A 51,842-nucleotide genomic window follows, 5' to 3' on the forward strand; every position below is an offset into this window, starting at 1 on the left:
TCTGGGTTATTTGAAAACTCATAGAAGTTCTGTCCAAATGGAAGAGTGGATTCTCACCCTCACTTCCATCTAACTATTTAACAGATCATTCACAACTGACTACAAGAGGAACTGATTAAAAAGAACTAGTCATCAGGGTAACCTTAAGCTCTTACATGTTACATCTCACGAACGCTAGGTATAAACTATTATTGCCAGAGGGTGGGCAGGGTTGTGGGATAGTACCATTAAAGGCTTAGCCTCCATTAAGGTGTTATTGTTGACCAAACACTGTGTTGAGAGTGTTCCAAATCCTCCAATCACCCAACACTGTTACAGAAGTATTTATATCGTGTTCATCTATTCAAGGATAGCACTCAAGGAACCAGTCCCAAATGACAGAGAGGGCAAGCAAGGCTTAATAATTACACGTAGACTTGTTCTGCAGTGTGATAACCATGGGACATCCTGGAGAAAGTGCCCATGAGCCTCAGTGCAGAGGCCAGGACCACTCAGATTATTCCTGTATTCGTAAGCTTCTTGTTTCCATGGATCAAGGAGGAGATGGTGACGTGAGTCGTTGCCCTGCACACATAACCCTCTTACAATCCTCTCGTAACCGAGACCCTCTGCGGTGGCTACGACATCTGTGCCAGCACAGCATGTGCAGAGCTCATGACCGTATCATGATCATAAAGCACAAAGATATTCATGACCTAGTGTAAGATAACACCTTTACCATCACAATAAGTTCAAGCTATCATTTTCAATATGGCTTGCTCTGGTTTTTTTTATGACGGCATCAAATTCCATAAATATCACCTATTTACACTTTGTCTTCAGTTTATGGTTTCCATTATAAACTTTATCTAGGAATCACAGTGCACCTTGTCTCCATTACACTCAACACGGAAGCACTGCCCTGCATACCAGCCTGAGGGGCCTTAATGAAGCCCTGCTGTGCTGGTGTCAGCTGAAGTCCCCTGTTTTTTGTGGTTTTTGTTTTTTTTTTGCTTTTTTCACAATGAGTTGAATAAAGGTCATTGTAGTAGGGCAAAATAAATACTGTATTTCTAAGACTAAGGACGCAGCTCATTGGTAGAGTGCTAAAATAGTGTGCCCAGGGCCCTGGTTCAATCCTCACTGCTAAAAACAAAACACACACACACACACACACACACACTCACACACACACAGACACACACACTCACACAGACACACACACACAGACACACACACACACACACACACACACACACACACACACACACATGGGAGAAGGAGTAATTAGGTATTTTGAAGGAGACCCTAAAGCTACAGTTTTCAGATTTTCAAGCAAACTCTAAAGTCTCTTCAATATCTTCAGGTTATTTTTTTAAAAAAATAATTTCAGTTAATTAAGCTATATTAAGCCATGAAATGTTCTTCAATGTACATGTGATAAAAATCTCATTCTTAAGCTAGCTCACGGTTCCCACCACTTAAAAAGGCTTTATTGAGGGGTTATTTCTAGCAAAAAGTGGGATAGACATGACTAAAATCAACGACTAAAGTTTCTAGAAGCCCGGAAGAGGCAATTTGGAAGAATATGACTTTGCTTAAATGTAGCACCATTTACATGTGTTTACAGTTTGGAAGTGGTTCATTCTATATGGTGCAACAGCTTATGCCTGGAAAGACTTTACAACCAGGAGGACTTACTCTCAACATTTGATGCTTAAAACGGGGAGGTTTCAAAGGCTGAGAAAGGCCTGAACTTGGTTAAATGATTGAAGTAAATATAGGAGAAAGTCACTAGGATGTTTTTACAAAGGCCCAGCACTGGCGTGATTGTCCCCAGGGTAGTGATTAAGCTGAGTCTAAGGATAATAAAGGGGAAATCCTGCAGCAGGACCCCTAGGAAGCTGAGAAGAGGGTTCTTAGGTGTGAAGACCATTCGTAGGAGAGAGATAAAACTGAATATGTAGACCGGGTACACCCAGCCTGACTGGTACACACGTGGGAGCCCAGCCACACGCATCATTTCTATAGTGTCCGACCATGTGAGGAAACTTCTAAGAAACAGCTCGGCCCGGACATCTCTGTGAGACATCGTCCTCTGGATTCCAGAGTCAAAGGAGGGATCGATGGGCCCCACCAGCGCACCCATGTTGGTGGGAGGTACGGACATCATGGTGGGCTTGGCTGCCTGGGCAGGTGCAGGATTCTCATCACCACGTCCCACCTGTTCCGTCACAGTTTTTATCTGCTGCAAAGTCGTTATATAGATGTTTTTGTCTTCATAGCCTGAAAAACATTGATTAATTTGCATTTTAAGTAACTCTTTACTCTAAAAATGTTTAATTTACTTGTTACTAAACAGAGTGTGATAGCAACCCTATAACCCCAGTATGGGAAGGAGGACATGGAGGTTGGAGGATGGCAGAATGTAGGCTGATCTAGGGTGCACAGCAAGACCCTGTCTGAAAAACAGACAATGTGGCAGATAGATAGATGATAAATGATTGATAGAAGACAGACAGACAGACAGACAGACAGACAGACAGCTAAGGCAATATTAATCAGTAAAATCCCTTGTCAAGCAACATTGATGACCTAAGTTCAATGCCCAGAATTGACTACCAAAAGTTATCTGTCCTCCGAATGCCCATCTTGGCAAAAGCATGCCTGCACAGCAGAGATGATTTGTCCCATTCCTCCAGAGGGTCCAAGGAACCTGAGTTTGGTTCCCAGCACCCATGTCTGGTGGTTCACCATAGCAGCACCTGCATCTCAAGGGAGCCTCCAGTCCTTCGTCCTCAGTGTGTACCTGCATCCACACATGCACATCCATCTACACAGATACGGACACATAATGAAAACAAATCTCTTAAATTTTAATCCTTAAAAGTCTAAATTTTTGACATGGGAAAAACAATAACTGAGTGACATACTAAAAAATCAGAGATTCTTGGCACTGTGGCATTTTTTTCTGGATATAGAACCTAAGTTATTTTCACATTTTGACATAAAAGGGCATAACTGATTAGTAATTGGCTCCTTGAAACAAATGAAGATCTAGCATCTGAAGCCCATGAGGCTAAATGATGCTCAAATTCAAATTCAAACTCAGTGGCAGAGGTGGAGCCCTCTGCCTGAATTGCTCAGCTCCAAATGACAGAATTTTAACACCATGGCTCCTATTGTCAATGTAAAAGCAAGACAGTGTGTGCTAATTATAAAAGATATCAGTAGAAAAACAAAGTGAATTGACAAGCTTACCAGTTCAAGACTGTCACTCTGTAAGATGAAACAGGCTCTCAAGACTGACTGAACCTTAATTCCCTAGCATGGAAGTTTGGTGCTAAGAAGGAATCTGTTTGACCCACAGAAAATCATGAAAATAATTCAACTGTTCTTCCCCAGGAGTTTAAGAAGCAGCCAACAGGACTGGTCAGCTGAACCATCATGTTTGGGTCATGAGACTGTATGCTAATCCATACACCTGTCCGATGAATGGGAAGATACCCGATCACTGTCGCGCTCTGTGTGTGTGTGTGTGTGTGTGTGTGTGTGTGTGTGTGTGTGTGTGTGTGTGTGCAAAGATGTATGCATGTGGATGGGAGCAGTTAACTCTGAATGTTGTTTTTCCAGTGATGCCCTCCTTGGTTTATGGTACTAGATCTCTCGCTGAGAACAGGGTTGGACTGTCTAGGCCGAAATACCAAGAAAATCTACCTGTCTCCACCTCCCCAGTGTTAGGCTTACAAGTACTTACAATAGCCAATATTTTTACATTTCTCTGAGAGTTGTTTTTTATTTTATTTGCATGGGTATGTTGCATATATGTGTGTCTCTACCACACATGTATCTGGTGCCCACAGAGGCCAGAAGAGGACATTAGTCCTCTTGCAACTAGAGTTACAGGTGGTTGTGAGCCACCATGTGGGTGCTAAGAGTCAAAGCCCTGTTCTCTGGAAGAGCAGCCAGTGCTCTCGCCTGCTGAACCATCTCTCTAGCCCCATGTCCAGATTATATGTGGGTTCTGGGGACTGAGCCAGGTACTCACGCATGCTTGCAAGCCCATCACTGGCTGAGCTACCTCCTGAGCCCTATAGCACACCATTTGCCAAACACCCATCCACTTAAACACCATTTTGTTGTTGTTGTTGCTAAGATTTTATCAGCCTGGCACAGTTTACTGGGAAAACATCCTGAGAGGTCCTGCTGCCTCAGAAGACAGAAGGTAAAGGGAGTGTTAGGGAGGAAGAACTGAAAGTCAAAGAGACGGTTGTCAAGATAAACTTGTTGGACTCAACGTGAAGACATCGTGAGAGAAGTAAATCTTGATTCATGACTAAGACACTTAGTTACTAAGCTAAGAGTATTTATTAGCTATTCAATAAACCTCTGTGGTTTTTCGAACTAAGTATTTTTATAAACTACAAAGATTAAGGTTTTTTTTCTTTTGTTTATATGTGTATATGACTGGATGTAGTACGTGCATGTGTGTGTGTGTGTGTGTGTGTGTGTATGTGTGTGTGTGTGTACATTTAGAAGTCAGAGGTCAACTTTAGGGGTCTTCCACAATTGTTCAACAAAATATAGTATAATAAAATAAAAGAATATACATTGGAATTGGACAAGACAAACAGAAGGAAAAGAGTTCGGGAGAAGACAAAAGAACTAGAGACACACTCAGGGATCCCATAAAAACACTAAACTGGAAACCATAATATACACAGAGGGCCTGGTGCACACTCATGCAGGCCCTGTGCGTGTTGCTTTGGTCTCTGTGAGTTCACATGAGTTCTGTCTTGTTATTCTGGTGTCCTCCTTCACCTCTGACTCTTATACTTTTTCAGCTTTGTCTTCTGGGGGGGAGGTTCCCTGAACCCTGAGGGTAGGGATTAGATGAAGACTTCCCATTCAGGGCTGAGTGTTCCAAGGTCTCTCGCTCTCTGCATAATATCTGGATGTAAATCTTTGTATTCTCTGAGCGTGGCTGAGCCGCAGCTTTGATGACCAAGAACCAGAGAGTAGATAGTCCAGGAACTTAGGAGAAAACCAAATACTACTGTTCTGGAGAAAAGAAGTAGCAATAAAATAACTCCTAAAGACATTCGGTTATGCTCATAGATCAGTGTCTTCCACATTCTTTTTAAAATTTTTATTTAAAGATTTTCAGACAATTTATCTTGACTACATTCTTTCATCTCTCCAAACTCCTCCCAGATTTTCCCCCACCTTGCTACCCACCTAACTTAATGTTTGTTCCCTCTCTTTGATTTTTTTTTTGTTCACAAAAGGTTGACAACTAATTCCCATGTCTCACTGTCTTTCCCATGTCTCACTATTTTTTCTGTGCATGTTGTATACTCAGGTTATCCCAATTTTATGATCAGTTTTCATGTTACTGAAGTTCAGCTTTAGTAACTTATATTTCTAACAATTTTACTTATTATTGCTACCAGTTGTTATTTTTTTTAAGAAAAGATCTCTTACTAAACCTGGAGCTCACTGGTTTGCTAAGGTTGGTTGGTCATAAGCTTCAGATCTTTCTTTCTCCATACCCCTCTCTGTACCTACCTCAGCACCTCAATGCATGGTTTTCTGGTTGGGTGCTAGGGATCCATAAGAACATGGATCTAGTACTTGTCTGTAACCTCTAGGTAACTCTTTGCCCAAATTAGAAACCACGATGGCCTGAATAAGTAGCATTTCACAAACAATACTAAGAAAATGTGACATTCCATAACTTATTATTGCTTTAAAATCTGTAAAATTCTCTTTTTAAACTCAGATGTTCTCTTCTATATGTCACCAACTTTTAAAGAATTCAGTAGACTGTTGAAGAGACAGCTCAGCTGGCAGAGTACTTGCTGTGAAAACATGCCAACCTGGGATTGGTCCAGAAGTAGGCAGCAAGGATTTAATGGGCAGCCAGCCTATCAAAATTAGCAAGGACCAAACCTGTGGGGAATCTTGTTTCAAAAACACAGGGAGCTCAGGTTGACCTTGGAGCTCTCTATGTATATGCTGCTGAGTAACAGTTTCCTCCATGACTGAAACAGACCCTCCTATAGGGAAGCTCTTTATGCAGGGAGGCAAAGAACTCAAAACAGCTTTCAGAAGTCCCTGAAGCTGACCAGATTCACTAAGCCCCTCCCTGCAGGAGGAAACAAAGTTGAGAGTCCCTCTCAGACTAAGGAAGCTGAGCCACAAAGAAGACTCTGTAGTCAGACCAAGCTACCTGCAAGAGCTTTAGACCAATTGAGGCACTCAGGAAAGACATTCTTCCAAACTGTTAAGCTGCCTGGAGGCTGCGCAGTATGCTCCAGGTTCCCAACTTTTGTGAGCTGTTACCCATACTGGGTTGGGCTTTGGTGATACAGCTGTCTTTGAGTCATTTACCCACACTGGGATGGGCTTTGGTGACACAGCTGTCTTTGAGTCATTTCTGCTTCTGTAAGTAACCACTCAACCATATTCCTGTAAGTAACCCTAGTTAAATTCATTGGTTTACCAAGTTGGACTTCGGTGGTATCTGTACTTTGTTCTGTTGTGGGCTTCCTATCTGAGGTGAATAGATGTGTGTGCTACATCTCTCCCTAAAAAGGTTTTTATTTTTCACATAACACATGCATACACACACACACACACACACACACACACACACACACACACACACGAAAGAAGTCAAGAGAAATTTTATTTCTTAGAGTATGCAATGGCATAGAGAATTTTCCTTTGCTCCACTTAGAAGACAAAGTTGTTTGTATGAATAACTAAATCTTGAAAGTTGTAAAAAGAAAGGGAGGTGCAAAACAAAAGTACTGGGATATATATTGCAAGAAAGCAGAAGGGGGTCCCTATTTGAGAGGATAGAGGGGACCAGCAAGAGAGGGGAAGGGAGGACAGAGAAAGCCAAGGGGGATATCTATGTGCTGAATATGACTGCAGCACATCAATAAAAAGGAAAAATGAAAATTCTTTTGCCAACATTAAGAAGACCGTGCACATTGCCAGCTTGACAAACGATTGCAAACTCAGCTTGTTTCAAGGCCAGGAAGTGGCACTGTAAAAAGGGATACATTAACCTGTCATAAATGGTCGCTGAGAGTTGTGCTATCTCAGAAGAACTGTTGGTCAGAACACCGAGTTCTAAGCTAGCGTTTGGTTTTGAAGAGATACTAGGAGTCTGTATATTTGGTGAAGTTGGGTCTGGAAACACTACATGCCATGCCAGCTCAGTGGAGACTAGGTTAGATTTGGGGGTGTCATCCTGATTTCCAGGGTGACTGGCTCAAGCTGTGAAGTAGAGCTCTCTGTCTCCCAATGGGGTAAAAGAGGGGTGAAAAGGCCAAGAAACATCTGGGCCATTGGAGCAGAGGAGCAGTGGACTACCAAGAACAGAAACACTGTGAGTTCAAGATCTGGCCCCAGGACTAACATCCTTCCCATGTTAACACTGCTTGAATGTCTTTTTACCGCTGACATTCCTTTTCTTGCTGTAGTTATTGGTTCTGTTTGGACAAAGCTGTATGCGTATGAGCAAAACAAAGCTTAGAGAATACAATATACTCATTCCCTGGGAGGTTCAAAGTGCCCTGAACAAATTGAAAACCATAGTGAATTTGTGTTAGTGGCTGAAATAGCTTTCTGTCTTCACTGTACTAAATGAACAATTAAACAGCATTATTTTGATAACAGGGAAACATTTCAGGTGTAATTTTTGCCTGCTTTACTTTACCATTTACTTGTATTGATTTATTTCTGTTTCTCACTTACTCCCCTGATGTCTGTGAAGGCTTTTGTGGAGAAAATAAGATACACCAGAGAAAACTGGTAGTGAAGCACTTTTAGGTGATATGTATTCCTCTTTCAAAGAAGAGAAGGCAATACATTATGTACATAGAATGAAGAAAGATAATAGGGAGGAACATGGGGAAGGGAACTTAAAAAGTCAGGAATGAAGTGGATACTAAAAGTCACAAAGTAGACACCCAACTGCCTCTTCTGATCAAACAAATGTTATAGAACCACATAACAGCTGGACGTGGTGTGGACACTCAGAATCCTAACACTTAGGAGTTTGGGGCAGGAGCATCACCATGAATTCAAGGGCAGTCTGCAAAGCAATGTAGCAATGTAAAAGCAATGCAAATCTATGCTGCAAGGTTTTGTCTCAAAAAGTAAAAGGGCAACCAGATAAACAAAATTGCTACACCAGGCCTAAGTTAGATTTTAGGAAATAATAAAGCAAATGGCATGGAAACGGACCCCACAGTAAAGACGCTGAGTCTCCTGTAGCCAATGCAACTAGGATAAAATAATACACGGTGGTGAAACTTGAAAAGGAACGTACAGTCATCCCATGGGATTGGTTCCTAGAGTGCTCACGGAATGCCATATCCAAGGACGTTCTAGCTTGTGCTAAAAATGATGCAACATTTACAAATAAGTTATTTATATCCTCCTGTAGAGTTTAAATCTTCTCTCTATTCCTAGTAAATATGATACAGCAAGAATGTCCTATGGTTGTTATGATATATATGTATATATATGTATATGTATATATACATATATATATATTAAGAAATGATAAAAATAATTCAGTGTGTGGTCAATGTACCTGTAGTATAGACATTTGCTTTTTGATATGTGCTCCTAGGCAGAGGCAGGCGGATCTCTGAGTTCGAGGCCAGCCTGGTCTACAAGAGCTAGTTCCAGGACAGGCTCTAGAAACTACAGGGAAACCCTGTCTCGAAAAACCAAAAAAAAAAAAAAAAAATATTTCTTTAAGAAAAAAAAACAGGTGGTCACAAAGCTTGTTTCATCATAACACTTTTAGAAGACAGGGGGAAAAGAAGGCAACACAGTTGAGTGTGTGCCAAAGGAAATAACGGGCATTGTGATTTTAACACTACGGACTCCTTGAGGCAGGAAAGATAAACAATAATGCCAACTAACCAATGATGAGGTGTGCCTTTTACCTCACAAGGCCCCTTCAAAGTAGGACTGGGTCGATGTCCAAGATTATTGACTAGTGTGTGACCCCTATGACAGCTATAGATGTATTTAAAAACAAAAGGCAAAAATAGCTTAACAAAACTTTAAGCTATTTGGAGATGAACAGAACATCTAGAAGGTGAAGCAGTGAGTAGAAGCTTGTTACATTGTGGTTGTGGGTAGCTTCGTGCCTATGGAGAAAGTCCGAACGTTTGAGAAATAGGGTAACACGGCTGTCTTAACAAAATCATGAGATGATTACTTGTATTTTCCCATCCTCACCACAAAGAAGAATGCAGCCCAGGTCCCCAGATAGAATATCTGGAGTAGAGGCAGGTTCTACCCTCCAAGAGCTCACAGTCTGCACCAGATCCCAAGTCTGTGATCAGTAGTCAGGAATTCATCTTGGTTTGTGCATTGGTGATCTTTGTAGGTATGTTTACAACACAGAAACTAGTAAGTACTATGAATCGGGGGCTAGGAGGTGGCTCTTAGCTAAAGTGTTTGCTATACTGGCAGGGGGACCTGAGTTTTGATCCCAAGCATCCACATAAAAGATGTTGGGGAGGCAGAGACTGAAAAATCATGAGGGGTCACTGGCAGTCTAGCCAATCTGGCAAGCTTTAGATTTAGTAAGAGACCCTGTCTTAACAAAAAAAAAAAAAAAAAAAAAAAAACTAGGTGGATGACAGAGGTAGACATCCTGGGATTGATTTCTGCTCTCCACATGTACACACACATGTGCCTATGCACCATCACACACATGCACACATACATATGAACATGTATACAAACACAAAACTAGAAGTCAGCTTCCCCACTTAGAGTTCTACCCTGGCGAGCAGCTGGTTAAACAGTGACCAACATAATATTGACTGTTTCCAAAACCATATGAAATTTCCCCTGAAATGATGAAGAGGAGGAAGGAGAAAAGCAAGAGGTGGAAGAGAAGGAGAGGAAGAAGAAGGCATGAGAGATGACAGCAATGAAGAAAAGGAGCAACAACTCAGGGCAAGCAGCCCACCATGGTTTCAGGAAGGGCTCATGAGCACACATTCCTAGCTGTGAAATAGCTGCACTAATTCCATGCACTGTTATTCGGAAAATTCAGAAAGCCCAGTGTCCACTTTCAGTTCCCTGTTGAGCACTGCACGAGTCTGCTCATAAAAGCATGTGCCATCTCTGGGTTTTAGGCAGTGGGAGCTGTTAAAGGAACTCTTATCTGAGGGTACAACTGAAAGCTTGGAAGTTTAGATGGGTCTAACACCAACCAAGAACTGCTGAAACCTGGGGCAACAGTGTTTGGAAAAAGTGATTCCATTTTTTGGATGTTGAAAAAGCTTCCAGATCAGAACTTCCTAGCTCCCAGCTTCTCATGCAGGCTGTTCTGGCCTTCCTCCACAGTTAAAATAAGGTTGGAAAATAGAGGTGCCTTACTATGTGTATAAACAGAAAAATCACAATGTATGCATTTATAGCATATGTATTCCTAAATATGATATATATATATAATGTAAAATAGCGTGCCAAGTATTTTTAAGTATTTTTAACCTTTGAAGGTGAAACACTTAGTATTCCTGTATTGTTGCAAATAATTGGGGGATTCGAGTGTCTAGACAGAGACTAGAGTAAGAAATGCTGATAGGAGCCCCAGCTGAGTGACAGATGGTGACACACAGGAAAATGAACCCATTCCCTGTCTTCAGAGTATGCATTTCAGCTTACTCAGTGGAGTCTGTTAGCACTGGGGAACGACAAGCCTCCTGGGAAAGAAACAACTCACAGTGAGGTAGCAAGCCAAAGCATGAAAGCATGGTCCAAAAACAACGCCACCGACTCAACAGACAAAAGCACTCAGGGTCCTGCATAGTCTCTATCACTCAGATCGGCCCCGGGCCCCTTCTTACACAGGCTTTAAGACTGAGTCCCTTCTCAAGCCCTTGAGAACATCAGGAAAAGCTGGCACGGTGGTCTGAGAATCTATGCACTCGACAGTGAGAGATGTGGCATGGACTTGGACCCAGAAAAGAATGACAGCATAGTGCACAGCCCCACAGAACCCAGGAGGACAGAGAGGTTCCACCAGTAGCAGCTGTCCTCCACCCGATTGCAGAGGCCTCTCAGATTCCAGTAGCGCTGAGGGTCCTGGAGCTAGGGAATGAAAGTGCTGATGTGTTTATTATTCCGAGAAGACTGGAAGCTCATAGAAAGCAGCTTTTCCTCATTTCCCCCAGACCAACCAAGCACACCCAGTGAAATGGGGGCCGTGGTGGAAGCAGAGCAGAAGAAAAACGAGGTCCCCACCTTCCACACGCACACAACATAAACAGAGAGCAAATGTGCTCATTGTGCAAACAGTACCCACTTGTCTTAGGTAAGAACATGGACACATGGAAACTCAATAGCCCAAGCCTGGCATCTTAAACCTGTCTCGGCTAATATAGCTGTGGAAAACAGGCCTTGCTTTTTATTGTAAAGGAATACACACTGCATTCTTTATATCCCTTTACTTTTATCTCTCTGAAAATCTTAATATTTATTTCCAAAGTATATTGCAAAGTATATTGTAGTCTTGCTTTGTATAATTATTCATGGCTCCTTGCCCACTGCAGGCAAAAGTAAGTATTTTGTAACACACTGTTAAAAGCATCTAAGACTGAAGCTATGGGGATGGCTCAGGGGGTACAGCACGTGTTTGTTGGCATTGGGAGCTGAATTTGAGCAATGCCAACACACAAATCTGGGGAAGGGTTGGTGCATGATAATCTTTATACTGGGAAGGCGGAGGCAGGCAGATCCCTGGGACTTCCTGACAAGTCAGCCTAGCCCAGTTAGTGAGCCCCAAGCCAGTAAGAGGCTAGGTCTCAAAATTCAAGGTGAACAGTTCCTGAGGACCAACAGAGAAAATTGAACTCTGGCCTCCAGACACAAGCCTGTGTGCATGAATGCATGGCACACACACACACACACACACACACAGAGCCAAACTAATCAAATGGAGCCTAAACTCAAGGCAATTTAACACTGATGCCCTATGTCTGCTGGCATGAGGCTGATGCTTGGAGCTCTAATACTGACAGCCAGTGCGTCATTAGGAGACAAAATCAGAAATGTCACTCTACTCTCCCCCATGGTCCTGGAAATGGTCACTTCTTTCTCCAGAAAAGGAAAAAAGTCCTAGAACGACAGTGTTCTGAAACTTCCTTCTCTATAGCAAAGGGACAGCAAGGAAGGAAACAGACTCATTCTTGGCATAGCCCTGAACACAGTGTTCCTCAGACTCAGTCCCAAGCAATTGCAAAACCACACATCATAGAAACCCAGCTCACACTGTATGTGTGCATATTGTTTAATAAGCTGTTCCTTAAGAAGAAGCAAAGAGGAACTCAAAATGACATTTTTATTCAGAAAAAAAATATATCCTGTGCCCCTTCCTGTTTGTGGGGGTTTAATACATATACACAATCTATTGTGGTTATGCTCATCCCATTGCCCTCTGGAATCCCTACTCCTTCGCTCTGACACCATTCTTCTTTCCTGAATTCCCACTGGCTGGACTAGTACAGAAAATGACACTTCTTTTCACTTTGCTTCTTTTAACCTTTTTAAATAAAACCACATGTTTTATATTCAATTTACTTAAGATGTGATGAGCTGCATTCTAAAGAAATTTGGGAGGTAATTAAGTCCTTTGGATTTGGATCTAGTCCCTCGGAGTTGAAGTGGTATTCCCCAATACTTCCTGTCTCCAGACAGTCTCATCTGAGTAGACACTTAGTGGTCTGAGGAGCTTTAAAAAGCTTGCAGGTGGCAGAGTGTGTCTGCCTGTGTTTGGATCAGTGAGTACGTATGGACTCTCAATTTTTAAATTTATTTTTTCATACACACTACATTTTTGATTATATTCTTTCTCCTCCCCCAGCTCCTCCCAGTTCCTCTCCACTCAGCTTCATGTTCTTTCTTCCTCTCAACCCCCCAAAAAACAAAAATCAAAGACAAAGTAATATAAAACAAAAAGTGCACAAAAATGTATTATCCAATGACTCCTTGGCACAGGACCGGCCCTCAAGAGTAGCTGAGATACCCAATGGTACTCGGTTAGAGAAAACACTTGGCTTTTGCAGAGGGTATCAATCCCAGAGAGCTTCCTCTGTGGGAGTGGGACTTTGTGTCCACTTCCCCTTCTCAGTTCTGGGATTTTGTCTGGTTTGAACCTGTGTAGGTCTTGGGCATGCTGTCACAATTCCTGTGTGTTCCCTTGTGCATCAGCCCTGTTGTGTCTGGGCAACACTGCCACTATCTCTAGCACTTAGGATCTTTCTCCCTCCTCTTTGGCATAGATCCCTGAGCCCTGAAGGAAGAGGTCTAGCAAACACCACTTAGGGTGCTTTTTGATTTTGATGTCTTACTATATAGTCCATGCTTGCTGTCTTCCTGCCTCACTATCCAAGTGGAGAGAGTATAGCATGCAACATGCATACTAAGTTTGCAGAGACTCTCTTGGGGGTTTGACTTTTAAGGCCCCTCATATATGTTAACAGGTGGCTTTGGGTTCAGCACAAATAACTTAAAAGTCCCACTGTATTACCACTGTAGTCATTCAGTTAAGACTTTATGTTTGGGGGCTGGGGATTTAGTTTGATGGTAGAACATGTGGTTAGTATATACAAGGACACAGGTCAATTCTATAGCACAGAAACAGGAAGAGGAGTTTAAAGAGGAAGAGAGTGAAAAGGAGAGAGAGATGGGAATTACATTTTGATAAACACTATCAGGAAGACAACCAAAGGAAGGGTTCCTCTTCTTCCTTCCCTCCCTACCCTACGAGCTGCTGGAGCTGGATCAGTTTGGCCATTCCTCCTTTTCTACAGCTGATGTGCGGATTTCTCAGCGTTGCCGAACAAAGTCACATACTGCCCATTGGAAGCAGAAGAAATTCTTTCCACATTGTTCCCAACAAGTTGCTCATGACCCTGTTAACCTCTCCCTTGCCTGCATCACCCCTGTTCCCCCTAACATGAGCCCAGGGCTTCCCTAATTGCACACTCCCCCTCCAGCCATCGCTATTGCTCTCCACACTAGGTGGGCATCCTATTGCATGAGGAAGGTGTGACACCACCGCTGCCGGTTACCCCTGCTTTATCTCTCCCTTTTCTTATTTTCACAGTTGAAAGCCACCTAGGAAGCTGTAAAAGTCACTAGTCCTGTGTATGAACATTAAATATATAGAATAATATATAGCCCCTAAAACAACTGCTGGAGCCACAGCCTTGCTGCTCAAAATACACATTAGCTATCGCTGGATTCAGCCTGGGTTTCAAAACCACAAGGCCCCTTTAATTGATTCTAATAGATAGCTGGGGATGAGTACAGCTGTTCTTAATTCAAGACACAAAGTCTCATCTGGTGAGGTTTTCTGTTTAACAGTCTACACGTGTTCAGTCTGGCCCCAGAAGCTCTAGATCAGCCACTGGAATACTTTGCTCTAATAGCTTTAATGTATGTTATTAAGGAATTTATTTTAATTTTATGTGGTGTGTGCGTGCGTGTGTGTGTGTGTATGTGTGTGTGTGTGTGTGTGTGTGTGTGTGTGTGTGTGTGTAGTATACGCATGCATGCAGAGCACAGAGGAGGATACTGAGCATCTATCACACTCACCTAAGTCCCCTAAATCAGAGCTTTGCACTGAATCTGAAGTTGGCCAACTGGCAGCCATTAACCTCCAAGTTCCTCCTGTCTCGTAGGCCACAGTACTGTAGTTACGGACATGTGAAAAGCCTCCCTGACACAAGAACACAGGAACAGCCATAACCAGCTTTTTTATGTGGGTGCTGAGGGTTTGAACTCATATGTCCTTGCTTAGGAAGCAAGTGTTCTTACCTACTGGGCTATCTCCCCAACTTCTGTAGGTGATTTTATATGCTACATCCAACAGAAAAGTAGAAATAGAAGAGGCATAAGTTGAAAACCTCAACTGAGTCAAGTAAAGTAATGTATTATTTTACTTAATTTATTAACTATTTATGAATTAGCAAATTTATATCCTATATATAATTCAATAGACAGGGTCTCCCTATGTAGCAAAGACTGACATGCAACCTAGGGTTCTCTTGCCTGAGACAGTAGAGTACTAGGATTGCAAGGGTGAACGTCAGGCCCCGGTCCAACTTTTCCTCATTAGACTTCATCAGACTTGGTTTTCTTTTTTTTCTTTTCTTTTTTTTTTTTTTTTTTTTTTTTTTTTTGGTTTTTCAAGACAGGGTTTCTCTGCAGCTTTTTTAGAGCCTGTCCTGGACCTAGCTCTTGTAGACCAGGCTGGCCTCGAACTCACAGAGATCCGCCTGCCTCTGCCTCCCGAGTGCTTAGTTTTCATGTAGAGAAAAAAGCAGACTTTTAACCATAATGACAAAGACCAAACCAATAAGGAGAAATTGGTAGCCTAAACTAAGGAAAAAGTAAAAATTCTTTCTATCAAAACGACCATGACAAAATTGAAAGGCACTAATGCTGTAGCTATGGCAGGCAGAGCTTAGCTTCCCTAACATTCATGCCATAACCACCCAGTGCGGAAAAAAATCATATTTCATTACTAAGAACTAAAAGTTACCAATGAAACAAAACTATGCTGACTAACTATAATTTTAACTAATGTAAACTCTGAAAGTCGTATGACACATTTTGCCTCTGGAATTGGCAAAAACAGGACAAAAGACAAAGTCGAGAAGGCAAGTGTGTGTGCTGGCCCTACTACTTAGGGACTGCATTAGAGCATTCGGAGAGAGCCATTTGGCTACATATATTAAAAGTCTTACAATCTTATGTGGACCTTGCGTCAGAAATCCTACACAGGAGCATGTAACCTAAAGAAGTATTCACCTTAGCTACTGAGGTCCCTGCAGTGCTTAGCCCGGGGCTGTAAGTCAAAAAGAAGGCACGAAGGAGCTGGACTAGGGCCCTTGTGAGCAGATTTATTGGAAAACCTTACCCTGCCAACATCATACCTGGCACCACCTTTGCTCTGCAGAGTGCTGAGGTTTTCCACTCAAATAGCCTGCTGACCTCATCTCCAGCAAGCCTCTGCGTATGCAGAAAGCTCGAATGCAGTCCAGCCACTATTGCCACACACCGCCCTGGCTTCCCGTCCCCTTCTATATTTCCCTGTGTGAGCCGCCAGCCTGTAGTAGTCCCTGTCTTCTGGCAACGTGGTTGCCAAGGAGTCTGGGTATGAACAGATGCTCCGGGTCTTCTGAGGACACTCTGCAGTCATCATCCTGATATCTTTAGGCTACAGTCCAGAGGTGCTTAACTCTTTCCATTCCCAGCTTCTGTTTGACCCGTTCACCTACCTGAGAGCCTTCTAATTCTCCCACACAGTGCAGGGTCACTTTAAATCAGGTCACTTGCACTGCACTACACATGTGTTCTGCCCTTAATGTGTCTACTCCTCCCCAGTCAAACAAACATTGCTTGACTTGCTCTAACCACGTCCCTGTCCTCTGTAACAACAATGCCTTTAATAGAAAGATTTTTAAAAAGAATAAATCACAAATCTAGGTGCCCAACAAGATTTGCAACATAAATTATTAATATAATGGAGTATTTTTCACCAATAAGAATGATGATACCATTGATAAAAAAATAACAAGAATAACATGTTAGTCCACTATACACTGTAGGAGAAAATCTCAAAATTAGATGCTTTAACTGAATATGTAACAAGAGCCCATCAATCATAAATCTCTAATTTGTATCATATAGTTATAATTGGTTAATTTGTTTTTCTTTTTAGGGCCATTATATTATGACCTCTTTAAATGAATATATATTGTTTTTGAAAAATAAAGTCTCAATGAAAGATTCAAAATATTGTAATGAAAAAGTTGCGTGGTTTCCAAGAGCACTGTGCCTCTACCCTGTGTATTCCATCGGGATAGGCTTGTTGGGCCTACAGGCTGAGTAGGCATAGGTTCTGAGCATCCGGAGACACAGGGAGGCTTTGTGTGGGACTCCTTCTGCCTTTAGATGGTACAGAGCCATGCTTTCCTGGGAGCCGGGTCTACAGAGCAACCAGGCTGCTTCAGTCACGGCACTGCCCTACAGGAGGCTCAGTCTACAGCTCAGAACAAGCTCCTGGATTAGTGGTCTTCAAACCTTTGGCAGAAAAACCTCTTGTTATCTCCAGACAGAATTTTATGTAAAATACCTCCTAAACAAAAGCCCTGTTGTCTGGCTGAACCAGGGACCATGACTGAGACCTTTGATCTTATTAAACGTCCTACACTTCCTTCTCCAAGTCCTCTCCCCCAAAGTTTACATGGCACCTCTTGAAGCTGTTTGCAGGTTTTGCAAAGTGACAAATTGACAGACTAGTCATAGATGGTTTTAAGAAAGCAACTTCTATTCCAGTAAAAGGTTTGTTGACTGATGATATGACATCAAACCGAGTTACTTTTACTTCTGGAGCATGCCATGGGTTATATGCACTCTTGACTTCCTTGAGGTCTGAGCTTGGTCAATGGAGAAAGATTCCTCTCTGCACACCTACAAACCTGCAAAACTCAGACCTCTCCCTTTGTCTCTGTTGGCCTCTAGCCCCTTATATGACCTGAGTGTTTCTTCACCTGTAGTTCAACATAGTATTTACACACAGACCCTCTAGTACTTTAATAATATACTCAACATTTTGTAACATGGATTCCAAACTAGACTACAAACTCTACTTAGCTGAGCTTTACTGATAGGACTAAACTCTTCCACTTAGCCATTGATATTATTGTATTTATGTCTGCACCTTCCTGTTTCTATGGGGTTGAGAGATCTTGACAGAGACAGTAGAGGAATCAAATGATATATATCAATTAGGATTCAGGCAATGGAATATCTATTATAAATCCTGAAGTAAGGAGACTTATGGACTCCTCTAGAAAAGTTACTTCAAATGGAATCTGACTCTATCAGATCCAGTTTCAGGTCTATTGGTAGGAGAGAATAGTGTGTTGTTCAGTGGAAGTAATGGGTATTGTTGAAATCCCTGAAGCCCAGGCAACATGTTAGCACCTGTACATTCTACAGCCAAAGGGCTGTATTTCCAAACAAAATTTCCCATCTTGTTTGCAGCTTCTCCAGAAAAGTAAATTTTGGTGGAAGAAGTCAGTATTCCGGCTGGCAGGAAAAGAGACAATCTACCCAAATACAGAAAGCACACCAAGGCTCATTGCAGATGCTAAGCACAGGGCTAACCGTGTTTGGATCTGAGCAGGGTAAGCAACCACACGCCAAAGACAACTATGCTACAAGCGGGACTTCTGGGACAGTCATTAGTGTGAACAGAATGACAAGAACACAGGAGACTCAGAAGGAGCTAGGGTCTGAAATGAGAACAAGAACAAGATGGCCACTGAAAGCAAAGGAGAAGTGGTTGATACTCAGCTATCTGGACCCACAAGTAAGAGCACAAAAGAATCAGCATGAGTCTTCTCTTAAAGTAGGAGCAAGAACAAGATGGCAGAGGATGAGGAAGAAGAAGTTCCATCATTAATAGGAGAACCAACTAGAAATGAGAGCTTTGGGCTATTTTTTGCATTCTTGTCATTTGTTGTCATATTTGGACATACAGAGATCCATGTGCCAGCAGACTACTCCCATGAGGAGTTGTTTTAGGTGAAACACTGCACTTAGAAACCATGCTGTCATATCATTGGACACCTCGGCATTCTCGCTGGTACACACCTGTAATTAAAGCCTCGGGTGATGGAGACAAGAAGATTAGGAGTTAAAGGTCAGCCTGGACTACACAGCTAGCCTGTCTTTGCAAAAATGATTTTTAAAACCAATGTGTTTAAGCAGTAAGTTTCAGAGGATAAAGGAGAGTATACTATTGACTCAAAAATCATGAGATTTATTGTACTAATATGGATACTAAATGAAGGTAGAGTATCTGAGTTCAAAATCTACATAAATATTAAATATATGTGACACTAATATTTGTAAAGGCATTTTGAACAAGTTCTAGCTTTTAAAGTGTGATTTTATTATTGAATTGCAGAGTTATTACAGTATATTTTAGTCAACCCTCCTTAAGTTTGGGCAGAAAGGGGCTGGAGGAGGGTCTCTCTCAACTAAGAAGCGCCGGGCTTTGTTCTGTTCTAGTCCCCTTCCCAAGACTGCTTTGAAAGCCTGTATTTAGTTTTATCACTGTTGGATACAGAATGTAGATTCCAGTCATCACTATAAACAATAAAGTGCCATTAACTTATACTAAAAAAATATGTAGGTGCATTTAAAAAAAAAAGAAGAACTTTCATTTTGGGCAGAAAGTTCACACCAATATGCAAAATACAGAGTCCTCGGGAATAGAAAAATCTGAAAACAGGTCTGCAGCTTTAAGGAACTAGAGATGTCCCAAATCCTTAACTAAAGACACTTGGGTTTAGAGGGAAGCTGGAGCTTGGGAGAACTTTTCCTCAGCAGGCGGCCCCTGGACTACTAATGAATTGTCAGCAGCGTAATTTTGAACATAATGGCACACAATCTCCTACCCAAGGACAAAGTGGAAGATTGAAAGATGCTTCTGGTGGCATATAGGACAATCTACCTTTCAATATCCAGAACAGGAGTGACTGCACAGTGGTTCTGTGTGGTCTGTAAATGGCTGGCTGTCTCTGCTGCTATCCTTGTCACTCTGAAGCCTTACTCCATCTGTGTTACAAGATGCTCTCCCAGTATCTGCTCATTTCCAGCATACTCTCACAACAAAAGCTGATTCTTATAATACAGCATGTCAGTCACTGTAGGCAGAGTTTCTCTGTGTCCCAGCAGCCCCTTAATATTATTATAAATGCTCAGTCAATAGCTCAGGCTTGTTACTAATTGGCTCTTACTACTTAACCCATTTCTATTAATTTATGTGCTGCCCCGTACCTCGTGACTTTTACCTCTATCCCATTTTGTGTGTCTGGCTGTTCTCTGTCTAACTGGTGACACCTCTGACTCTGTCCTTCCTCATCCCATCATTCTCCAGTTGGACTTTCCAACCTAATTTTATCCTGTTCAGCTATTGGACAGTCAGCTTTGTTTATAAACCAATCATAATGACATATATTCACGCAGTGCAGAAGGATTGTTCTACAGCAAAATCATATTTTAGCACATGAAATAAATGAAACTGAAAAGAATTATGTCTGAACAAAGAGTAATCTACTAATGAGATACATTGTTAAAGGCCAATCTATATTTAATTTCAACTTTTCTCTTAGTAGGAAAGTGGTTTGTCTCTGTTTTACTAATGTGAATATTTGCCTTTTTAAAAATCCATAGTAGGCAATTCTCTAAGACATAAGTAGGATTTACATTATTTATACTCATTCTTGTAGCAAAGGCATTTAAACAAAGAGACTTTTGTGTTACTTTCATTGTTGTTTTTTGAGGAAAGGATCTGTCTATGTAACTCAGGCTAGTTTTCAACTCTTCGTCCTCCTACCTCAGCTGAGAAATAGGTGTGTGTGCTATCAAACCAGAGTTCAATTTTATTTTATTCTTTAAAATTTAAGGACTTAAGAACATTTCTAAAATAATATGTCAATGTTTTTTTCCTAGAGCAAGTATTAAGCTTTAATGGTATTAAATATTTGATTATTTTACAGATCTATAGGCACTACCAATATACAAATAAGTAATAATGACTGATAGCAAGTATGTTTAAAATATTTATGTCTAGGTATCTTCATTTTCAATCTTCTCTCAGTGGGGTTACCCCTACCACTGTCATTACTTGTTCATTAAGCAACAGGTCAGATAAGTAAAAGGCTACTTACTCTCTTGACGCCCCCTTAGAGGGTATATCCTGAGTCTCTCAACAATGTCAACAACGATCAGGGATAATAGAATCAGAGACACTGGCAGGTCACAGGTGGGGTCAGTCGGTAAAACTGGAACTGACACGCTGCCATTCTTTTGAACCTGTTTTCAGAGAGTCATTTAAGCACATTTAATTATTTGTTCTAAATTCTGTCAATAGTTTGAAGACAGTACTAAATTTATCATAAATATATTTACTGAAAAAGTTAAAAGCTCTGTTTTTAGCTTCTCGGGTTTTAATCACAAAGCTTTGAACAATTTCTAAATATGCAAAGGGGTTTTACACAAGTGGAATCATCTTTTATTAAAAGTAGAGCCCCGCAGATGAATGAAAAATATGATAATAAAAGACTGCATATATAACTCAGTTGGTAAGCACTTACATGGCATACATGAGGCCCTGAATTTGATCCTCATTCCGTGTGTGTGTGTGTGTGTGTGTGTGTGTGTGTGTGTGTATCTTGGTGTATCTGTGCCTCTGTCTGGGTGTCTGTGTTTCTGCATGTGGATGTGGTAGCTTGAAAGAAAACAGCCCCCAAGGGAGTGATACTAACAGGAGGTGTGGCTTTGTTGGAGGTGTGGCCTTGTTAGAGGAAGTGTGTCACTGTGGAGGTGGGCTTTGGGGTCTCTTTTGCTTAAGCTTCGCTCAGTGTGACACTTAAACCATTTCCTGTTGCTTGCAAGATGTAGGACTCTCTACTTCTCCAGCACCATGTCTGCCTGCATGCGGCTATGCTCCCCACCACGATGATAGTGGACTGAACCTCTGAAACTGTAAGCTAGCCTCCCCTCCCCAATTAAATGTTTTTCTTATAAGGGTTGCCATGGTCATGGTCTTCACAGCAGTAGAAATCCTAAGACACTGTATGTCTGTGTGAATGTGTGTGTGTGTGTGTGTGTGTGTGTGTGTGTGTGTGTGTGAATGTGTGTGTGTGTGTGTGTGTGTGTGTGTGCGCGTCTGTGGGTGGGTGTGTTTTCTCAGTAAAGGTGAAATAGACCACTCCTTCCAACTCTACTTCTAAACAGAGCCCTGAAAGTATCAGGTAAGCTCAGCTAAGCTTTCTTCTTCATCTGCTTATGGTATCTATAAACAATACAACAAAACAAGTTTGGGTGCATCATACTCTTTGTGAAACATTCGAAGTTTTCTCTGAGAAACAAGACAAAGATACCTTTGTAACCAATGCTAGTCAACTTGTCTTGGCTATCTCAGAGAGTCTAATAAATCCAGGAAAAAATTATAAGCTTTACTAAAAACAAAGAAAAATTAAACATCACTTTTCATAAACTGTATAAACATATATTAAGAAAATACTCCCAAATGAATCTATTCTTTTAACTCCTCATGACGAAAAAACTGAGATTTTTTAAATATAAAACCATTAACTGCAACTTCAATCAGCATGTCAATTGTAAAGCATATTCTGAAATGCATGTGGAAATAAAAAGGGCAGAAGTTATAGGTGGAAAGGAAGGTAGAACGGTTTGCTCCTCTGCCTCTGTAGAATGCTTATAAAGCTATAGAATAAGTAGTGGGGTGTGAGTTAGCACAGGACAAACAGCTAGGCAAAGTGGCGACACTAGATGCTTGGGGACAGGTCAAACACATGGACACCAGGCTTATAACAAAGAGGACTCTGTTGAAGCAGACAAAGGAGTTTTTAAAGCATGGTTCTCTGCTCCATAGAAAAAAAAACTGACCCACCCCTATACAATGTAACAAACAACCATTAAAGTTGGACTGTGGATCTCAAAGAAGGTGAAGAAATACATTTTCCACAAGATGGGATAAGTTCATAATAAGATAAGATCTTTAGGACTTCGCAATTTAGATACAGAAATCTTAATTCTCTCATCAGAAGCATTTTACACAAATGAACGAAGTTGATGAAGCAGACTGTTACAAAGCAAAAAGCTTCTTATCAAAAGACATCAGTGAAAGTGTGAAGGCAACTCCCAGGGTGAACATATTTATGGTACCTACATTTTAAAAGAGTTGCAATTTGAATGTGTAAACAGCACTTTCAAATAGATTTTTTTCAAATAGTTTATTTTTTGAGATTATAATATAATTATATCATTTCCCTTTCCCTTTCCTCCCTCCAAACTCTTCCACATTACGCTCCACTTTGTTCTCTTTCAAATTTATGGCCTCTTCCCCGTTAATGTTTTTTTTTCCTCTGTGTGTATTCCTACATACATAAATAGAACTTGTATGATAATATTTTATTTGTCTTATGAATAAAGCTTATCTGAGGACCAGAAGCCACTGGAGGCCAGGCAGTGGTGTCACACACCTTTAATCCCAGGATTTGGGAGACAGAGGCAAATGGATTTCTGTGAGTTCAAGGCCACCCTGGGCTACACGAGATCACTTCAGAAACAGGTCCAGTTGGTGGTAGCTCACACTTTTAATCCCAGTACTAGGGAGTCACACACCTTTAATCCCAGTACTAGAGAGGAATATGTATAAGGTGGGATGAGACAGGAACTCCCCCTCTTTCAGTCTGAGGATTTCTTAGAGGGAAGAGCTCTCTAGTGGCTTGGCTGCTTTGTTTTTCTGATCTTCAGGTTGAACCCCAATATCTGCCTCTGGGTTTTTTATTATTCATGCTACAAACCTGTTCACTCTGTAAATCAAATCAAATTTAAAGGAGAAGCAAAGATTAAATAAACAAAGATGAAAACACCATCTTTGGGGAGAAGAAATGTTTTAAAGTACAATGAGTTTCAAAAACATATCCCTCAGATTATCTAAAAACAAAGAGCAAGTTCTTGTAAAGAACATGAAGCTGAGCACACATCCACTCTCTGCTACTGAAGTCTATGGAGACATCATCACAGTCTCTCTTGAAACATGCTTGAAAAAGCATGTTTCATTATATTGGATCGTTGAAGATAGTATAACCCATCTATTCTACTCCTATGCATTAAATCAACTGATATAATCACATCTATAAAAATTTTTAGGCAAGTTTCTGGCAACATTAGCTCAAAATATCAAAACAACTAATATTATCGTCAAGAAAAGAACTGTCATACAGGTCTTTCTCTTGCTTGGGTTATAAGTTAAGGGTGTTGTTTCCCCAATTTCTTTCACGGCCCATTTATTGTTTGACTATAGAAGGGCCACTGATTTTTTTAAGTTAATCTTATATCTTACCACTTCACTGAAAGTATTTCTCAGTTGTAAGAGGTTCCTGGTAGAATTTTGGGGGAAACTTATGGATCCTATCGTCTACAAATAGCAATACTTTGACTTCTTTCTTTCCTGTTTCTATCCTTTTGATCTCCTTCAGTTGTTTTATTGCTCTAGCTAGAACTCCAAGTACTATATTGAGTAGACATGGAGAGAGTGGACAGCCTTGTCTATTTCCTGATTTAGTGGAACTGCTTGGGTAGCAGACTTCTAGCAATAGGGGATGAACTGAACTGCTGATCTCCTGTGGCCAGGCAAGAATTCTGTGGAGGGATCGGAATACCAACCCAGCCACAAAACCTTCAACCTACAATTTGTTCTGCCTATAAGATGAGCTTGGGTAAAAAGGAGCAGAAATTGTGGTCCAGCCTCAAACCCACACCACTAGAGAACCTGCCCCTGACACTGCCAGATAGGTCAGTATCCAGAGGCTGGATAGCTCAGAGACCTAGGACAGAACCAAACATGACTGCAAAAAAAAATCAATGTAATGATGCCTAGTGATGTTCTCCTATATTCATAGATTGATGCCTAGTCCCATTGTCATCAAAGAGGCTTCATCCAGCAACTGGTGGAAACAAATGCTGTGACCCACAGCCAAACATTAGGCAGAGATCAGGGAATACTGTGGAAGATGGGGAGGAAGGACTGTATGAGCCTGAGGAATTCTGGACACCACAAGAAACCCCCAGAATCAACTAACCTGGTCTTATAGGGACTCACAGAGACTGAACTGACAACCAGGGAGTTGCATAGGATTGACCTAGGCCCTCTGCATGTATGTTACAGTTGTATAACCTGGTCTTTTTGTGGGACTCCCAAGAGTGAGCAGAGGCTGTCTCTGACTCCGTTACCAGCTTTAGAGCCTCTACTCCTCATACCGGGTCACCTTATTCAGTTAATAAGAAAGGAGGTGCTTAGTCTTACGACAACTTGATATGCCATGTTTGATTGATATCCATGGGAGGCCTGCCCTTTTCTGAAGAGAAATGGAGGAAAAGTAGATGGGGGACAGAGTGGGGATTGGGATTAGGGACTGGGAGGAGAAGAGGGAGGGAAAACTGTGACTGGCATGTGTAATAACAATAAATTATTTTTAAAAAAGAGAACAGCACTGCTAGAACTGAGAATGCAGCTCAGTACTAGAAGCTTGCCTCCTACGTTCAGCCCCCGTCCCCGTTCAGTCCTCACTATAGCAGCAGCAGCAACAACACAAGGGAACTGTATGACTAAAGTGTAAACTGCAGCATTGGGCTAGGCTGGCGAACCTTGGATGTGCTTAGCACCCAAGGTTCAATCCCAACACCACAAATAAAGACATAAATTGCAATAGCTTTTAAGATGAAATACTTGAGTCTTATAGCAATGAAAATAAGTGAACCTATAGCTAGACATAAAAGTATGAATGGCCTTCACATCATACTTTTGAATAAGCCAGAAGGCATACATTATAATCGTACATTATAACCATAATAAATGTGGTTATAATTTGACTTGCCCTAACAGAAAATTCAAAATATAGGTAAATGGCTCTGTTATAGAAGTCACGGTCAAAGTAATCTTGTGAGGGAGGAAGGGAGGAAAGGGAGACAGAGCCTGTGGGGCTGCAGCTGCATTTCTTGACCTGAGAGGTGTTGGCGCAAGGATCTGTTTTGTGACATTCCATTGATACTATACACTTATGCTTCAAGCACTTTAATGGAAATTTAATAAAAAAGAGGAGAGGTAGCTATACAATGAATGAGACCACTTTGTAAATAATGAAAAGCGGCTACCATATCCCAGATATGCCATCATTTTATGAACTGAAATGAGAACTTCTGGGAATGCCTCCGCAGCTCCCTCCCCCCAAGCTGATGATGCTGTCCTCTTTCCCAACACCTTGCAAGTGAATGACATCATTGGTAAGGCCTTCGCTGACTTCTGTGGAAAGTGAGGCTGTTTCACACTGTGAAGTTTGCTTCCAATCATCCTGTCCTGTGGTCTGGTTGTCTCCTGGAAACCTATTGGAGCTCTAGTTTATTGAAACAAAAGACTATCAGCATAATTAACATGTGTAAAACATTTATCAGTGGGTAACTTAACAGAGACAATTGTGTAAGACAGTAGATTGCCTGAGTTTTTTATTCTTTGTGGCTTTGAAATATACTCTTATGTCATATATGTAAGAGGAGAAGTAATATATATTTTAAAATACCAACTATCCCTCAAATCACAGAGGTAATAATTATCTTACAATAAGGATTATACATATATGTACATATATTTCAATTTGGAAGAAGATTGGATTGGAATAAACTTTGGAATATGTTTTGGGCATACTACTCTCTTGAGAATCAAAACCACGGCATTTTAAGACCACGACATCCCGCAGTAGAAGAAATGAAAATTGCTTACCTCGGTGGCTGCTATGGAAAAGCTGAAGCTGGGAAGGGTGGTGAGCACCACGCACATCATCAGAACAGGTCTCCTAGCAAAGGAGAAAAAATAAGCAACAGCAATAACAGCATATTGACAGTTCCTGTTATATGTCGCTGACTTCATAGTTCCTCTTTCATTCATCTAAGTTTTTTTTTTTTCTAAGAAGCTCACTGCTTCCCTATTTCCATTTCCCAAATGTTTGAGTATGGCAAAAAGTAATGTGTGCAGAAAAAAAGAACAGATTTCTGTTCTCCAACAAAGGGATGAGAGATTTCCCAATAGCCTAAATAGTTAGCAAACTAGTGATTGAGACATAAAATAAATATCACACTGTGTTTTATGACAGGGAAGACTCAATGGATGCTTAATATCTTGAATTAATAAACAAGACAAAAGATAGTCAGAGATTTGGGGTGTGTAAACATATATGCAGTACAGCAGGTGTGTGGAAGTCAGAGGATAACTTGGGTATTGGCCTCACCTCCACCTTGTTTGAGGTAGGGTTTATGGTTATTTTAACACTGGGTGTGGTGAACTAGCCCATGAGGAGACTCTGGAGAGTCTCCTGTCCCTGTCTCCTAACTCCCATAAAAATAGAGTCTGGCCCTTTATGAAGGTTCTAGAGAACTGAATTCAAGTCCTTATGCTTGGGCAATAAACACGTTAGCCAGTGAGTCATGGTGCCAGCCTAGCAAATCTTTTTTTGTTACAATAAAACATTTATCTCCTCTTTCCCTGAACACCTTAAATTAACTACGTTCGTATAAAGTGCCCCACAATATAAGAACTATTGAATAGCTTTGAGTTGTTAAGAAGTTTTTCTTACTTCTGCGAATGCCTCTATATCTTAGACACAGGCATAATTAACAAGGGAGACAGCATCCCTCTGTATGCCACACCCAGTGCATATGGCGAATGCTAGGTACAATGAGATTTAAAGCTGGCACATCAGAAACTAGTCATTTTGTTCTTTTTAGTAAAGTAAAATATAAAGAAGGAAGTTGGTTGCTACTCTTTCTGTCTCAGACCAGAACTACATTCCTGCAACATGAGGCTCCCTAAGAGACCATGGCTAAGCATACATGGGGTTCTCCTCCTTATAACCTGACCTCTGAAAATGGAGAATGTACAGAAGATATTTCTGAGCTTTTCTCTAAATAATCTCCCTCGATTACTGCCCTCATTCTCATGTTTTGAATTACTAACCTACTTTCCCAAGACACTCAATACATAGTGTACCAACTGGCATCCCTACTGAATGTTACAGAAGTGGTTCAGACTAAATGCTTCTGAAAGACAGGAGAGTCCTTCCCCACAGCCACTCTAACACATCAGCCCATCCGCTCTGACTTCCTGCTGCAGTCCAAGGCCAACCCACCCTTTGCTCACTACAGTCCATTCACCATCGTCTCCCATCTGTGCTTCTCTAACAGGATTTCCTGATAGAGTTTCCCGTTCCTGAAACCATAGTGTCTTCCTCTACTGATCTCTGCCTTATATCTTGAGACAGGGACTCTTGCTGAACCTGAACCTCACCATTTCAGCTAGACTCTGAGCCCCGTGATTTCTCTGTATCCACCTATCTCAGCCCCCACAATGCTACAGTTACGGTACACACAGCGATCCATGCCAAGCTTTTTATATGAATACTAGGGATTTGAACCCAGTTTCTTATGCTACCACCCATCTCCATCTCATCCTTGGGATCACATTTAAAATGTAAAATGCATTTTGTCACTATATCTCCAAAAATAGGAGGCTAAGGGCAGGGATGGGAAATTTGTGTTTAATGGGGACAAAGATTCAGTCTTGAAAGATGAGAAAGGTTTATGGACAGATGGCTGACAACGATGGTAGCCCAGCAACACAAATGCATTTAATACCTCTGGGCAGTACACAAAATTGTTAAGGTCATAAATTTTATGCCATGTATATTGTACTACAATCACAGATATCGCTAATGAATGCACAATGCAATTGAAATACAATGGAGTCTTCTCACAACTTCTTCAAGAAATCCTTTCTGTCCGATCTCCTATTTTCTGCCTTTAAAACCATCTACCTTCCTCCCCTACTTCACTCCAGCCATTCCAGCTTTCCGATTATCTCAGGATCTCTCCATGAGGACTTCTCCTCTGTCTGACTAGAGCTTCACACTGTCATCTGTTCCTCCTGCTGGGGGCGCTCTACCAAACCTGCTTCTGTAGAATCTGGTTCTACACTGTCACCTATTTCTCCAACTTTGGTTGTTTTCATACATTCCTTCTATACATGATTTGTGTACTTGATTGACCCTTATGACAACTTGAAATCCTGTTGGTTTTCTTCTTTTTTTTTTTTTTTTTTTTTTTTTTGGTGGTGATGGTGGCGGTGGTGTTTTTGTTTTTGTTTTGTTTTGTTGTTGTTTTGCTTTGTTTTATTTTTTCCCAAGACAGGATTTTTCTGTGCATCTCTGGCAGTCCTCAAACTAGCTCTATAGACCAGGCTGGCTTTGCACTCCAGAGATTCACCTGCCTCTGCCTCCCCAGGTGCTGGAATTAAAGGCGTGCGCCACCACCACCCAGCTTTTCTTCCATTTTTATTGCTTGCCCTCTTCCTTTTCCTTCATCTCACTTAACTTAATTTAAATGGCTTATTCTTGGTTTCCAGCACCTAGAACAGTTTCTGAATCATTTTATGTATATAAACCAGCTGAGAATCTAGTGAATCCTGAGGTATCCTCTTGAGATAAAATCTAAATGAGTAAAATAAAATACAGACTTTCATCACAAATTAAATTGAAATTATCTATAACTCATTTAAAGATAATCCCATATATAGACCAGGCTGGCTTTGCACTCCAGAGATTCACCCACCTCTGCCTCCCCGGGTGCTGGGATTAAAGGCGTGCGCCACCACCACCCAGCTTTTCTTCCATTTTTATTGGAACCTTCTTACAGAATTACATACAATTATTGGAGTTCTTCCAGATTTTTAAGCACAGTAATGTATGTACCTCCCTACTGATGCATTTCCCCAGCTGTGGAGTACTTAAAACCTGATGGGAACTGTAATCACTTATAATAGCAATGTAGTCACAATTGCATACCAGACTCTAAAGTATCTGCTGTACCTGCTGTGTGACACAAATAGATCATGTGGTAAGTTATGGTTCCTGATCACAGTGTTATAGGGTGTTTCCAACATTTATATTAGCTAGCTTTTAATTACAAGATATTTATTGATTACCTATTCCATTGGTTTGGTATGGTGTTGTAAAATATCTGCTACATATAAACTAATGGGATTGCTAATATGTAAACACCAACCCCTACTTATGTTTCTTTAAAATGCTCACATATTGCTAGGTCCTGCTTATAATTTATTAGTAAGGAACATGAATTAAATAACGTACTTATCCAAAAGACACACTGAAATTCCAACTCCCTAGTACCTTGGAACACAGCCTCATTTTGAAATCAATTTTTGGACAGAATGATCCAGTTAACGTAAGATCATTAAGGTGGGCCCTAACTTACTATAATCAATATATACAGGCGAGCATAGAAAAAAGACATGGAAACATTGGAAGAATGCCATCTGGCAGTAAAAGCAGAAATCTTGGTGATTTCCATATTAACCAAGAAGTGTCACGGACTACCTAAACCCAGCAGAGGCTAGGACAAAGGTTAGTAATAAAGGTCCCTCACATTCCCCAGCAGTAATCCAGCTGACACCTTGTCTCGGGCTCCTGGACTCTAGTCTAGTGAACAGTAACCTTGTGTTGACTATATCATGTAGCGGAGGGCACGCTGTTCTAGCGAGCAGGGAAGGAAACAGAGCTATGCCACTGGGGGAGAGATGCTGCTGAAATATCCGAAAAAGCAGGCATGGCTCTGGAAGTGAGTGATGGGGACCTTGGGAGTTGTGCATCAGAAAAGCCCAGAACACTGTGGAGGGGTTGGTGGTGGAAGCGAAGACGGATGGGAGATTCTGAACAGCTCAGAAAAGACAGAGGAAGGCTCAGAAAAAAAAATGTATCATCTCAGAAAACAGATGCTTTTTTGGTGAACAGATAGCTGCTAGAAATTTGACCAGCAAGGTCCTTCTGATGTGTGAGGTAGAGACAGGGGGCATATTATTGGGACCTGGAAGGAGGGTTGCAGCTTTGTGCATGGTGGCAGAAGACAGGTGAATTATGTATTAGTTGCTTTTCTGTCACCGTGACAGGATACCCGACAGGAACAACATGGGCATAAAAGGTTGACTTTGGCTGCAGTTTCAGACTGTCGTAATGCACAAAGCATACTATAGCTCATGGCAGTAGGGCGTGGTATATAGTCCTTGCATGGCAATGGACAAGAAGCAGAAAGCCCTAGAGTGGAACCTGGGGCAGGTCTGCCCTTCAGACCTCTAGTCACCTACTTCCAGCAGCCAGACCCCTATCTCCTAAGACCCTCACAGTTGGGAACCATGTGCTATGAGCCTATGAAAACCTCCCAGATTCAAACCTCAACAACTAGCAAGCAGTGAACCAGACACAGCATGGAGGACTTCACTCAGCAGAGAACTGAAGGTGTTAGTCTGTCAGGAGACAGACTCGTGTTTGTGGTTAAAAAAAAAATGTAGCTGAAGAACAATAAATTGAATAAAAGATTAAATAAATTGAACAAAGAAGTGTGAGAAGAAGGACACTAGAACTTTACTATGTAGAAAAATCTTACTCCAGCCATATGGCGGGGGCAGGGCAAACATGTTCAGAAGAGACAATCAAGATTGTGGCTGTGAGTTCAGTCCACCACATCAGCAGAAACATTGTGTGGAAGATGATGGGGACACTGGCTCTTGGGCTTCTGAGACTCTACAGAAGAAATGAGCTGATAGAGCTATTTGGCTCCAAACATGTCCCCTAGAGGAACAGTGGCTCTGATGGGTCAGGGACTGAACAAGCTGAGGTTTCTCTATGAATTCAGAAAGCAGAGGCCACCAACCAGGAGTCAGCAGAGCTGGGCCTAGAAGGTAGATCCAGAGAACAGAACATCCAGCAGCAGAAAATCATCCTCAAGACTTCAAACTGAATGGAATTTTCCTTTCTAGGCTTGATCTTTATTGGAAACCATTGCTTTTCCTTTCCCTATTTATCTGTCAAAGAATGGTAATGTCTACTGTCCCACCATTGGATTTTGGAAACAGTCTACTTTTTAAAGATTTGTATTTTTTAATTTATGAAGTTATGTGTTTGCTTGTGTGTGTGTGTGTGTGCACATGCATGCGTGCATGTTTGCGTGTGTGCGCGTGCGTGCATGCAGGTGCCTGAAAAAGCCAGAAGAGGCCATCAGATCCCCTGAATCTGGATGCTGAAAATTGAACTTTGGTTTTCTGCAAGAGAACCAAACATTCTCAGTACATCTCTCCGGGCCCTGTAACCCACTTTTCATTTGTTCCACATAGGTCCCTGATAGAAAGGATTTTTGACCCAGGACCATATTCCTAAGCTTTGCTCATAGATAGTGACTTGAGACACTTTGAGATGATGTTTAGATGAGCTCTTGACTGCAGAATTGATACTGGAATGAATAAGAATTTCTGAGATGCTAGAATGAATGCATTTTCTGCAAGGAAACAATTTGAAGTTTGAGGGTTCAGAGGACAGTATGCTGTGGGGTTAAGTTTTTACCCTAGTTATGACTGAATCCCTATTCTTTTTCTAGTCCCTCAAAATACAAGCTATTTGAAAATAATGTTTTTACTAAAGTAATTAAGTTAAAATAGCATATCGGGATAGATTAATATTATGGGAACATTTCTGAAAGCAGACAAGCACAAAAGGACTTCTAAGACAGGAAAGATCAGGAAAATGCCATGGAAACATGGAAATCAAGATCAGAGAGTGGCAAGATGGCTGGTCCCCACTCTATACTTCCCGGGGGGCATAGGAAACACTCCCCCTTTGACTTTTCAGAAGGAACAGACTTGCCAACACCTTGGCTGCAGACTCCTAAGTCTCTGAAACTTTGAGAGAGCAAATTCTGCTATATCAGCAAGCTTAAACACTTTGCTCTAGCAATTCTAGAATATTGCAGAATAAGAGAATTTTGGCCAGAGATATCAGCGAATCTTTGAATGTCTCCTTATGTTTAAACTAACAGGATACCACCATTCTACATACAGCAAGGAGGGAAGGGAAACTTGTGGGCACAGCGACAGGTACATGTTGGAAAAGAGCAAGCTCCATGGCTTCAACAGACACTATCGCTGAACGGACAATGAGAAGAATCTCCCAGGAATTGAGCCCATGATTAGAGGACAAACTCAGCCACAATGGGTTAACACTTCCTGTTTGTGCAGCAATTTCTTGCCCTGAGATTACTCATGGAGGAAGCTTGGTGGGGGAGAGGTCAGATAATTACTTGGGAAATGACTCTTTGTTCAGAAACTTATAAGATTCTCTTTTCCCTAAGTCATTAAATCAAAGTTTCCTACCAGAGGCTCCCTTGACTCTGCTCCGAATGCCATCAAACAGAACACTCCTGTGCCTTCTAAGTTGCTACTGAATGCCAAACACGATGGTGAAAGATGGTGTTTCTGTCACTCAGACGCCACACAAAGCCTCTCACTGACGATGAAGCTGATTCTGAAGGTTTAGTTAATTTACTCCACGTCATCCCCTAAGATGTAAAAGCTGAGTTCTAATCCAAGATGTACTTACTGCTAATCTCCTATTCCCAATGACGGTGATGCTACCTGGCTCTTTCTTTCTGCTAGTTCCCATTGATCCCCTCCCACCCTTTAAAACATGCATGCTTCTTTCCCTGTCAGTACATTATATTCCCTTACCTGTGGGGATGTCTTCTACTCTCATCTGTCCAAGTTCAGCTCAAACTCTCTCTACACTGTGACCTTTTTCTCTACTCTGTGGCCACACACACCCAAACCTGAAAACCTGCTGCATGCAAGGCACCATGACGGAGCAAGACAGGGTGGGGCATAAAGAATAATTTTTGAAGAGGGTGGGGAAGGAACTAGAAAGTGCTTGTTATGCAGGTGTAAAGGAGCCAGGCACTGCAGTGTTCCTGTGAGGCTCAGCACCAGGGAGGCAGAAACAGACAAAGGATCCTAGGGCCATTCAAGGCCAAAATAGCAAGATCCTGGTTTAGTGAGAAATTCTATCTAACAAGAAAAAAAATTAGACAGCAATAGAGAAAGACACCTGGCATCAACCTCTGGGCTTCACACATGCACCCATATGTGGTAAAGGAGGTTTTTCTGTTCATGTGTAGCTTTCATTGTTTAATGAATAAAAAACTGCCTTGGCCTAGTTGATAGGGTGGAACTTAGGTAGGCGGAGAAAACAGAACTGAATGCTGGGAGGAAGAGAGCAGAGTCACAGGAACGCCATGTATCTTCTGTCTGAGATGAACACTGGTTAGAATCTTGCTGGTAAGCCAGTCATGTTGCGATACACAGATGAATAGAAATGGGTTAAATTAAGATGCAAGAATTAGCCAATAAGAAACTAGAGCTAATGGGCCAAGCAGTGCTTTAATTAATACAATTTCTGTGTCTTTATTTTGGGTTTAAGCTAGCCGGGCAGCCAGAACAAACAACAAGCTGCCTCTCCTTGCAACACAAATGTACACATATACCACAAATACAGACATATAACTGCCAGAGTTACATCAGTATTTTCCCTGCATAATTGTGCAATTTCTAGAGTAGAGCCCAAATCTTTTAGGAAGGATGCAGTACCCAGTGTGGTGAGAGACTTAATTGCTTGGAGTTAGCAAGAACTGAATGAAGGATTTGTATAGTGATACAAATATCACTATATTTGATAGTTTGGAGAGGTATGTAGAGGTTAGAGGGTAGACAGTCTTGAATGTGAGGCTAATCCTGGGAAATGGTCATTAGAATCCTGCTGTCAGTTTGGGAACAAGCCTGCCAAGCAGGGAGTGGCTAATCTGTAAATGTTTATTTAGAAGAGGATTGCGCTAATGAGAAATGGGAATTACAAAGAAGTTCAGATAGCTGAATTTATAGTTATGTATGTAAACTTCTCATTTGCTTAAGTCAGAAGAGGAAACTGTTAGATTATTGTGAACCTGAAGAATTTCTGGTAACATCATTTAGTTGAAGACATTTTACGTAACTTGGCAGGAGTTAAGGAAGTTACTTCCTTGCAGACATCAGAAAATATAGTCAACTCTGAGTGACGCTTTCATGATGTTAAAGGTGTCACTGAATAGGGAAGTGATTAAACGGGTAGAGTTATAGCCAATAGGGATACGAGGAAACTACCAGCAGGTAGGCCAGCCGCCTGCTGACCTCCTTACTCTCACCACGGGTCATGCCTGCCAGAAGACCAGGTGGGCTTCCCACAGACCTCCCCGACTCTCTCAATGCTCCCCCCACACTATCCCTAAACCCCTCCCTCCTTGTCACCATATCCCAGGCCCCAACTCAGGCAGAAACTCCCTGCTGTACTGTAGGCCATACTAGCCACCAGAACTCCAGGTAGAATGTCTGCATATAGATCTCCTCTACACCCTCAGTGCTTCCCCGCCCCAAACACAATCCCCGGATCCTCTCCTCCCTTCTCATTGACATGTACCATTCTGCAACTCAGGCAGAGACCCCCTGCTTAACCACAGGCCACACAGGCCAGAAGACCAGAGAGGAAACAGAAACCAAGGAACCAAACACCTATCCAAGAATAGACCTAGAAATCAAGCACCTAGACCTATAATCACCCCAAACCCAGCCGTGTAGATGCCAGCACAAGAACATAATAAACAGCATCCAGAGCCGAGGTATCCTACTACAGCAAGCCTTGAAAATTCCAACACAGGTAAAACACAGAAAAAGACAGTAAAACCAACTTTATGACACTGACAGAGATCCTTACAGAAGAAATGAATAAATTACTTAAAGAAATCAAGGAAAAGATGAGCAAGAAAATGGAAGAAACAAATTCTTTAAGAAAAGTCAAGAAAAAATGAACAGTTGGAGGACACTAATAAAACTGTTCAGTACCTGAAAATGGAAACACAAACTATAAAGAAAACACAGACTGAGGGAATTCTAGAAAAGGAAAATGTAGGTAAGTGAACAGGAACTGCAGATAAAAGCATCACCAACAGAGTACAAGAGATGGACGAGAGAATCATAGACATTGAAGATACGATAGAAGAAATAGATTCACCAGTCAAAGAAAATGTTAAATATAAAAAATCCATGACACAAAACATCTAGGAAATCTGGGATACTATGAAAAGATCAACCCTAAAAATAATAGGAATAGAAGAAGGAGAAGAATCCAAGCTCAAAGGCACAGAAAATATCTTCAACAAACTCATAGAAGAAAGTTGTCTTAACCTAAAGAAGGAAATACCTATAAAGGTAAAAGTAGAAGCATACTTGTGGTGGTTTGAATAATTATAAACCCCATAAACTCATGAACTTGAATGCTTGGCCATAGAAACTGGCACTATTAAGAGGTGTGGCCTTGTTGGAGGAACTGTGTCACTGTGGGGACAGGGTTTGAGGTCTTATATGTGCTCAAGCCATGTCCAGTGTGGTAATCTCTTCTTCTGCTGCCTGCAGATGAAGATGTAGAACTCTCAGCTCCTCCAGCATCATGTCTGCCTGCACACTGCCATGTCCTGCCATGACAATAATGGACTAAACCTTTGATCTTAAACTAGTCATCCCAATTAAATGTTTCCTTTATAAGAGTTTCTGTGGTCATGGTGTTTCTTCACAGCAATAGAAACCCTAACTACAGAACACCAAATAGACTGGACCAAAAAGGAAGTCCCATCACATAATAATCAAAACACTAAATATACAGAACAAAAGAAAGAATATTAAAAGTTGCAAGGGGAAGAAAAGCAAGTAACATAAAGGCAGAACTATGAGAATTATACCCAACTTATCAATGGAAACTCTAAAAGCCAGACGAATCTGGACAAATGTCCTGCAGGCTGCAGAAACCTCAGTTGTATGCCCAGACTACTGTACCCAGCAAACTTTCAGTCACCATAGGTTGAGAAAACGAGATATTCCATAATAAAATCAAATTTAGACAATATCTATCTATAAATCCAGCCCTGCAGAAAGTATTAGAAGTAAAATTCCAACCCAAGCAGGTTAACTACACCCATGAAAACACCAGTGAAACCCAAAGGGAAACCACACACACACACATGCACATACACATACTCACATACTACCAACAACAACAACAAAATAACAGCAATTATCTTTTGTCATTGAAATCCTTCATTATCAATGGTCTCAATTCTCTAATAAGAAGACATAGACTAACAGAGTGGATGTGAAAACAGGATCCATCTTTCTGCTGCATATAAGAAGCACACCTCAAAATCAAAGATAGACAATACCTCAGAGTAAAGGGTTGGGAAAGCTTTTCCAAGCGAATAGACCTAAGAAGCAAACTGGTGTAGCCATTCTAATATCTAACAAAATAGACTTCAAACCAAAGTTAATCAAAAGAGATGGGGAAGGACACTTCATACTCATCAAAGGAAAAATCCAAGATGATGCTTTAGTTCTTAATATCTGTGCCCTAAATAAGGGTACTCACATTTGCAAAAGAAATACTATTAAAGCTTAAATCATACATTGACCTCCCCACATTGATAGTGGGAAAGTTCTATATCCAACTCTTACCAATGGACAAGTCATCCAGACAAAAACCAAACAGAGAAATACTGGAGCTAACAGACATTATAAACCAAATGAACCTAACAGATACCCACAAAACATTTCACCCAAACACAAAAAAAAACACATCTTCTCCTTAGCATCTTATGAAGCTTTCTCCAAAAGTGACCGCATAATCTGTCATGAAGCAAGTCTCACCAAATACAAGAAAACTGAAATAAACCCCTGCATCCTATCAGATCACCATAGACTGAAGTTTCAGAAACAACAGAAAGTCTACAAACTTGTGAAAAGTAAACAACTCTCTACTGAATGACTGCTGGGTAAAGACAGAAATAAAGAAAGACATTAAAGATTGCCTAGGATCCAATGAAAATGAATTCACAGTACACCCAAACATACGGGACATAATGAAAGCAGCACTAAGAGGAAAGTTCACAACACTAAGTGCCTTCATAGCGAAACTGCAGAGATCTCATACTAGCAACTTAACAGCACACCTGAAAGCTCTAGAACAAAAGAAGCACACCCAAGAGTAGATAGCAGTTAGTCAAACTGAAATAGAAACAAAGGAAACAATACAAAGAATCAATAAAACAGTTGATTCTTTGAGGAAATCAACAAGATAGACAAACCCTCATCTAAACTAACTAAGAGATGAGAGAGAATCTCCAAATTAACAAAATCAGAAATAAAAAAGGGGGACGTAATAAAATCCAAAGAATCATGAGGGGATAGATTAAAAATTTTTACTCCATAAAATTGAAAAATCTAAAAGAAAATGGCAATTTTCTTCATAGATACCACTTAGCAAAGATCAGATAAACAACATAAATTGACCTGTAACCCCTAAGAAAATAAAAACAGTCATTAAAGTTCTCCCAATCAAAAAGGGGGGGAGGAAGGATTGTAGGATCCCGAGGGGTAGAGGACACCACAAGAATGTGACCCATAGAAATCAATAAAACAAGGTTCATAGGGCACACAAAGATTGAATTGACAGCCACAGAGCCTACATGAGTCTACATTAGGTCCTCTGCATATATGTTGTAGTTGTTGTGAAGTTAGTCTTTTAGAAGTTTCTACTTTGAAACAAGTCTTCTAGAAGTTTCAATTGACTAAACCCTTATAAAGCTAGCGGTATGACTACAGATGAAGTCAATGGTATTGAACTGATGGTTGAAGTCAGCATTTTCATCAGAAGTACATCAGGATATGATATCCAGTCATTAGAAAGCCAGCCAGCATCCCAAGGAGACTTCCAAAACTGTACAAAGCCTAGGAACTATGGGGCGAGAAGGACTGTAGGAATTCTGCAAACCAAAAAAAGCAGAATGGCTAGCTAGGGCCACATGTGAGGACAGTGGGGTGACATGATGACCTTCATGTGTCTGAAAAATGTTGGGACAAATAGATACAGTGTGCTGGTAGAAGTTGCCCTGGAGACAAATCATAGAAATGGCAGCTTATGCTTTTGGCAATGGATAATACGCTTAAGGAACATAGAGAGTAGGTGTTGGGGAATGATGGAAGATATCCTGGTAATGGCCAAGCCCACTGGTATATAAAGAGAGGCAAAGTCTTGAAAGTGAATCAGGAGGGATGCTACATAGTGGCAGGCTTTGTCTGATAAATACCAGGACTAAAGACAATCCTGGTAATTAGAGAACCATAGAACTTACTAAGCTCCCTGTTTTAAAGAGTCAGGGAGGTAGATCATCTATCTATCTTGTAAGAAACAGCCTAGACACTGAATTCTCAGATTTCTTGCAGCCACCAAGTTGATTTTTAAGGGGCAAAGCTGATGTTCAAAAATCTTTCTTCAAGAGGAATGCAGCCACAGGCCACAAAGTGAGGATGCAGACAATGTGTGACATATATTACAGTAATTTCAAAAGATGACAATGGAGTGAAAAAACTCCTCCAACCTGGCGAGGTCATAGCCAGATTATAGTCCTAGAACAAGGATTTACTCACACATTTGTGGTGATGTATACTATATGTATTGTGCTGCCAATCATAAAGTAGATCACATACAATCTGTGTACAGTATATAATAGTAAAATGATGATAAGCATGGTAGTGGCCTCTGCATTTACTATCCAAAACTTTTATTGTTGTTTTATATTGCACTGCTACTTATTAAACAAGTTTCTAGGTGTGGCAGGAGGAGTGCAGAGATGGAATTTTATAGAGCAAGGATGGTGAAGGGGTACAGAGGTGCAGATTGATGGGAAAGATAACAATAGGATGGCACAGTTAATACATTAGCTGAGTATTTCACATACAAGGGAAAATGAATATTTCCAGTGTAAAGTTGAAGACATCTAAAGACATATACATATATATGCTAGTAACCCTAACCTGATCTTTATACATCAAATACATGTATTGAAATGCCTCAGTGTGCCTCCAAAATGGGTATCATTATTATGTGAGAATTTAAAAGAAAATACACTTAAATATTTCAATTAAAAAAACTCTCTTTACATACCTCTAATTCTAGCACTTTGGAGATGGATGCAGGGATATAATGAATTCTAGGCCTCAAGTATAAAAAGCAAATAATAAACTGGGGTGTAGTTCGGTGATAGAGGACTAGCCAGCCTAGCATGCAGAAGGCCTTGGGTTTGATCCTCAGTACTCCAAACAAATAAAAATATCCTCAACAGTACACAGTGTGTGTAGAGGACTCAAGCGCTTACTTTTTGAAGGGTCAAGAAACCCATTTCCCAGAAGGTATTCCATCTTTAAACACATGTGACTGCACTATGATATTAAAAAGAACTTGGCAAGATTGAGGGATGAACAGACTTTAGAACCCTAGCCATAATTAAAAAAATGTTCCTTGTGTTTCCTTAAACAAACTCAGAACAAGGGCCTGAGACTGTATCTGAATATATAACAATGCCAGAAAATCAAATCCTTGGTGGGACTGGAAATGAAAGTCCAATTGGGGTGAGCTAAACAATCACAGGGAACAGAGAGCTGGTCCACAGGAGAAGAAATGCTGGACTACGGTGGTGGGTAATGGCCAAAAGAGTGACTCTTGCTGACTTATGGGGTAGAGTAAAGAAGGAAATACAGACGCAAATGATAAGTCACTGATTCTTCATAGAGATGAAAGTGACAGCTGAATGGGAAATCTGGTAAAGAAAATTACTCTAAGGCACCAGTACTGGTATGAAGGTGTGGACGCAGCTCTGTTGGCAGGCTGCTTGTCTAGTGTGCAAAAGGTCCCCCCAGCACTGCACAAAACTGGGAGTGGGTGTGCATTCCTATGATCCAAGCAATTGGGAGGTGGAGTCAAGAGGTTCAAGAATTCAGCTACACACCGAGTTTGAGGTGCTTCTGTGCTACATGAGGTCCTACCTCAAAAGCACCATCATAATCATAAACAATAATAATAACAACAACAATAATAACACAATGATTACTGATACCATACTGAAAACAGTGGGCTGCATTCCCTGCAGGTTAGCCAGTCTGTGCAGAGCAGCACAGAAGCTACAGGTGCTGTGTGTCTTAACAGTAGACTCTGCGGACAGTCATCCAAGGGATATTCTTGCACCTCTTGTTTGTGTGACCTGTTAATTTCTGTGACTCAGTGTCCTCGTTTATAAGAGGGGAGCTATGCTTGTTAAGTATCAAGTTTAGGGAGTTGACAGAACAGATATAGATAACATGTCCGGAAGTATGCATGGCACCTATCAAGTGATCAAGTACTTGTTCCTGTTTTACTATGATGACACCTACCACCACTGCCATTTCCATTACCTAAAAAAGCGACAGCAAAATCGCAGCAAACTAAAATGTCATTCAAAGTATGGCCTTTTTTTTTTTTGGTTTTTCGAGACAGGGTTTCTCTGCAGCTTTGGAGCCTGTCCTGGAACTAGCTCTTGTAGACCAGGCTGGTCTCGAACTCACAGAGATCCGCCTGCCTCTGCCTCCCGAGTCAAAGTATGGCCTTTGAAACTTTGTGACCCCGCAGACTCCTGATACATCATAGTCTGAAAGAATTCTCTTGTGAAGAAGAATAGGAAGAATCCCTGAAACACAGCTCTGGGTCTGAGGCAATCTAGGAATTTCCCTGTATCCTCCAGAGCTGTCCTGTCTCCGATGAGCCTTCTGATATGCCCAGGATAGGATCTCTCTTACCAATTGGCAGACACACTTGGGTATTTACTTACACGCTTTTCTCTATTCTACCCTGCTTCTCCCTAATCCATACGAATGACAACAGGCAGTGAAGAAAGGAACAATGATTCTGAAAGAATGAGGAAGTGTTTCGCACAAGTGAAAGTTCAGTCTCTGCTGTTGACTTAGTGTAAGTCCTCAGCTCTGTGACTCACTTCCTCTTTATAAAGATTTATAGCCACCTGGCTGTCTCACAGCATCGTCCAGTAGGTCACAGAGAAAGAGAAACTCAAAGCACCTGTGTAAATGCAAAAGTTGCTTTTGAGAGTATCACTGTATGGGTTCTCATGCCCAAACGCCAAAAGAGATCCTACAAAATTCCTCAGATTCTAGGCGTACCACAGACAGCATCTACTTTGCTCCAGTATTATCGCAACATCATCCATTTCTCATGATTACTCTATGGATTAAACAAGTTCACAGTTTAGATGGAAATAACCAGACCAGGATAGTCACTAACACATATATAATAGCAATGTTAGATGCACAATCTTACATTGTTTCTTTGTTATTATTTTAATCCCCCAAATGGAAACTAAAAGTGTCCCTGTTTTGTTCTTGAGAAAATTAAAGCTCAGAGAATATAAATAACTCACATAAGACAATGTCAAAGCTGAGATTTGAGTCCATGTCTGCTCTTTCTTACCCATGTCCTTTAGACAGATTCTTATCAGTCCTCTGGTCCCTCTCTCTGATGACCAGTTTTATAGGGTTCATGTGGGCCTTTGGGGGATTTTCTCAAATAGTCTCATCAATATCAAACCTATGAATTTAAGCATCTGTGAAACTTTATATTAACAAATATCTACCTAGTTACTCAACAATTGTTGTGCCCAGTCTGTGGGGACCCCAAAAGACCACCAGGGAGACTGACTCACCTATATGCATAAGCAAGGTTTATTATCGTGCACATAATTGCAAGCCGGCATGGGCCTTGTCAGTGCAGCAGCAAGAGGAGGTACCCCACCCGTCTAGAGAGCACTATTTAAAGGCAAAAACCAGAAAAATTACATTAGCAGGGTTTGGTGTGACGGGTTCAATCCTGATTGGCTGGCATTTGTCTACTGGTGTCCTGGTGAAAAGCAATGGGTGTGTGCTGGCAGGTGATCCTATCTACAATGGTTGGAACGTTAGGAATTTTCTTTGGATGGTCTGTTCCTGGGTGGTGCCTGGGTAGTCTCAGTTTATGGTCTTTCTTGCAACCAAGTATTGCCCTAGGGAAAACTACTGAGACCCAGGCCTCTATTGAGCTTGTCATGGTTGGGTCCTATATTACACAATAAATAATAAATTAAAACAATAATGTTTGTGATCCCCTCTACTGTTTTGTAAAACTATTTTTTTTCTTTTTTGAGACTGAGTAGCTTTGGAGCCTATCCTGGAACTAGCCATTGTAGACCAGGCTGTTCTTGAATTCTCAGAGATCCACCTGCTTCTGCCTCCCAGTGCTGGGATTGAAGGCATGCACCACCAACACCTGGCTAAAACTATCTTCTTTGTTAAAGCTATCTTCATGTAGCAACTAAGGTTTAATGCCCTGTATATGATTGCATGTGTATAAATACAAAAACAACTTTGAGGTTATAATGGTATCACTATGCTGCCTCTCATGTGTTCAAATGACAAAATATCATTGGAAATCATGTTATGAGTATTAATGAAATATCCATCTTTTGGAGAAATATATTCTAATGCCATTTAAGTAAACCATGGTTGGCCTTCAAAATCAAAAGGAAGAAAGAAAAAATTCTGAAACCAGAAGGACTTGCACAGAATTTGACAACTCTGGGCTTGCAAATCCCAGACCCACTTCAAGGCAGCTGTATCTCTTAACAAAGCTATGACTTTAAGTTTCTATTTCTCCAGATAGAACATGAGGACAGCAGCACCTAACTTCACTGAGTTGCCATAAAGTCTAAATTTAGCTTTGCTGAGTATATAAAATGCCTACAAGTTTTTTTCATGAGCTGTTTCTTCTCTTTAATGGCCCTAAGAGGTCACCACTAGATAGAGTACATGAATGAGCCCATGAGGAAATAGTTGCTGAGTTCACCGAAATTACAGATAGACTGATATCTATGTAAAGCCATTTACAGCACCTGGGGCCAGCCTCACCCACAAATAGAAACTAAAGACAGGCAAAGGATTCCCCAGAAGAGATCACTGAGAGATGAAATTGTGGCAAAATACCAAGACCCTTTGATGTATGGACTACTCGGGACAGACTTGTAACATGAAGTTGGAGCAGACAGCAAAAGGGGTGGGAATGCAACATGCATTGAACACTAGAAGCAAAAGACTTCTCCTCAATCTCAATTGCCCTAGAGACCCAAGTTCATCAGAGATAGTCTACAATAGTGGTTGTAATATCAGGCATGGACTGAGATAGGCCAATGTCTAATATTCAGTTCTATCACTTACTATACTGGCTTTGGGAAAGTTGCTAAGTTTTTCTGGGTATCAGTTTTGTTTTTGGAATACTGGTATGCTCATTAAAAATATCTTTTGAGTCAAAATACTTGTATGAGGTGGCACAGAATTAAGAAATAAAAAATCTATGTATAACGTCCTCAACACACAGGATCTGTGAAAAAGCAATTATAGCTTAATACTCATCATATTGATAATAAATTACATGTGAAAGTCGGGCATCTGAATGACATTAAGAGCATAAGGTGCTAGAAAAATGAGCCAAGGTCCAAACAAACCATCAAAGCCAAGAGCCTTGGGGACGGAGGCCCTGCAGTGGGCTACTGTCCTCCTTCACTCTTGCTGTCATTGGGAATTGCCACCATGGCCTCAAAATCCTTTGCTCATCTAACAGTCTTGGACAGTTTGAGGAAATTGGGGTGTATGGTCCACCTCTAAGACATTCCATTTGTGAACCTGAGGCACCCGCTAAGGTTGGAAAGTCTCTGCCTTCCACTGACAAAAGCAACGCCAACCACAGAATGAGTTAGGTCTGAGAAGCCTTGATCTTAGGGAACAGAAAGTGCCCTGGCGAGGTTCAGGGAGCCATGTCCAGTGTCAGTACCTAAGAGGCCCTGGGTTAGCTTAGCTCTCTGTGTCAGCATCCTTCCAAAGATCACTCTGGTGCTGCTGTGAGGCTTTTACATTGCTGTCCGAAATTCTATCACAACACTCAGCTCTTCCTTTTCAAATTCTCTCTACACTGCCCACCTGTAAAGTCAAGGATCAGCAACAAAGTAACAAAGAGAATTCAACTTCTCAGAGGAAATAAAGAATTCCCAGATAAGTGAGAGCCAGATCTGAAGATCTACAAGGAAAGATGCAATAAGAACAGGGATTGTTCTCAAGCTCACCAGTCAAAACTGATAGTTAACGCCAGAGTAAGGTGACTTTGTTGTTGCTGTTGTGTTCACTTTCCTTTCTCTTGAGAGTCGGGTCTTGTTATGTAGGCCACCCTGACCTAGAACTCCTGGATCGTCTTACCTCAGCCCCCTGACCGCTGGGTGTAGGCATATGCCACTGAATCTGGCAACATCAACTCTTTGTCTAAGGTACTTCTGTATTACCACAGACATGTTCTCTCCCTGCAAGGGTTCATATGGCTTACCGACACTTTAAGCATTCTTTTTTTTTAAATCTTAGTAATCAAGTTCCTAAAACATCTCAGTTAATGATCGACCAAATTGTGCCTTAGACCCACCAAGTGCTATGTAAACTCTTAGAAAGAGATGTTACTTTCAGTTTGACACAAAAGTGAAATTCTGCCTGCTAATTTTCTGATCATGATGTCTGTAGGGCAGCTCTGGAGACTTCGTACAGTTCAGTGTACTGAGAAAGTACAAGTACTGGCAACATTCAAACCAACACATCTTGCAATTTGTTATTCAGAAAAAAAATGATCATAGAAAATGTAGCAATAGTAGAACATCAATATGTGTATATAGAAGATATAAAAGATACCACAATATCAATACAAATATTTAAAGACAGTGAGTGCAATGCCATCATTAATCTAACACACATTAGTGCTAAGTTCATATGCTTGGCACACATGTACACATCACATTCATGGATTAAAAACATGGCAGGCACTCCCCGCTAATGAGCTCTTTTACTTACCATCCTACAATTTTTTTGTAAAGATGCCGTTTCTTGAATAAGATAACTTTTATCGGAACCCAGATCAAGAGACTCACTGCAGCCACATAGGCAATGGAGCAGGAAACAATGAGCCAATAGTGTGTTCTTTCAACTCCGTTCTTTGTTTTCTGATACTCATGGGCAAACTTTTCCATCATCACAAGGGTAGGAACGGAGAAGGCAGCAAACTCAAGAAGCTCAAAAAACACCAGCTTAATTATTCTGCCAGAAACCATCCTGAAGAGCAGCAGCAAGCAGCCAAGGCTCTGGCACTCCCCTGTTGACTCTGAGCAGCATGCGAACACACACTGGGATCAAGTTCCTTGTACTCGAATAGCTAACCAGTGGTTTTATTCTTTTATTGACCCTCATATGCTTCAATGATCTTTTGACTTAACAACCATAGTCTCTTAAAGAAACAGAAGCACTGTAGAAGTGACGACTGAATGTATTTACACAGCTCCTATTAGAAGTCAGAAGAGCTCTCAAGCAAGGAACACTGGTAAAAATGGAGGATTTTGTTGTTTGCTTTTTTAACGTAATGTTTGCAGGTGATTTTGGCACATCATCTACATAATAGTTAACCCTTATTAGTGAGAACCATTAGAATAATGTAATTCTAAAGTTGAAAAGAATAGCTCTCATTTACAAGATTACATCTATGCTTTCAGTCCCGTTTTTATATATAAGTAAATTCTTCGGAGAGATACTCAAATTCCTAAGTCTTCATCTTCAAAATGACTCTTTATAATTCTTCAAAGTTCTGAGAAAGGGAGTTTGGATTTAGTTTATCAGCTTCCGAACCTGAATCCCACCTGATATTATCTCCATTCATTATTTCATGCAGATGGATGTGCAACACAAATTTATACTGTTCTTCATTCACTGGTCAGGAAACTGCCTTGATATTGCTAGAAACCTGTTACCAGGATTTCCGCATTTGGAACTCTGTATGTTGCCTAAAAATCACATGCAATATGTAAAATGCATATCCACCTGTGAAGCATAAATTTTACTTGAGGCTCCAGGATGATCATTGTACTTGGTATTATGGGGTGATGATGAGCAACAGGGTTGTCCGTTCTGAAAGTGTTCAGAGTCCAATAAAGAGAACAAGCCTATAAAGAACATCAGAGAGCAAGGGCCAAAGGGGTAAACTACATGGTACAATAAAGCTAAAGCAGGAGACAACGTTGTCTTTGGGCCATGGGAAAGGGAAGGGAAGATAAAGGATGACTAAGATGAGGGAGGGATGTTGGTGACACTTCAGACAGAAAATCACCGAGGGAGCTGCAATGGTCAGCAAGAGCCAGCAGTGCAGAACAGGGGTTAGCAGAAGGTGACATTAGAATACTCCACTGAAAGAATTTATTACAAAAAGTCTATGCTTTCTTTTTAACTTCTCTCTCTCTCTCTCTCTCTCTCTCTCTCTCTCTCTCTTTCTGTGTGTGTGTGTGTGTGTGTGTGTGTGTGTGTGTGTGTGCTGGAACACAGGCAATACAGGCCACCTGATGAGGGTTCTGGGAGCTGAACTAGAGTTCTCCGTAAGAGCAGTATTCCTAACCACTGACCCATCTCTTCAGCTGTCATTCTTGCTCTCTGCCCACAGAGAGCCCAATACCATGGGAATAAATGTTGACTATATCGATATACACTGAATATTTAATGCATGCAAACAAACCACTGTGGTCTCTGTGGGAGATGATACAAATGGATAGTAAAACCTGGAAATCCTCTAGAAGATGCTGAACAGATCAGGGATGGGAAGAGTCATGGTGTCCGACTCCCCCACCCTTCTCCAGCCCTATCTGCCTGAACAAAGGGCAGTGAATCCCGGAACATTCAACAATCTACCTAAGACTTGAAATCCGCTCGGCTCATCAGGTTCTTTCCCTCAGGAAAGTGAACTGAGAAACATGGGGAGTGATCTAGTTTGTTTCTGTTGCTTTGATAAAACACTAACAAAACCAGCTTGTTGGAAGGAGTCTCTCATCTTACACCTTACAATCCATCAGAAAGGGAAGTCGGGGAAAGGACTCCAGGCCAGCAGCCTGGAAGAAGGAACCGAAGCAGGGGTCATGGAGGAGTGCCATTCATTGGCTTGGGCTCCAGGCTCATATTCAGCTACTCTTTCTTAGGGTTCCCAAGACCACTTGCCCCAGGGTACAGTGAGCCAGACTTTTCTCTACCAATCATGAATGAAGAAAACACCCCAGTGGGCTTGTCTACCTGTGAAGAGTAGAGGAAGCCCTAAGCGTGTACAGGCCTGAGTGAATGTGTCATTGGCATGGTCACGGTGTGTCAAAGACCATAACCTCGGATCCATGGGCAAATGCAAAGCCTTCCTCACAGCGTGAGGCTCAGGGGATGACTAGGCACATCTGGTCCATGTGTGGAGGCTGACAGTGTATGTAGACAATGTCAGCCATAGCTTTCTCTCCAGGACCCACCCTGGATGTTTACAACCTGAAGACTGCTCCCCTAAAGAGCCTGCTCCTACCCTTATTCAGCTGGATGCCATAACCCCGTCTTCCTGTTCAACTGTATATACTGTGTGGTTTCCCCTTCAGAGGTCCCCGCCTTCTGTGTCCTTGAGTCCACATGTCTATCATTGTTTCCTTCCCTTGCTGTCCCAGCCCATTCAGTCCCTGGAAGCCATGAAATGTCTCAGCCCCGAGAGGCAAACCTGATGAAAGTATTTTCAGAGTTGAGGCTCCCTTCTTCCCAGGCGATCCAGTTCGTCTCAAGTTGAAATTGAGAAAAACAAAACCAAACCTCTTGTTGGAGTAGTGTGGCCTTGGTGGAGGAAATGTGTCACTGAGGTGGGGGGGGGGGAACTTTAGAGTTTCAAATGACCAAGTCTTTGGGCTTTCTCGCTCTTCCTGCTTCCTCTCATCCAGACACAGAATTCTTGGCTCTTTCTCCAGCATCATGTCTGCCTGTGCATCACAATGCTTCCAGCCACAATGATAATGGACTAAACCTCTAAAACTACAAGCCAGCACCAACAAAATGCCTTTCTTTATAAGAGTTGCTGTGGTCATGGTGTCTTGTCACAGCAATAGAAATCCTAATGAAGACAAATAAATTACCTCAATTAGGCTAAAGGAGGTGGGAAGACTTGCCTGTTGTGTGTAGCTCCATCCAGGGTGCCGGACTAAACACAAAGGAGAAAACCAGCTGACCACAATAATCTCTCTGTGCTTCCTGATTGTGAACAGAATGTGCGGAAGGAGCTCCCACAGCAGACAGCTGTTCCAAGCTCCTTCTGCCATGACTTCCCCTCTATGATGGACTATACCCTTAATCTGTGAGCCAAAATAAACCCTTTCTCCCTTAAGTTGCTTTGGCCAGTGTATTTTCTCACAGCAACAGAAAAATTAACTAAGACAGTAGCTACGTGATAAATGAATAAATAAGCAGAAGCCAGATGCAGAGGTGACAGAAGACACAGTAGGAGGATGATGTTAGTCCAGAGAGGGAAATGACGGAGACTAAGAAGAAGCAAGCACACCAGGTAACATCCACTCTAGGGATGCCTCAACTGTTCATACAAAAGGGAGCCATTGTTCTCTGCATGTATGTTCACATGCATGTGCATGCACACATTCACACAAACATACACACGAAGCTTACTGTAAATATTAAGAAAAAAGTGAGGTTTAGGTGCAAGGGATAAATAATATTCAGATGTGCAAAAGCTGACGATTCAGAAAGCGTGGCACTGGGAAAAGTATAGAAGGCAGAGGCCCGTCCTCGAAGCTGCGTATGGACCTCTACCACTCTTCCTTTTGACTCAAAGAAATGTCTACTTAGCGCTGGAGCATTTTTTTCTGCATGGGGGAATTAAAAAGCCTCCCCTTTGAAAACTGTTGTTAAGTGTTCATGTTCTACAAAAAGAGCTGAAGAGGAGAAGGGAGAATCAAGTTGCAGAGGCTATGATTAACCCTCTCGGTGACATAACTTCATTTTTTCTTTAAAATATTGTAGTTATAGATAGCCACATAAACTTCAAACTCAGAAGGGCACCCATCAAATTAATAGCATTGTGCCTGAGAAATGGGGGGGGGGGTAGTGTGAGAAGAAGGGTTTTTTTTTAAAACGTATTTCGTTAATATTGCCAACACTGAAATATTTCAAGAACCTAGGAGATTAGAAGATAATTTTAGATTAAGTAAATGTATTTTTAAAATCCTTGCAATTGGCCTGGAAGATGGCCCAACAGTTACTACACTTGCTCTTCAGAGAACTCAGGTTTGATTCTCAGCACTCACATGATGACTCATAGTTAACTCCAGTGTCAGGGGATCTGACACCCTCCTCCGGCCCCCAGGGACACAAGGTCTGCCTGTGGTGCACATGCATCCATGCAGCCAAACACTCATACCCATCAAATAAGTAACAACTTTAACCACTGCAATTAAAAAAAAGTTTGCACTGTATTTTGTAAGTCTTTAATTTGCCAGTTTACTTCCCTCACTTTTCCTTGGGCAGAAGCCAAATAAACGAATTTCACTTCCACTTAACCTCTGAATGGAAGAGCTAAGCAGAAGCAAACAGGCACGAAGCTAACACGAAGCAGGAGAAAGTCATAGAAAACCATTTTCTGGCTAGAACTGAGTTGCTGGCTCCTGCTTTTGCAGGCGAGGGGAGAAGCGTGGCCTCCATCCTTGGGCGCTCACCTTTCTCCCGTCCAGCCTTTCTCCAAGTGGGATGACACACTTCCCCCTTTGTGCCACCCTCATGGCTATCTATATCCTGGCCTGCAGGCTGCAGCTCCAGCAAGCACACACACTCCTTGAAAGCAGGAAACATCTGCCTTGTCTTTGTGTCATCATTTCTCGGCACAGAATCCAGCAGAGAACGGGCTGAGGCACAGGTTCATGGAAGGGATGAATGGGGACAGAAAGGGAGGCCCAGAGCAGCTGCAGAAGGCACAGCCTTCAGCCACAGTTCTTCTGTCCTAGGGAATAATGCTCTTCCCTACACTGCCTTTCAGGAGAAACCGAGACAGCCATCTGCCCTCTGGTAATTCACTCATTCAACATACATGCTCAATATATTTGCTTGGTCATATTTACACCTACTCTGTCTCCTTCTTCGATCACATGGTTCTTTGGGGTCCTAGGGTCAGAGAGGGGAAGACAAAGTCTGGGGGATTACACAACTCATTTCATAACTAATATTAGGCAATGATTCTGGCCCTTTCCAGACAAAGGCACCACAGTATCTTTCCCAAATTTTCCCAACTTGTACACCCTCCGAACCACTGCACAGTGGATCTGAGCGCTAACAACAGTGAATAGAGAAGAACCATGCGGAGTTTGTGTTATCCAAGGCACGACCTTCAGAGATGTCAGTCTTCGCATCTCGTTGTCTCGTTTGCCTGAATTGTAACTAATAGGCTGCCAGGCAGGGAAGCTATCTGAAGGAGTGACAAAGCAACTAGCTCGCCTGGCAAAGGAAGAGAAGGCCATCATGCTAACACTAAGCTAGGAAGAAGAAACAACGTCAGGGCCAGACTTGGAGACAAAGACAAAGCAAGATGCAAGAGGGCTTCAAAAGTCACCTGCCCTCCACTGGGGATCTGAACTCCATTCCTGCTGCCTTCCCCCTAATCTCCCTGACCAATCCGTCATGCAACTGCACTTCAACAAGCCGGAGGTGTGCAAGGGCCTTTTTCAAACACCCTGAATGCTGGACGTGAAAGAGTCCAACACTGAGTTGAGAGGTCTGTGCTTTGTCCTGCTCCTGCCTGGCTGGGTTTCAGAACTTCCTGATAGAAAACACATTTGGTATCTGAAGCTGGATGTGCGGTGGAGAGGCCGGCTCCTGTGGTTTGAGTTCACTTCCATGTAGGAGTGTTGAGGCAGGGCTTTTTATTTTAGTAAGCAGAAGATTCCATTCCATCCAGAGGCACACCTGTTGGCCACACTGCCAACTGTCATTTCCTTCCTGCAGGCAGGAAGTCAAAAGCTGAAAGTCTCTAAAATTGTTAGCGAGAGCATTTGTAATTTCAAGGCTCATTCATTGTTTCCAGCAGGCCGGTGAAACAAAATGTACAAACTGCCAAGAATGTTCTGGCACGGCTGGAGTTTGTTTCCTGTGCTGGCTGGCAAACGGTGTCCAAGTGCATAAAGTCAGGGGCTGGTAATAGTGATACTGCGCTTGGGATCAAGCTGGATCTGCAGAGAGACTCGGGTGAAGGTGGAACCATGTTCCCGGGCCTGATTTACAATTGGTAAAGCTTGCTGAGCCTCATAAGCAGGTGGGACCAAATGAATCACTGGAAGTCATCTTGATAAGCTTGTGACGCCATGTGCTCTCTGCCCCTCCACCGAGGTTACGATCGCATAGTATAACTGTACTAAATTCAGTGTATGATCATGCATGACTTCATCCATCCAGGTAGAAAATTATTTAA

The 51,842-nt window shown here is 41.6% G+C and overlaps 1 protein-coding gene across 1 annotated transcript; it reads right to left on the minus strand.

The window, feature by feature from the left end:
• Positions 1 to 1,420: 1,420 nt before the first annotated feature.
• Positions 1,421 to 45,654, minus strand: Tmem236 (transmembrane protein 236). Its single transcript, XM_038335502.1, has 4 exons — positions 45,398 to 45,654; positions 26,423 to 26,495; positions 20,784 to 20,928; positions 1,421 to 2,265 (listed from the first exon to the last, which is right to left on the minus strand). Exons 1-4 carry the CDS (start codon positions 45,652 to 45,654, stop codon positions 1,697 to 1,699), a joined length of 1,044 nt encoding a protein of 347 aa, XP_038191430.1. The 3' UTR covers positions 1,421 to 1,696.
• Positions 45,655 to 51,842: the final 6,188 nt, after the last annotated feature.

This window comes from Arvicola amphibius, chromosome 6 (assembly GCF_903992535.2).
Source record: "Arvicola amphibius chromosome 6, mArvAmp1.2, whole genome shotgun sequence".
In the NCBI taxonomy this organism is placed as follows: Eukaryota; Metazoa; Chordata; class Mammalia; order Rodentia; family Cricetidae; genus Arvicola; species Arvicola amphibius.

Coding starts and splice junctions, on each gene's coding strand:
- Tmem236 (XM_038335502.1), bottom strand. CDS start 45,654: ATGGTTTCTGGCAGAATAATTAAGCTGGTGTTTTTTGAGCTTCTTGAG. Junction 26,496..45,397: donor TACAAAAAAATTGTAGGATG/GTAAGTAAAAGA, acceptor CTCCTTTGCTAG/GAGACCTGTTCTGATGATGT. Junction 2,266..20,783: donor TCTAAGGGGGCGTCAAGAGA/GTAAGTAGCCTT, acceptor AATGTTTTTCAG/GCTATGAAGACAAAAACATC.